Genomic DNA, 72,089 nt, shown 5'->3' with positions numbered 1-72,089 from the left:
TATTTTACTTCCTCCCTATTCATATTGACTTGATTATATTCACCCTATTCAGAACACTTTATTTCATTTTGTACAATTTTTTTTCCATCTTGCACAGGAAGTCCTTGTTCTCTTATGAGAGAATATAAAACAACTGTAGAGATGGTGTATTACCCTCAACTCAATCATGAAGATCAACCTGAATTTGTACACGCATAGCTGTGCATTAGGAAGCTCCTTCCAGAAAAGTAATAATGGGAAAACACTGAAGACTAGAACTGGAGATAGGTTGTGGAAATAGGGGGAAAAAAAAAAAAGATTAAAATGAGTCAAATTTCTAAGGTAGAAACATGAAGAATGAAATAACACTGGTAGATGGGAAGAAGGGAAAACAAAAAAGAGTTAAAAGTATTTTTGAATTTTAACCTTGAGTTAATAAAACAACTGGGGAAATCAGAAGAAGGAAATAATTTAGAAATAAATATGTGCATTCAGTTTTAGGTGTATGGATCCATACCGAGAGAGAAAGAGAATAATCACACTGACCTTTTAAAAGGTAATTTTCTTTAAGAGCATGTTTTTGCTCTCAAATGTCTCCTGGAACACATTGTCGCCATCAGATACTATTAGTGACTATCCTCAATAATTTGTTTATACTAAGGAAATAACTTCATTTTGCTGTAACTCCCCAAAACACAGACACCCTATAACATAGGGTGTTCGGTCTTCAGTGCAAGATTTCCACCGGCAACGCCAGGCTTATAAGAAGCCTAGCACATCATGACGGGACAGTCAACTGGGGCTGTAGACCCACCGACTCTACTGTCTACGCAACACTGGAAACACGCTCCCCAAAGTTTCTGGTCTTCTTCATCTTACTTACCAAAAAATGGAAGTAACAATGAATGTGAATATTTCTTTCATCTCTACAATCCTAAGAAATTGGCATTACCAGGTGACATACAAGTTAACCAGACAGCAACCCTGAAACAATTTTAGAAAAAGGTGTGGAGCACAGCAAGAAGGAGTAAGTCCCCACACCAACCCCCCAACCCCACCTCGTGCTCTCCAAGGTAAACTATGATAGACAAAATGGCATAAAAATTATATTCAATTGCTCACCCTTAGAAAGTGATATGAATGATATATTAACAATGCCAGAATCCTGAAACAGTTGAAAAGGATTCATTCTGGTGAAACTGCTTTGATTAGTGGTGCTGTTTATACTCTATGACCACAATGAATATTCGGGAAATATTATTTCAGCACATGGTTACTGTGGCCAGGACACCCTATATTGATCTGACAGTTATTATTATTGTAATTTTCCAAAGTGATAGTCATGCACCTCCGATGTACACAGAAAAATAAGATCCAAAGAAGAAGAAAGAAGAGAAAAAGAAAGGAAAGAAGTGATTTAAAAACCCAGCTATTTTTATCATTGTATTTTAAAACTTTTAGAAGAAAAAATTTCAGGGACACCTGGATGGCTCAGTTGGAGAAGCATCTGCCTTAGACTCAGGTCATGATCCCAGGGTCCTGGGATTAAGACCTGCATCAGGGTCCCTGCTCAGCAGAAAGTCCGCTTCTCCCTCTTCCTCTGCTCCCCCTCTGCTTGTGCACACACACTCTGTGTTAGATAAATAATAAAATCTAAAAAAAAAATTAATTTACTTATTTGACAGAGCACACAAGCAGATAGAATGGCAGGCAGAGGGAGAAGGAGAAGCAAGCTCCCCACTGAGCAGAGAGCCAGACGTGGGGCTCAATCCCAGGACCCTGGGATCATGACCTGAGCTGAAGGTAGATGCTTAACTAACTGAGCCCCCCAGGCATCCTAAGAAAAAAATGTTTAATAAAGGAAAGAGAGAGAGGAAAAGAAAATAAAGGAAAGAAAAGAGAATGAGAAAGTTGTTGCCAAATCCTGACACCCTCTGGTTGCCCTTCAGCACAGCATAAAAACACACAGATCAGAAGAAAGCTTCTTCGACATTTATCCTATCAACCAAACAGATGGTTTTCATGGACACGAGAGAAAAAGATGGAAACTGAGGGCTGCTTATTACTGTTTATTCCACCTCTTCTTACAGGGGGAAACATGCTTCCGAAAACCAGACACTAGATCTTCAACAATTAGCTTGTAATGAAATCCTGAATTTAATCCTGATTTACAACCACAAAATATAAATATAAAAACTCTTGTTTTGGAGGGGCTGCTTACACTATTAGAATTTCTCTGTGTAATGAACATCCACTAATAACGGGAATGCTCTTCTCATGATGACATAGTAGTGAAGGATTAAAAGAGCCATAAGACTAGATGGATCTCTGCTAGTATCAGTGTACTTGGTGTGTTTTTAACCTCTTGAAGAATTTCTTTTAAATCTCTGCTTTCTCCCATTGGCCAGGGCTAGAAAAGATCTCTTCCTCATCATTACTGCTCCAATGTATCCAACATCTGATCTCTAGGAAAGTCCTTTCTATTGCATACACCTGCTAACTTGGAGAGTTACCTGTGTAGGCTTGTTTGAGTCATGTTCACGTTAGCCCTGGTTGATCTTTTAAGAAAGAGAAAGATCCTAAAAGGATGGAGGTTGGTCTAGGGAGAGAGAGAGAGAAGGCTGAGGCCAACTTAGATGCAGAGTACCTCGAAGGACTGGGAAGGCCATGAAAGGAGGGGTTATGAAGGGATTAGGGTGAGATATTTATCAACATTTGATTCTTTATTAATGTTTTATTTACAGTGTGCTCATCCCACAGACTCTTTCCATAAACAGTAAGTGGTTCTTCATCTAGTCTATTCCCTTTAGTCTATGTCCTATCTCAGTAGTGTTGGCTTTTTACTTTATTCCCCTTCTAGAACTGGCATTTTGAGTATAGATATTTCATTAAGGTTTCTTCACAATATTGTGTCTGCTTAATGAAAAATAATGCTATTGACCCTTGGCCCTGTCAAGTGGGAGAGGACTGACCTAATTTTGATCTTACACTCTGTATTCATATTCCAGTTGGAGAAATGTTTAATATGGGTTTCAGCCCAAAATCTGATGTTCAGAGCCGGTCTGCCTTCCTGAGTGTCCTGTCCAGTTGTGGCGTTTCCAGCAATTCTCCAGTCTGTCACGGCTTAGCTAGGTCTTAGAAGGTTAAGGCACAGTGTGGGTTTCTTAAGGTTTCTATCTTGTATTGTTGATTCCTGAAACTGTTACCTGGACCCAGAAAGCTTATATTCTTATCTCAGGAGAAGCCAGTTCTACCCCACAGATGCATCTGTGCTTTAGAAGAAATCTATGAGACTCCCATTTTGGTGCCAGCCCATGAGTTTGCCCCTAGGGTGTATCCCAATACGTCAGTAAAAATTGATCTCAAGTAACACAAATATTTCTGATAAGTATCAATATTTTGAACTAAGGTCAATAGCAACTTCTAATGTACTTAACCTATGCAAGGGGTCAAATAGAGGTACTCACCCATGTGATGTTTAATTGTCATAAGCAAGAATATGTAGATCAAATATCATCTATAGAAGTATTAGTTGAACTTAAATGCTAAGAATTAGCATCCTTCTGTGAGGCACATCACTTCCTAAATAAACATTGTTCAAAAAAAAAAAAAAAAGCAACACAGCTATTTAAATGTATTTGGTATTTTTTTCTTATGCATTTCCAGAAGAAAAAAAGTATATTACTTTTTTTTTTTTTGGAACAATTTCATTCATGGAGTGTGTTTTAAGAAGTTCTCTCAGACACGTTATCAGACTCAGTTAAAAAAAAAAAAAAAAACAACTAGCACCAGGTGTTGTATCTAAGTGATGAATCACTAAATTCTACTCCTGAAACCAATATTACACTACAGGTTAACTAACTAGGGTTTAAATAAAAATTTGAAAAAAAATCTTTAAAAATTAAAAAAACCTGTAAGGATGCACCTGGAAAGAAACATGCACAGATTTCAGTACCGATTTCCCACAGATTTAACAGGACCAGAGAAATTATTCCAGTAAGAAGACACTCATTATTTCAATGGAGTCTTTTCCCTTTTCCATTCTGTCACTTAAGGACATGCCTGGTAGCATGGCCAATCCGTGTGGTCTAGCGAGTTGGTCTCCTTTACCTTTGCGTTTCCGCTTCACATAGTGACCAGCACCACTTTCAACTTCCGATTTCACAACGAACTTGCCACTGTTGTCTCTTCCTCCTGCACTCTTTTTTCATGCAGGTCCTCATTTCACGCAACCTGAAATCCAAAGCCAAGCGCCGCACATTCCGGGTCATTTTCCTTGTTAGCTTCTGCAGGAGACTGCCATCAGTCTGACTGTTAAAATACTATCAGCTCTTTTGTGGCATTAGCACTTACTTGTGTATCTGATTGACTTACTTCATTTCAAATTCCTTCTGTGTGAAAACCAGGTCTAACCCAGCCCATTACTTCCCGAACTGCTGAGAACTCAGCAGTTCAATCATAATACAAAAATACGCTGAATGAATGAAGAAAAAAATAACCTCTTGAAAAAAAAAAACACTATAATTTCTGTGCTGAATGACTAAAAGAAAGTGCAATGGATATAGGTAGACAGAGATCTAGAGTAAAAGAGATTGATTATACTGTCCTAGATGTAAGAAAGATGTGTGAATATACACCAGCAAATCAATTATAGATGGAACAATTCACAATCACTAGCTGCGGTGTGTTTAATTTTGGTTTAAGATATTTGCAGACATTCGACGACCTGAGCTCATTTAAACAGGCTGCAGTTCTGAAGTAGCATAATTCGGCAACAGTAAAATGAGCAATAGAGAAAACAGTGCGCTGTGATAACTGCATGATCTGGTGACATTTATTTATGCATCTCTCCTGGCTGGTGGCAGAATCTCGTTCTGAGTTTCCTAGCAACAGTAATGTGCACATGTGAATATGTCCATGCAAAGAGCAGATGCGATGAATAAAGCTTCCCTTCGCTCCCAAAGACGACAGCTTGAATTTCCAGACCTCATTGATACTAAACCAATATGTTCCAAAATTGCTTCAAAGGGACCTTGGTCCAGTGGACAACATCATATAAAATTTCACAAATCAGTCATTAAACTGCCCTGAGCTACTGTGACACGAGCACAGGTGTGGAAGCAGAAGTGTTACTGTGCTTTCTGGATTTAAGAGGCAGAATTCGCAAGACTTTAAGGAAGCAAACTATTTTTTCCCCAAATGTCTAAGGCAGGGAACATACAGACCAACAAATACAAAGTGTTTTTTTTTTTTTCTCTTCACTTTGAAATACATTACTGAAATTTTATCCTAAAATTATACTTTTCCCTTGGAAGTGTTCATAGTCTATCCTGCAACATTCGCTCTATATGAGTCATGCATCATTACGCCTCTGAAGACCCCCAGGTCATTTTATTGGCATTGGTTTGGCACTTGGGCTCAATAATGATTATTAACTAGTCCAACCAAGTATGATTTATACATGTGTGCCAATGAGGTATTGATTAGTATTTAATTATGCAAAAGCATCTACATCTTTATAGTAAAATATGCATCCACCTGAACACATTAGGATGAAAAGGGGGGAAAAAGGATAAAAAGGAGCAACGTAAAGTGATACCCCACTCCTTACCCAAAAAGTCATTTTGAATAATGAGTCCTACTATGACGCTGTTGTGAGAAATAATTTTCAGGATGTGGTCCTGTGAGGTGTCCAAACCACTGTGGCACTGATGAGACTTGGTACACAATCTAATAATTTAGGGACACACGGCAAGTTTTTAACCTTTTATGTGTGAAATGATTAAAGTAAATGATATAAAAGTGACATACCGATGTTAGATTACTGATTCTCATTCCCTCCTCTCACCCTTATTGAACGCTATGCAGTTATGCAAATTTCTACAAAACATACAGCTCTAATGGAGGAAGGGTTATCTTCACTGGTTAAACACCTGCTTTTTATTATAAGATAATACTATGTATATATATATGTATAATGTATATAATTATATATATGTAATATGTTAACCATCCATATGGTATCACTGATGTCACAAGAAACTGTTTCCAATATAAAGTGTGTGTATCTCTAAAATAGTCACAGAAAATGTGGCATGATCCTTGTATCTTAAGATTTGTTGGTGGGGGGAATCAGTAGTTAATACATTAGCACCTTTGTGTTTTCTTACAGATTTTGTTAAAACGTCCATTATGTCATCCAACAAACACTTGTTTGTGTGATTAATTTCAGTACTACTGGTGCAACCCGCTGCTCAGAAGCACGCACAGTGAAACATCTATGTAGGGTGGTGGTGGGCTCTGGGGTGACGCTGCCTGGTATACGGCTCCAATAGAGCTTCCTGTTAAGCAAGCAAGGTCCTCCTGGAGGCATTGGGCAAGCACCAAATGCTTCCCCAACTCTGCACCCAGGAAATGTCGAGTAGGGTGAGTTATCTTAAGGAAAATCTCAGCCTTGAAAGAAAAGCACAGAGTCTGGTGGGTAGGAGAGAAAAATAAGTAAATAAATAACTCTTAAATTTAGCACCGCATGAAAATTTCCTCAGGAGAAATCATGCTCTAGGATCATGAGGAGATTCACACATATAATGTATGCCCCTTAAGTTTTTTTCCTCAAGTTTTAGGGTTGGTTTTCTAAGAAGAGAATACAGAGATGAGAAAAAAGAGAGAGACAGAAATACTATACAAAACCCAGAGATTGCACAGAATACAAATAAATGAGGAAAACCAAACTACAGGACATGGTTGAATTTAAAAGTGAATTACACTTAATATAAGAAAAGTGAAGGTAATGTATCATGACTGCAGTTTTTGTGTATGAAATGAAAATAGTTGAGCACCACGGAGAAGTTACAGTTAAAATCGGCGGAGAATCATTTAATAAACACCTGGCTTGGAGTTTGAAACATGTTCTGGCAACATGCTTTCGAAGTTTCCTGTAAGAATTGAATCGCTCCCATTCAAAAGCAGATTCTGGGTCTTGGGGTTAAGTTACTAAATCAGATTTTTAAAGGGAGGGCTCTGGGAACTCGTATTTTTAACACATTTTTCTTCTATTTTCTAGAATGCTATTCTAACACAAAAGGAACTGCATCTTTCAGAATTATCTTGATTAATGATGAGGGGTAGGTTTAGGGAGGCAGAGAGAGAGACGTAGATTCTCACTCAGTACAGAACGCTGCTCCTTGTCTGGACGGCAGTCCCTCGTCTGAACATGCCCAAATCTGTTCCAGGAAACAGGGAAGAAAATTTCAATCATTTCAAATCATTTACTTCTCCGTTGAATTACAGCTGGGGCTCTCTCCTCCCCGGAAGCACCACGCAGTTCTCTGTACTCAGAACTAGGGTACCACAGTACTCGCCAAATCGCCCACTGCCAAACTCAGACAACAAACCTCTCGAGATGGTAATTTGCCATATTGTTTCTTCAAAAACGAATAAAACCCTTTCCAGAAACGAAAGAACTTTGCAAAATTGTGTTGAATCACTAGAGCAAATGGCTCTTTTCACAAGGAGAATTATGTTTCTTTGCTTTCGTTTTTCTCCTAGAATGAGGCATTTTTTTTCTGTCCCTACTAACATGAGGCTTACTCCCCAGAAGGGAGGCTGGTGGGGGGATGGGTGAAACAGATGATGGGGCATCACTTGCTGTGATGAGCACTGGGTGCTGTAGGGAAGTGCTGAATCATTTTGCACACCTGAAACTAATATTTCACTGTATATTAGCCAACTGGAATTTAAATAAAGATTTTTAGAAATATACAGTTAAGTTAGTTCTCCTCTGTTAGACATTGTGGTTTTCCTGTTTCTTTTTTTATAAATGGTTTGATTAATTTCCTTGAGTATATGAGTGTATGTGCATATGCACTTATACACACAAATGTGTCTGTGAATGAAATATATATGTGTATATACAATAAATAAAATTTTTCACCTTAAAAATAAAATTACTGGGTGAAGGGTTATGAATATTTATGGGCTGATATTAAATGGTCTCAAATTGTATTTTAGAAAGGTTGTACCAGTTTACTTTTCTAAGAGCAATATGCGAGAATGCACATTTGATCATAAGCTAGTCTACTGCAAATTTCCTACAAGGATGAGAACATCATGAAGATTCAGTCAAGTGCTTTGTATCAAGGAGTCTCGGTCAGAGACTCTTAACACCACAAAACCACAAGTGTTGTTTGCATGAACACTTCCACATGGGAAAAACATAAAATCCAAACTCACGTAGTCTGTAGACTTTTGTCCAGCTCCAAATTCTACTCTTTATCTCTGCCCCTGATCATCTTTGTTTGTTGTTGAAGGTCAAGCAATCAGCATGGACCACTTTTGACAGTAAGACCACTGGACCTCAGAAATACCCGTGACAAATATTTAAAGGTAACAAAACCCCCTGAATTAAGTCCCACATTGTTTTAGTGACTATGCTAATGTAAACTTCTTGAATAAAAATATTGCTTAACAAAATTAGTAATGTTGTCTTGTAATTTTTTTATAAAAATGGAAACAATCACTTTTAAAGATGCTATAGAATTTTCACTAGGAACAAATTCACATTAGTTTGCACCACGTATTTGCTAACATCATAAAAGCTTGTGCATAATTTATAAGAAACTAATTTAGTCTTGAACATAAATTTTCTGGTGGTGGGGTAAAGTTCTTTATTATGCATGTTTTATGGCTTCCCTTTTTCTCCTTGCCCTGATAAAGTGTAGGAGTGTTGCGCTGCTATACGTTAACTTCTGACTGTATGCATTACAGACCAGTAGGGACCCCTGTGAAAGTCTCGGGACACATGCTTGCTACAGTTGTGGATAAGAACATTTCATTTATAATCTAATGAAAAATTGGATTAATATTTTAGATTTTTCTCCTAGGCACCTCACTTTATGATCTAATAAAATTCCATTCACTCTGTAGATTACATTTTGGGGATTGAGCTTACAAGAAATGGTTTTGTCTTTTAGATTAAAAATATGTATTTCTAACAGCAAAACTAAATATTTGAGCCATATAAAATTTCGTCTTTCTGGTCTCACTGGGAGATACACTCTCAGTGCAGTTACTGATATCTTTGCATGCATTAGGTGGTAATGGCACTTAGCATGCCCCAATTTCTGGCACCCTAAATGCACTTTGATCAAGGTACCTAGTATATTCCAGGCATAACTGCATGGCATTGTAGAATAGATCTGACATGAAATAGAAATGTCTGTATCTCAGGGAACATTTTCCATTTACTACCCCTCTAAACTCACCCCCCTCATTTACCTAACCTTGATAGATCCATTATTCATAATTTAAATATACGTCTTAAAGCAATTCTCTTATGAAGAAGAAAACAAACTAATATAACTCAATGTTCTTGGTGATGAAACAGTGTGGCTCCTGAGTCCATAAAGCAAGGGTGGTTTGAGGGCCTGGGCTCTTCCTGGAAATGGAGAACACTGAGTGGATATGTAAAGAAAGCAAAAAGACATTCCAAGCTGAGGGAAGAGAGGCAAGCAAGTAGTTGTGGTGTTCTGGGTAGGTCTAGAGCATCTTGGCTGTAGCTCTTCCTAGTTGTTTCATCTTGGATGGGAACAATTGTTTCCACGATCCCATCTGGAAGGTTGAAAATACCTAACTTGGGAGTTTGTTGGTATCACTGTGTCAAACAATATAGGTGAAAATCTTTTTGTAAACTACAGGGCAAGATACATACATACATATATTGTTTTGTTTTGTTTTTTTAAAGATTTTATTTATTTATTTGACAGAGAGAAATCACAAGTAGGCAGAGAGGCAGGCAGAGAGAGAGGAGGAAGCAGGCTCCCTGCTGAGCAGAAAGCCCGATGTGGGGCTCGAACCCAGGACCTGGGATCATGACCTGAGCCGAAGGCAGCGGCTTAACCCACTGAGCCACCCAGGCGCCCCATACATACATATATTGTTTTGGTAGGTAGGGAGAAGGAAATGCATAATATAATCCAAAGAGAAAGCCTGGCACACTTTGTCTTTCTCACAATATTACCCGGTTTTATGTTTTAATTTCAGTTTTAGAAAATAATTGTATTTGAAGTATAGTTTTGGTCATCCTGGGCGCAATATATTTCAAGATTAAAGACTCCATACAAGTAGAAAGACAAACACAGGTTTCTGGCAAAAATTAAAGTTCTAACTTCTGTTATGCCCCATGATTTATTTTTCATCAAAGTCGACTAGATTCAATAATTGTTCAGCAAGACAAAAAGATCAATGCCTCACATTGTTTGAAATGCATTTTTTGGTATCTTTGTGGTGACTTAACAGAGAAGGGAGTGGAGGACACTGGAAATGATATAAGCCTTTTACTGTGAAGCAATGTCTGCACATAGTAGGTGCTTAATAAATACACGTGTGCTGTCTGATTTGTAATTCAAAGTACCCAGACACTAAAAGATAACTGTGTGCTTATTCTAAACAAATGTGTAATTCATAATCATGTACAATTTAAATTAATTTATCTTAATTTAAGTAGGGGGGCGCTGGACGGGACCACGTCCACTTTGCGGTGGTTCTGTTCACTGCTCCCCGCTGCTAACTGAACCTGCCGCTGCTTAGAACCGCACGAAGGCTGCGGCAGGTTTGGCCCCGGAGAGGCTGAGGTTACACCACTGCCGGTGTAACCGGTGTAATTTACACCCGTTTTTAGAAGCTTCTCCAAGCTGAGTTCTTTTCCGTGGCCTCTGGGCGTCGGAGGAGACGCACAGGTGCAGCGGGCCGTGCAGCGCCTGCACAGGAGTCTCAGATTCACGTTTTCGCCACCTGCCGCTGCGTCGCCCGACGACCGCTGGCGCCAGCACCTGTAAGGACCTGTCCGGTGGGGGGTGAGCACCTGACGAGTTCACTGAAATCAACCGGTGACACCTCGGACGAGAACGCGCCGGACACTAGCACTCTCTTACAGAACGCGGGACAAACGAGACAGAGCTTGCACCGGAGTTCCTCTCCTTCTTGACGCAGGATGTGGACTGCGCAAAAAAAGTTCGTTATAGCGAAAGCGGAAGGCTATCAAAGTTACCCCACAAAAGAGAGGGCGCTCCTTCTGCGAAGACGCTGTCCTACTTGGGGTAGAGCTGAACGGGCGCTTGGTTTTTACCCACCGGCTCCTTTCAGGGACATCTGGCAGGACAACCTTTTGACACCTATCACCTGTGTCTGCAGAGTCTGTCATTCCTTTGGCTCTGGCGGCTCCCTAAAATGTTCTCCATTTCTCACACATCTACTTTGTGATGAGAAGAGCCCTGTCATATTTCAAAATAGGATAGCTATTTTCACTTCATCCATTTGTTTTATTTTCCCTTTCTTGAAGGCTGATTTTAGAAGATGAATTTTGGTAAAAGACTCCAAGAACAGAAAGACCAGGAAGGTGTTATCCAAAAAACCCAGTGATATACCCTAGCACTCTATGCTAAGTTTGAGCGATTTTACCACTTTTTTTTTTCCAGCTTCACTGAAGAAAGAAATGTAATCGTACCATCTCCTAGTTCTCTTTGTGTGAGAAATTTATAAGTAATTATACTTTAAAATTGATGATCTTAACACTATTCTTTAAAATGCTCTTTCAAAAGTACATTCAAAACATTAGAACACTTATTTATTCCCTGTAGCTTCCTCTCCTTTCAAAAACCTCATCTCCTATAAAATAAAAATAGAATCAAACTTTAATTAAAGTGATGAAAAATGTATGATATATATGCATTAATGATGATTCATGGGGAAAAAGTAAAGAAGAATCGAGGATAAAGAAAAAAAATGAAAAAAGGGATTGATTTAAAAATTAATATTTCTGGAAACAAACTGCCAGCAAGATTTTACTTAGAAATCTCTTTTGACTGATAAAGAAGCACCTTTAATAAAATAATTTTATCTTCTTTTTTAGAGCTAGTGATCATACTTTGCATTGCTTTCCTATTGAAAATAGTGGTTTTATGTAGTCACAAGCAAATACATTAATGGTTTTGACTGAAATAAACCACCCAAATTACTCACTGTGCCAGTGACTTAAGTTTTCCATATAGTGGGTCTCTGTGCAAAATACAAACTTCTTAGTGAGTATTTAAAAATTCATCCTTCTTCCTACCCCCAACCCTTCTCCCCCACCCACACACACATAAATATAGAATCCTCAAAAAAATTCACCCTCAAGGATCAGACAGATCACATTGGTGGAGTCAGGATCTAACAAATTAACATGCTGGTAGTAGCTGCATATGTTGAATTTTAATGCCAAAAATATATATTTTCTATAAAATGGTTATCATGGAATATTTTCACGGCTTTTTGTAAGCATATGTGTTTGCATCTTAGAGTTAAACATTTAGAACATTTATATTTTGAAACGCAGCATGAAATCAAAATGAAATAAGTGGAGACTCCGCCTCAGTGTTGTTTTTCTGTGCTCCAGAGTATTCTACTATTATGACTTGGCTGTCTGGAGGGCCTCCTCCACCAGACAAGCACGTGGCTACTCCCTCTAACAGAAATGTTGTGCTCTCTGTCGGCGTACGGCGTCATTACAAAGATTATTTATGGTGTTTACATCCAGAAGTCACAACCTCTGAATCGAACGGGAAGGAAGCCAGAGGCCGGTTTGAAGGACAGAACTTCTACCCCACAAATCAGCGTGTAGGTGTGGCGGTCATCTCGGCTGGTGGTATGAATTGTGTCAATCCGTTGGACCAGTTTTCGGACCCCCATATGTACAGCGAGAATTTTATGAGTGAATGAACAGAGACAGAAAGCGAGAGGCCAGGCAAAGGCCTGTCTTCTTAATGAACAATACTTGTTACATAAGCCAGAGATAGAAAGCTCTTTTGAGACACAATTTTTTTTCTTTTCTCTAACATGCTGTTACTGTACTTATACTGTTTCAAGTTAGCAATTATTTTACAAGGAGTTGAAAAGGGAGGGGGGAGATGTCATTTAATACAATGCTTAACCTTCAGCAGATGAGGCAAGGTGAATACAATTTAAAAGTAAAAGCAGAGGGTTTTTGTTTTGTTTTTTGTTTTGTTTTGTTTTCCCCTTGGCTTAAAATCAACATAAGCATGAGAATGGAGCCCACTAATTATGCATGCTTTTTTTTTTTATAATGCACTAATCATTTCTATGCCTTTCTGTGCTGCAGTGTTTTAAGAGAAGATGGTGCTATGAGATGGGTAGAAGGGGAACTGATAAAAAGAGATATTAACTGTCAGAACCCTGGGTGAAAATCAGAAAAGGGCTTAATAGTATAATTTTTAAGAACAAAAATATTGAGCCAGGAGATTTAAGATAAATTTTGCCCAATAATGGTGAAAATAATTTCACAAAGGGACTTAATTATTAAAAATATAATATATAATATTCAAGTTAACAGTAATTCAAGGAAAAAAAGTGATCTAATTCCAAAATATGTTGGTAGAGATCAAATGCAGTGAAATACTAAAATAGTTGTATAGCTTTTTTTGTATCTGCTCTATGGGGGGAAAAGAAGAAAACAAGTGTCAAGAAAGGCCAACTTCCAGATGCAGATCACGTCTGGAAGTTGCGAAATGATGTGTCTGGAAGAGTCCACATCATTTGGATGTGTCTGGAGTCTTGGAAGCTTGACACACTAGCTTATGTTCTCCTACAAGTGGACCTCGAGAGCTCATCTGGAGGTTTTTACAGGGGAGTGAGCTACCTGCACACACTTGACAAAGAAATGTTCTGGATTCCCTGTTATTGCAGGTCATCTTCTTGGTCAGACCGTGCAGCTCAGGAAGGGATGCACATGGGACCTTGGGAGGAGGAGACTAACCAGCCAGATCAGTCAAATCAACTCTGGCAATCGGCGGGGAGACAGATGTCACCGTCAGATGGCCTCACATCCCCCAAGTAATCTTAATGTGTGCCTCTCTTCCTCGTTAACCTTGCTAATGATAGAGATCAAAAATAATTCACTGTTCTGACTTCACCCCTTACACTGATGAGGGGATATGTGAATCATCCTAAATGCCCAAAATTAGACCTCATTCCTAATGAATTATCTCTTTTAATCAGACTGAAATTCTGGGTGCTACATGCTATCACCTCTGTTTTGTAGATAAACTAAGTTCGATGGAAGAAGACAGCTTATCCAAGTCCCATACCTGGGAACAAGTTAGACCAATCTCATTCAGAAAATAGTGCTCTTTCTATCATAACTGACGTACGAAGTGCATAGCTCACTTCATTTTCCAATGAATGCTTATTCTATGGAATTTCCTTTAGATGTTAAAACTTGTTTTTATGAGACTTATTTTGCATTTTGTTTTATTTAATTTTATATATAACATTATGTTTTTGTCCATTGTCATTTATAAAATTACATATATAATAGTATACATTTATTTTATATGTGTACAATATTACAGATAATATATATTTACTTTATGTGTGTGTGTGTGTGTGTGTGTGTGTGCATATGTACACAAGATCAAATTTGGGGGAGGCCTGGAGTTAAACTGACCTATAGTAACTGGAATGATGTTTATTTTACAATTGTGACAGAGCTTCATAGATAATGATTATAATTCTTATTTTATTTTGTTTATTTTTCCTAAGATCCCAGATGCTTGGAGGTGAATACAAAACCTTTTCTCTCCCATTATTTGTTCTAAAGTTTTCCTTCTTCCTCTGCTAACTATGTTTTTTATTTTTATATTATTAGATTTTTATACACATGAATTATTATAACTTGAATCTGTTTTTTTTTTTTTTTAGAAAAGAATGAAATATGGTTATATTTTTCAAAGAGAAGCTCTAGGGTTCATTTGTTACATGATCTAGGTTTCTTTACCTCTCCTCCTCAAGTAATCATCTTTTTTTTTTTTTTAAGATTTTATTTATTTATTTGACAGAGAGAGATCACAAGTAGACGGAGAGGCAGGCAGAGAGAGAGAGAGAGGGAAGCAGGCTTCTTGCTGAGCAGAGAGCCCGATGTGGGACTCAATCCCAGGACCCTGAGATCATGACCTGAGCCGAAGGCAGCGGCTTAACCCACTGAGCCACCCAGGCGCCCAAGTAATCATCTTTTGATTGATGGCTATATTTAGTAGAAAAATAAATAAGCATGCAACAATTTTTAACCCCCTGGAATCTTCAGGCATATACTCCCCAGGAAGACTTTACTGTTGTGAACCACTCTCAGTGTGCAAAACTGAGAAGATGGTAAACTAGGGTGACTGGCTCTTTATAATGCAATTTTGGCTTGTCATAGTCTAGAAAATGCCCTAAAGAAATCCTGGGGAGACAGAAGACACTAGTATTTGGTGTTTGGGAGATGAATGCAAATAACAACCCAAGTGGTGGGGGGGCATCCCACTGAGAGAGATTGCATTGTTGATTTTGATTTGCACACTTCTTCTTCCTTGCCTTACCCTGGCAAGGCCACGGCCTGCACAGTCATGACTGCGGAGCAGAAGAAGGGCAGCATGAGTCAGGCTCAGAAGGACCAGACTGGGTTGCCATCCATACATGTGGAGCTGACACACCAGCCAGGCCAAAAGCAGTCTTGCTGGCGCATGCCCTCTGCACAGCTAGACCAGAGGCTCGTAGTCTGGCCCGAATCAACTTCAAGGGCTCCGCACTGGAAGAATCACCTGGTGGAGCCCCAGCACATTCCCTGCCCAGCTCAAAGGGTGGCACTGGCGGTCTCCCATTCTGGAAAACATTTCTCCATTACCTTCAACCGACCAGTCAGTACGCAAAGCAGGCATCGAACCCTGCTGGTACTAATTCATTCTCTCATCTCCCAACAAGGCACCAAGACCAACTACGGCATCAAATAACCTCAAGGAACCAAGTAGGTACCTAAGGAGTAACACTGGAAGAAAAAGAAAAAAAGAAAAAGAAAGAAAAGGAGGGAATGGAGTCCCGAACAGATGTAATACTCTAATACAAAACAAAAGGTGAATCTGATTTAATGGAACAGTAGAGTAAGAATTTAAAAGAATCATGATTATTATTTCCAAAGTGATAAAAGAGATATATTAGTTGTCAAAAAAGAATATTTATGGGGCGCCTGGGTGGCTCAGTGGGTTAAAGCCTCTGCCTTCGGCTCAGGTCATGATCCCAGGGTCCTGGGATCGAGCCCCATATCGGGCTCTCTGCTCAGCAGGGAGCCTGCTTCCTCCTCTCGCTCTCTCTGCCTGCCTCTCTGCCTGCTTGTGATATCTATCTATCAAATAAATAAATAAAATCTTCAAAAAAAAAAAGAATATTTATAATAAAATAATAAGACAGGGTATGAAAAATAAAGTATTTGATGAAAGTACATGAAAACAGAGAAGATTCTATTCTATTAAAAATCACCTAGTAATTGCATTTGTTATTTATTAAATTTTTATTTATTAAAATTTATTTAAATTATGTTAATCATATTTATATATTGTATAGACATTAATTTCCAGTAATGGAATCTTTCTATCTTAATAATCTTAAATAATACATTGCTATTATATATTACTTATATAAAAATACATTTATATATTATGTGAGATTTTTAATATGTATTATGTGCCATGTAAGGTAGTATATGATATTACATATGTATTCTTTTGGATGCATTTATGTATTTACATAATTCATTCGGTGAACTTACTCTACCTTTTAAATATTTATGTAAACAAACTCAAAATTATGTTCAGCAAACATTTCCTTTACTAATTTAATAGTCACAATCATATAGACTGAGGGTTCTGGATGGTATGTATTAGGCCTCTAAATATTGAAGTACTGTGCCTAACCTTGTGAGTACACCAAAAATAAAAACTCATTTTTCGGTCCCTCAGACTAAGAATAAATATACGCTTAACTTATATTTTATGGTATCTATTGCATAATGATGTACATTTTCAAACCAAGCATAAAAGCTAACCAAGGGTTTAACATTGTTAAAGGCACCTGCACTAGCAACTTTTCTCCGTCGTTTTGAAACCCATAGTTGACATACAATTTCATTAAGGTGAATTAAAGTATCTCAAGCTTATAATAATTTCATTTTATATTATAAATGGAGCCAGCAGTGCATGAAAAATATGTAATTCATCATGAACAAGTAGAATTTCTCAAAAGATTGAAAGAATAGTTCATCTAGAAGAATTTGTAAATGAAATGACCACATTAGCAAACTAAAGGAAAAAAAAGTTTATCAGAAGCTGAAAATGTTAAATTTATGTTGTGTATTTTTTATTAAAACTCAGAAAATTAGGAATAGGAGTACTTCCTAAAGTTGATAAACTTTTGTCATAATTTTTTTTTAAAGACTTTATTTATTTATTGGACAGAGAGAAAGAGGTCATAAGCAGGGCAAGTGGTGGGAGAAGAAGAAGCAAGCTTCCCGCTGTGCAGGGAGCCATGCTGGACTCGTTCCCAGCACTCTGGGATCACAACCCAAGCTGAAGGCAGATGCTTAACTGACTGAGGCTCCCAGGTGCCCCAAACCTTGTTATTTTTTTTTAACTTTATATATGTTCTCTTTATTTGAATATATAAATCAAAATACCAGTTTAAACACTGTAGTTTTTAACATAAACCTGGAGATCTTTTCTAACATGGTAAGGTTTGGGAAAAAAAAAAATACTCAAATAAAAGATTCAAGTAATCTCATTACTCATCTACATAAGAAAAAAAATCAAGAGAATCCCATGAAAATTCTGTAAGACTGTAAGAAATTTTAACAAATTGAACACAAGCAATGTCAAATTTTAAAACAAATGACATGTCTGTACTTCAGCATCCATCAACAGGAATAATGAAATCACTTAAAGGATATGCAATTTTATCAAGTCGATAATGTTATTAATTTTATTGCCAAATAATAAAAATAATAACACATGTTAGGGTAATATGGAAAATCACTACAAATCATGTGTTCTGAATATACAGTCCTTTGATATCTTTGTTCTTTTGTTGTTGTTACTTAAATGAACCCTTTATATATGGTGGAGGCTCTGTGGGTCTTCTAGTGGCCAACTTCACTGTGACTCCGGAGGGGTGGTGTAGGTAGGCTACTATTTTCATGCGGGAACCACAATGTCCAGATCTCCGCAGCTCATCTTGTCTGGGTTTCAGAAGGACCACATGTGCTTGGCATGCTTGCTTATTTCAATTTTCCTCACCTTTTCCCTGAGGGAGGGTCTATAACTGGTCTGGCATTTATGCAGATTCCAACCCTCGTGGTACGTTTAGCCAAGTCGCCTTGATGTCTTCATTCTTTATGTTACCTCTGGTGATAATCCCTGTATGCATTTACTTCCTCTTAAAAAAATTAGGAAATTTTAAACAATTTCTCTGTTCAAGTTACATGACTGGGCTGTTACCAAGTGCTGCTGTCACTTGCCTGCCTCTCCTTTTCTCCTTTAATGGTGAGCAGTGAACGGGCCCTCAGGAAGTGTATCCATTGTCGGGTCATATGGCATCGAGGAAAGGCAACTATTTCCCGACTTCCTCATTTAAGTCTTACTCCTACCTTGACATCTGTCAATGGTGGGGGGGGGGGCTGCAATGCTAATCTAACACCTATATTTCTGTTTTTCTATGCATGCAGAATACTGGAGTATAAGATCACAACATTTGGCTTAAGTGTAGAGGACATTTCAGTTCTCTGTGTGTGTGCAAGAGAGAGAGAACCAGAGAGTGGTGAGAAGGCAAGAAATGATGGTAGAATAAGGTACTGAGATGTGTCATATTAAGTGTTCCTTCTGCAAGCTCAGCTACTTGAATCTGGGAATTGTTTTAGGATATGAGCAAACTGGGTCTCTGTTCTCCAGAGTTAGAATTTTTCTTCCACTCAACCTTCATATAACTAAATTCACATATGATAAATATATAGATAATCTCTTATTACCTGTTGCCTGTCAAATTTAGTTTGGGGTCATCTTTTGTTTGTAATAGAAGCCACAATACCCAGAAGGAGAGCTCTTCTCATGATGATGGCAGGGGTGCCACAGGGCAAACAGAGGGGATGGGGGATGGAATTTAAACTGAAGGATGAGAATGAACCAGGAAGGGAAGACAGCATTGCTTACAAAACACATTCACATATTGCATGTGATTATTATGAAAGTCCTATGAAGTAAGGGCATGTATGATTAGTCTAACTTTACAAATGCAAAAAAAAAAAAAGATGTTCAGAAAGAATGAATGGCATTCAATATCACAACACAAACAATATCACAAAACAAAAGAGGAAAAAAAACCCAAAAACACTATACAAATACTGTTTAGTATTCCACTATGAAACAATTTGTTTTTCTTTAGGCTTTCTAAATGTTTCCAATAAAAAGACGATGTTCCACCTGGTATGACAGACAGAAAAGTGCATATAAATTTTAAAGTTCACAGAATACATGACAAAAAGTTCTGAATGCAATCCTGAACTCTGAGGGGTTACAGCTCAATGTCTACCACAGCCCACACCATGGTAGGCTGTGTATCGGAGGCAAAGAGCTCGTTACTTTAGTAAATACATTTGCTTGGAATTATCATCTCCTTCTACCATGAAACCCAAGTTGAATTTATTTCTGGAAAATAGATCCTGAGGTGATTCGTCCTGTTTCGGTTAGAGAAATAGATCAGAAGATTTTATTTCCTTCATCGAAGAGGAGCTGAATGTGGATGATGTAAGTGTTTGTTACAATATCAAGTACAGAGTAATGGCTCAAAGTCATCCAAAGAACTGATACTGTCTATCTAAAAATGTTAAGGATCTTATAGAACAAGAAAAATTAGGAAATCATCTTTTTTGTGAAACACTAGAAGTTCAAAAAACCATTTACTCCGTGCAACACTTAAAACACTTAAAATATTACCTTCAAGTGTAGGTTGTCACTTTTCATTGCTTTGCTATTAGTATTCCAATTTAAAGTAATTGTGCATGACTAAATCCTATTTCAATCAATTTTTGAAGCAAAGTTTTATAATTTGCTTTATTCTTACCCTATTCTACTTGAGTTTTGCTCTTCTCTACCTCAGCTTTGTGTCTTGGACAATCAATTAAGTACAAAAGAATGCTAAAACACCACAATTCCTTTCATCAACCTTTAAAAAAAATAGTCAGGTCTTTTAATTTTTCTTACTTTCAGTCTATCTTTTTTTAAAAGACTTTATTTATTTATTTGACAGAGAGAAACACAGCAAGAAAGGGAACACAAGCAGGGGAAGTGAGGGAGGGAGAAACAGGTTTCCTGCTGAGCAGGTAGCCTAATGCGGGGCTCTATCCTAGGTCCCTGGGATGATGACCTGAGCTGAAAGCAGACGCTTAACTGACTGAGCCCCCAAGCGCCCCTCAGTCTATCATCAATAACCTGATATTTAATGTTTTATGTGTTCCCCTCTTCTTTGTGCCAAAAAATAAAAGGGAGGTAAAAAAATAGAGAAGACTGTTTTTTACAGGTGATCTAAACTTTTCCTTATGTTTTATGTGGCTAGGTACATAAAATTTTATGTGTGCTATACTGGAAAAAAGACATAATTATAAATACTTTTTTATGAAAACTTACACGTTTTATGATTTTCAGGAATTCAATCGCTCTCCCTCAGTAATCAATGCATTTATTTCTAAAATGAGGGTAATAATCCTAAACACATCATCAAATGTTTGCACTTGAATATCTTGACATACACATCAAAACCCTTAGAATATAAAAATCCTCTATCTAGCTATCCATTAAAATAATCCCAGTATATATTATTTGCCTACAGCACAGTGTCTTATTTTCTTGTGTATTTTTGTGTATTTCTTGTGTATTTTTCCATCATTTTATATAGTGCCTAACACAGAGCAGAGCATGATAAATTTGAGAGAGAGACAGAGAGAGAGCATGAGCAGGGGAGAGAGGCAGAGGAGGAGGGAGAAGCAGGTTCTCTGCACTAAGCAGGGAGCCGGACGTGGGGCTCGATCCCAGGACCCTGTGATCATGACCTGAGCTGAAAGCAGATGCTTCACTGACTACGCCACCTCGGTGCCCCAACAACATCATCTTCGAATGGGTCTTCAAATTTGCCTGGGATGCTCCCTCTCTCCACCTGCTCACTTGGCTACACTCTTACTCATCTCAGGACTCAGCTTGAACATCAGTCATCTGGGCCTCCTCCCTGGATTCACAGACCAGATTAGGGCTCACTGATATGCAGCATCTAATACTCTGTAATCGTCCTCATAATATTTAATAGAGCTAGAATCAACAAACTGCTTGTGTAATCATATATTAACACCTTCTTGCAGGGCACCTGGATGGCTCAGTCAGTTAAGCATAACTCTTGGTTTCTGCTCAGGTTGTGATCTCATGGGTTGTGAGATCGAGCCCTCCATTGGGCTCCACACTCAGCAGTAGGTCTGCTTGAAGATTCTCTCCCTGCCCCTACCCTGCACACACACACTCTCTCTCAATTGCTGTTTCTCAAATAAATAAATCTATAAAAAAAAACAAAAACAAACAAACAAACAAAAAAACAAAAAAAAAAACACCGTCTTGGACTACACCTGTACAACCCATAAAGGGCTCTGTAAGTGCTGTCTCTAGCTTCTAACCATAAAAGTGTTCAATAGAGATTTAGCTTGTTGAATGAGTAAATGAACAAATAAGTAAAGGTCATTCAGCAAAACTAGTAAGCAAGCTGCTGGATCTAATATTTTCATGCTATACTGGTTGCAGACAACTTAATCCACTCTAGTTAATTTAAGAACAGAGGGATTTTATTAAGGGATATCAAATAGCTGACCAAAGCAGTGCGCTCAATTGAGAATGGGGCCAGAACTAAATTTTGAGGAAGAGCCTAGAACTCTAAATATGTAGAACCAGCTGGAACTGTTAAACTGGCTTCATCGGATATCTGTCACCGTGTCTCACGGGAGAACCACCATGTCTCCATCATACCCACTTCAGCCTTGTGGATGATGGTTCCCTTGTGCGGTATTCTTCAAGACTCTAATCAAAGCAGCATGTATTCTCCACCGGGAAGAGCTCTGTTCATACCTAATGCCTCATGTAACACTTCTGTCTTACAGCTGATGGTTGCTGAACCCATCAGACTTTAGCATATTGTGGATTTGATAAATCCATGACGAGAGGCTCTGATCACATGACCCGTAGTCAGTTGCTCATTTCTTCTTTTTTTTTTCCTTTTTTTAAAAGACTTTATTTATTTATTTGACAGATAGAGATCACAAGTAGGCAGAGAAGCAGGCAGACAGAGGAGGAAGCAGGCTCCCCGCTGAGCAGAGAGCCCGATGCGGGGGCTCGATCCCAGGACCCTGGGATCATGACCTGAGCCGAAGGCAGAGGCTTTAACCCACCGAGCCACCCAGGCGCCCCTCAGTTGCTCATTTCTAATGGGCCTGAGTAGCATGTGAGATGGTATCGCCTTGCTTTAGAATCCAAAGGTTCTAGATTATGGTTGTCCTTTGAGGGAATTACCCAAACTTCTCACAGCTGTTTTTTCCACCACAGATACCTCTGAAGCCCTGCAGTCTAATCCCAGAAGCTAGATTATGCGGTATAGCAGCAGACCATGTAACCACGTCTTAGAACTACAGCAGAGACCTTTCTTGCTCTGAGACTCCTTTGTCTCCCCATTAAATGGGTTGCTGCAGAAGTCTGGAATATGATTCTCTTCATTCCTAAAGGCCCTGCATTCCTTCTTAGTGGTGGCAGGTGTAAGACCTAATAATTCATCTTTACTTCCAAGGAGATGTTCCACCATAGGCCAGACCAATGGACTTCACTAAGGTGGAAGACCCCTGAATCTTCCCTGGGTTAATCTTCCACCACTGGATTGCATGTTTCTAACCAAAACCACCAATTTACTTGCCACTTCATGTTCGTCTGGTCCCCGAAACATGATACCATCCATACAGTGAGCATTGTGATATTTTCTGAGTATACTCAGGTGATCCACGTCTCTTTGGACTAGCTTATGACCAGGCAGAAGAGTTAATAGCCTTGGAGTCTGACCATAAATATAGTATACTACTGTCCATGTTAATCTCATGTGAAAGAGAATTGTTTCTTTTCCTCCTTCCTAATAAAGATGGGAAAAATAGAAATATTTCCCAGATGAATTATCTAATACTGTGTACTTGTGGCTGTGCTGATTACCTCTAGAAAAGATACATCTGGAAGCACAGCCAAAACTGGGGTAAATTTGCATTAGTTCATTGTCAACTTAAAGGATCTGTTTATTATTTTGCTTTGTTTTGCAAGGCAAGACTGTATTTTCACAGGAAGCGGTGGATCAGTCCCTGCATTTTAAGTGTGGCACTAGCCTTGGCCATTCACTCCAGGATATGAAACTGCTTTTGACTGATTCTTGATTATAAGTTGGGGCAAGGAGGTTGAGACTTCCACAGACTTTTCCCACTATAATAACTATAAATCCAACTCCCTGGTATGCCTATTCCAAATAGATACTCAAGCACTTGGAAATTACCACTGTGATTTGGACCCCGACTAGGACTCCATTAATTTTCTACCACCAATATGCCCAACTTTAACAACACGGCCTCAATAAATTTTTGGGTCCCCAAGTATCAACATGAACCCTATAACAGAGAGCTCCTGATATTCCCTTTTTCCAGTGTACTGTCATCTAAGTAAACAGTATAGAATCATTTGTGGAAGGACTGGGGAATTTGTTACTAAAGTGTTGCTGAGTTACCACTCCTAGGAACTCAGTTTTCCCTTCAGTTAGTAGATTCCAGGTCTCAGTCGTTAGATCTTTCATAATAAACAACGGATATATTTAGAGTTGGTGAGTCTATTGTAAAAAGAAAAAAAAAAAAGATCACTTTCCTACAGAGTTGTAACATTTAAATTGGAACAATGGAGTGAAATATATTCTACCTCGAGAATGACTTCCAAAATGTGAAAATACAAATTTTCAAAATTTTAACGTATGAGCATTGCAGCATTATTTCATGCCGCAAAAAGGTAAGTAGTTTTAGAAAAGAAAGAGAAAGGGGGAAAAAAAAAAAGAACGAACGGAAACAATGCAAATAAGTATGCATAGGTGGGCGGCTATGTAACTAACCATACACGTGAATATGGTGTGGCCAATCAAAAGAATTTTGGATCTATATGTACTGGACATTGAAATATCTGAAATATATTGTTAAATGTGAAAATTCACTTCTTTTTTATTAGAAGCATAATTTACATATATGAAAATGGACAGATTTTAGATATACTGTTTGATTTGTTTTTACAAAGGCAACAACCCACGCAAACCCTTATCAAGAAATAAGAAAGGATTGTTGGGCCCCTTCCCAGTCAATCCTCCCATCCCAGAAGCAGCCAATGACTTTTAAGGCAATAGATTGGTCATGCTTCTTCCAGAACGTCATTGAACAGAATCACGTGGGATGCAATATCTCATGTCTGGCTATTTTGCTCAGTATATTCTTTTGAGTTTCATCCATGTCAATGCATGTACTAGCAGGACACATCTTTTTTATTTCTAAATACTAGGATATTCATTTTCTTATCTATTTTTGTAATGTAGCTTTAATGCAGACTTGCTCAATGAGACTTCCGCATTATAATTGCTTATGTCTAGCTTCTTTCATATTGTCCAAATTATAATTTTAGGCATTAACTTATTCATAATACATTTTTCATGAGGTGTCCCTTCAATATCTACCAAACTTCAGTAAGTCCGTATTGAGTTCAGTCTGCTGAGCTGCCCTGAAGTCCACAGGGCCCTCAGCTTTGACTTCGTACTTGACTCACATTTTCCATTCCGATCAACAGTTGACAAATATGTTCTGTACTGTTTGATTTTGAATTCTGAATTCTGTTTGGATAATAACAGGAAGTAAAACAAACACATTCTTCCTTCAAAAGGCTAATAAGGATCACAACTGAACACGGTAATGTCCCGATATCTCCATCTGAGGATGCAGCTTGTGAAAACAGTCAACACACAATCACTCTACGAAGCATGCGCAGGCGATTCAGAAGGAAGTGGAAATAAACCGTCCTGGCAGGGAGCACCTCTGTTGGATCTGCATACATCGTATTCATGGAGGTGCGAAACATCCCTTTTCTGCTCTTTCTAAATCAATCATCTTTCAAAATAAATGACTGGAGACCTCTCTGAAACATTATCCGCCTTCTGTGGTGGATTTGTAGCAAACAAGAATAGCAATGGCAAACGACAGATTTAAAACAAAAACTAAAATTGCTCATATTAGACAACTTGTAAGTGAATCCTTACAAAGTGACTTTAGAGACAAAGTACAGATTCAGATCTTAAATGCCTAGCAGATTTCTACTACCAAAACCAAAAACAAGCATGGTGACAAAACTCTCAATATTCTAAGACAAAATCACTAATTTCTCATAGGTCTTTTATTTTTAAAGGATCAAATTGTCTGAATGGATCTGAATTTGAGAGTGAGTGAAAAACACCAAATGTTATCATGGAAGAAAAAAAAAACTAAGAAATATCACATTTTGCTAAGAAAACTATTTTAAATTTCTAAACTGTGTATTATTGATAGTTACATTTTAATAAACCCGTAAAATATAATATCAAAACTAAAAAGGGAAAAAGTACAAAAACTGAAGTAATATTCAAAATAATGCAATATCTAAAAGTAAAAAATGGAATAGCGATCTTTAAACTAAACTGCTTGCAGAGTTTAGACAACACTGTGTGGGATTCTGAAAACATCAGACAACAATCTTAATTTTAAGCTTTTCTATATCTTTAAAATAGTGTATATGCACTTTCCTTAGGGAAATAGAGAGTCCTTAACTTCTGTAACTTCTTAGTTAGGGACTCTCTAACGAACTGTGTTAGTTAGGATTATGTCAGGAAAACAGAAGCCATTATGGATATTCCTGTTAAAAAGGACTTTCATACAGGAATTGGAGCCTTTTAAAACCACTGAAGGCTCAGAAGAAAATGTCAGGTTGGGGTCTCATGACTGTGTTGGCTGCCTAAAGCAAGAGAGATCCTGCTACCCTAAATCATGCCTTCAGCTTCTACTTCTCTGGAATGTTGTGCAAATGGATCTTATTGGCAGAATCTAATCTAAACCATGTAGGAAAAGGATTTGGGGGTGTGTGCAAAAAATGCAGGATGAAGTAGCATCAATTTTAGATCGGTAAGAAACATTATATAAAATAGTATTTGGCTATACTGTCATACATATATTAACAGAATAATATTAATGTGCAATAGGAGGTATATAGTTTTCATTTATTTAGCATCTGCCACATGTCAGTTCTGGGCTTGATGCTGGGACTCTGTACTAAAAATATACAAAGTCATTGCAATGACAGTTTCCAGTTCAAGAGGAATCTGGTATTATTCCACAGTCACACAAGTAAATGCAAACTCCTGGTTGTGACCAATGGTACCAACCTACCCTAAGAACATAAGAAATGGGGGCCAAACTGCCTACGGTGTCAGGAGAGACACATTATTCAACTGTGAAGATCAGCAGTCCGCCAGTAATGTCACGGCACTGAAAGAACTTTAAAGAATAAAAATGTAAATCCAGAAGCAAAAATAGAGGAGATAAAGCCATTGCTAAAAATATCACAAAATGATTTGATGAATAAAGAACATTCATAAGGAAACATACACTATAATAAGCAAAGTGGTAGAACTAGTAAAAATGTAGAACTCTACATCTCAACACCTTCCCATCCTTCTGACTGTAAAGACTGTTACAGAATCTTATCTACAGATTTATCAGGTCTCAGTTCTGTACAGCTATGTCCTTGAGGTGTCTACTTCATGTGTGCAAAGGCCTTTGACTTGACATTTTAAGTTTTCTCAACAGGATCACTTTGAAGGTTCTTTGGCTTCTCTCTTTCTTTCTAATGGCTAATATTTACTGACTACTAGCAATGTGTCAGGCCATCTGAATGCATCAATTCACAAAATCTTTGCAACCATCTTTTGAGGTATGAATGAAGAGGAGGGAGGATCTGCAAACAGGCAGCTTGCCTCTGGAGTCCAGATAGAGCCCCCATTCAATCCCTAAAGCCTCGCTAGGAGAGAGAGCTATGAGGACAGTTATTTTATGCATCAGAAAACTGAGGGTCAATGATGTTAAGTCAGTGATCTAAGATCAATGGCAGATATGGAATTTAAAATCATGAATATTTGATTCAACACATGTCTTAAGGGTCAAGAGGAAAGAAAGGTGTTTATACAGAAACGGCCACCAAAAACATTGGTGAAATAATCTCAAGATACATAATCCTATATAAAGGAATATAAAATTTGCTATGAAACATTCAAGTAGGACCTTTTCCACAGGGAACCTCCGTGGCACAGGTGAAAGTCAAGAGATCATGGACCACCCATCGTGTCCAGTTGATAATAAGAGATAAGCTTGGTGGGAGGTAGGAAGATTTGGTCTCCAGAGGGTTGGCTATGCTGGTTGTGGGAGCCCCAACTGTGGGTTTGTAATACCTTCCTATCGCTGCTGCAATAAAATATCATAGGTTTATTATCTTAAAACAATTCAAATTATTATTATTATTATTTTTCAGATACAGAGCTTAGAAGTCCAAAATCAGTCTCACTGGGTTGAAGTAAAGGTATGGGCAGGGCTGTTCCCTCTGGAGGTTCTAGGGGATGATTCCTTTCCTTGCCTTTTCTACCTTCTACAGATGCACCTGCATTCCTGGGCTCATGGCCCCTTTCCCACATCACCCCAACACCTTTGTTCCTTCATAATATCTCTCAACAATGACTCTGATCTCCTGCTTCCTCTTTGTAAAGGCTCTTGTGATTGCCTCAGTCCTGCTGGGACAATCTGTGATGATCTCCCCACCTCAAGATCCTCGACGTTATCACGTCTGCAGAGCCCCTTCCACCACCTACGGTATTCGCTCACAGGTTGTAGGAGTAGAATGTGGGAATCTTCAGGGGGGCTCTTCTTCAGCCGACCACCAGTAGGTAAGCCTTCTCAATCCCCAGCCTTGTCAATTAAACCACGTCCCGATGTGACATCTTACTAGGCCTCAAGGGCCACGTTCTGCTGGGGTTTCGAAATGTCACATATTCGTGTAGCACTGCAGCTGCTTAACAATGATCATTTGAGAGCTTGTGATAATGGCTATTTATAAGACCTGGCCAGAATACATCAAGGATTGCTCGAAGTCTTTTTTGAATCTTCTTCATCATAAACTCCAAAGAATCTCTTTCTATTCACCGATTCAGTTTCCACAAGCTCTCAGTTCCCTGAGTCCTAAGATATGGGATTTCTCTCAAGAACCTGTCAGTTGTATCTGTCCAGGCCCATTGTTTTTAAGTGAAGTATTCATTCATACAAAGAATAAATGCATACACAGATGGATAGTTAGTTAAGAGATAGGCCTAAAGATAATAACTAATTTTACCAGTATTGTTTGAACTTGCTGTGTCCCTCTCCTGAGTTATCAGACCATTTAAGTCCTAAAAATGTATCAGCTGACTTCCCAAGGCCTTTGAAGTCTCCCTCATAAAGCTCCCTCATAAGTCAGGATTACCCAGAGAAACAGAACCCGCAGGATATAAAGGGAAATACGTTATGAAAAATTGGCTCATGTGATTATGGAGGCTGAGAAGTCCCACAGTCTAACGATTGCAAACCAGAGACCCAGGAGAGTCGGTATGATTCAGTCAGTCTGAAGGCCTGAGAATCATGGAAGCAACAAGGTAAATCCCAGTTTGAGGACAGGAGGCAGTGAGAAGGGATGAGATGAGATGTTGCAGTTCATGCGCCGGGCTGAGAGAAAAAGACTTCACCCATTTTCTACCTTTTTGTTCTATTCAGATCCTCAACAGACTGGGTGATGCCCCTCCCATTGGGAAGGAACAATCCCTGAATCCACCAACTGCGATGCTAATCTCATGAGGAAACATCCTCACAGACACAGCCAGAAATGTCTGACCAGATATCTGGGCCCCCCCTCACTCAGTTTGGTTGACACCTAAAATTAACCACCACACTCACTTCTTACTCTGGTAAGCCCTGCCCTGTTTTTGCCAATTTACAGTCAGGTAAAAATGTATTTATGTTGTTGTAATTTTTTTTTTTCATTTTTATTTATTCTGTGGATTAAAGATGTATTGGGGTCTTGACTAGGTTAGAATAAGACTGGATCAAGTTTGTTATGATGCATTGTAAGACAGAGAACCTGAAGGAATATTCCGCCTCCGCTTAGGCACCTTCTGTGGGGTGGGAACAATGGACCTTTCCCACACTTAGATTTAAACATACATGGAAGAGTGTCTAGGACAGCAGGGTGGAACCACAGTCGGCCAGTTCTCGCAGGGCACGATGCAGAGCCCCTGACACAGAATTCACCCAAGAGAAAGAAGTTGCCAGGACAACCAGACTCAGCAACAGAAGCTAAGAGTTGGAGTAGAGTGGTGGTTTGGTGCTTCCTAGCCCCTAGGTGTTGATCCAGCCCTCAGAATCCTCTGGTGACACCCATTTTCCCTGGGGGGATGGGGAGGGCTGGGAATGTCTGTGTGACATAAACAGGCACTTCTCTTTACTTGGAATGTTAAGAGGGAAGACAACCCCATCCTAAGGAACCTCCAAGCAACTATCCTGAGGCGAGAACTGCGGTGACTCCCCCTTTGCAAGAAATAATCCCAACAACACAAAGATTGAAAGTGTCCTTGGGGAAACCAGCAAGAACCCCCCCACACCCTCTGAGCAGAGGCAGGGATGTGCGGGGCAATTAGGCTTCTGTTGTGCTGCCCTTCACCAGCGGGAGGGACCTGACAAGCAGTGTGGCCACAGGGCAAGCTGCCTGTGAACTCAGGTACCACATACAATGGGGGTTTCCAGAGGGTTTGGAGTCCAGGGGGTAAATCACAGACAGCCACTGCCTGAGTGAAAAGGTAAGGGTTTTCATCCATCACAATGCAGATTAAAATGAATGTGACCTAAATCTTACCTCCAATTTATCTGCCACCCAGACATTAGGGATACATAATGATTTGCAAAGCCATAAATGGAGGATTATCTTCATTTCTGTCTATTTCGTCAAGAGTGAAGCAGGAGAGGGGTGTTTTTTGGTTTTGTTTGGTTTGGTTTTTTTACAGAGTGTATTTGCTCATAAGCACAGAGAAACAAAGTAAATAATTAGAAAGTACATTGGGGAGAAATCATTGCTACCACAATGTTTAAAAACCTCTGTAAAGTGACATATACTATATCATGCATTTATTAACACAGAAAATAAAGTTCTTGGCGTGGATCTTATGTATTCTTTCAGGTTCCAACAATCCATCAATTACCAGACCCTGGAATTATTCCTCTGAGGCCATGGTTTCTCAACAGCTGCACTACTGACATTTTGCACCAGATAATTCTTGGTTGTGGGATGTGTCTTGTGTATATGCTAATTATGTCAGCAGCACCCCTGTTCTTGACCCCACAGACGCCTGTAGCACGCCTTGTGGTGACAATTGAGAATGACCCTGGACTTTGATTTAATACTAATTGCCAAATGTCCCTGGGGGGAAAATAAGTAGCCCTACCTCCTCCCTGAGAACCACCACTTTCAGGCAATCAGCACTGAGCTCAAATTCAGCCTCGTGGATTGACCTCAGAATTGTGTAATATAAGTAATGCATGTAAAGACCTTCTTAAGTTTTTCAATGTTATATAACTACATAAAGTATCTTATTTACCTCCAGAGATAAACCCAGATTAATACCTAAATGTTAAAATCAACACTGATTGAATTAAATTGTTTTAAGATGAATGTTACAAATGACATTTAGAAAATTTTATTCAGAGCAGAGGGATCATTAAAGCCTTCTTATGAGCCAAACATAAAAAAATGTGGGCTTTTATTCTATGCAATGTATTTTATTTTTTTACTCCTAGAAAAGGAGCAAATGAATTTGACAGGAAAATCACATTCAGTGTCTTTTTCTTAATCTTGTGTATTGTGGTAATAAACAGTTTCCTTATCATTTGTGGTTCTTTGTTCCACATGATGTAGATGATGTGGAAAAGCAATCTGATTAAAATTAAAAGAAGAATCTTTTTATTTTAAATGACATCTTTCGAAAAGAAAAGCAGTTTTTTCTACTTACAGACTATGTACTTCAAATTACCCACAGTGAATTATACATAGAAACATTTCAAAACAGATGAAACTACAAAAATTGAGACATTATAAATGATAAACTGGTAAATCTTTCTCTGTTGAATTATGAAAGAAACTTACCAGAGAACAGTACAAAAATTTAATGTAGAGACACATGATTTTATTTCTTCTGCAGAAAAAGAAGGCACAAAAGTGAACTAATCTCTACAGCCATAAAGATGAATTTAAAACCAATAAAACCCATGGGTACAATCTTCACAACTGAAGGGAAACATGCCTAGTGCGGTTTCATTCAACATTTACCAATATATCTATATATTAGTTGTTTTTTTTTTTTTTTCATTTATTCACACAAGACATTTCTCTATAACAGTAAACCTTAGAGAATAATCCATGAAAACACTGCCTGGAAGAAACACACATTAAAAGTTTAAAGCAGTGATTTCGTACCATTGCTCAGATTAAATTTTTTATCTCCAGTATTACTGCATGATAAAGAAAATCAAATAAATTTCACTCATGAGGCTTTTCCCCAGAGCTCCTGATTGACAGTGAAAATGTCAAGAAAAGATAAGTGCACATATCCTGCCGTTGCTTTGAGTCTCATAACCAAGCATTCAGCTCCTACAGCAATGAAAGGGAAGGTAGCACAAGCTTGGGTAAGAACACAAGGCAACACCCCAGAAATACAAGGTCCTCTGCTGGTCATCCACACAGTACCCACTGCAGAGCTGATGACAGTGTCATGGAGTTCAGCTAAGCTAGTGATCACGAAGTGGCAATAAATAAAGTATGTTTTAATGAATGCAGATACAAAATTTAAAATGGATATTTTGATCCACACAAGATGATCTACACACACTTTTTCCCTTTCCTCCCACCAGGTACACCTAAAAATCCCGGACCTAACATCAAAAATTCAGAAAGGTAGAAAGAAGAAAGACTGGCAGGGATGTCCAGATCTAGGGAACAATATGACTGAGTTGCCAGGTTTTCTTTTAGCCCCTTGTATATCCTGGGCAGGGTGCTGGAGAAGCTGGTACCTGATGAAACAGCAGCCCAAGAAAAGACCACTTTCCCTAGCCAAAGGGTTAGGAAGGGACAGTCTAGGGAAAGAACTTGTTTAGCAATAACTTTTCTACTCAAGTCAGACACAGTGGTGGACAAATAGAGCCTCTCACACCATCATCACCAAAGGGTGGGAAACTGAACGTCCACTCTGGCTTGGCCTTAAGGAGGTTGTCAATTCCAGGCCTAGTGACTGCCTTCCTAGCCATTAGAAGGGACTTTCTGCATTGTTAAATAAGTAAATAAGATGCAATCCCATTTCATAAATGTTTACCTCTTTGTCACTTCAGAGTTTAAGTGTTGTAAATCTTATAACTACCTATGGGGTAGGCAAAGTGAGATTATGACTACCTATGGGGTAGGCAAAGTGAGATTAATGTATCCATTTCACACTTTTTTCACCTGACTCTACAAACCACGACATTAAATGTGTCTACTGCTCTTTCCTTAATCTACCTCAAAAACAACAACTCATCTTTCAAATCTCAAATAAAGATGCCATTTCCAAAAAGCCACGTTCCCGAAGCCCATAGTTGCTTCTGGACTTCTGTGGACTCCAGAACATGTTGAAGATTTTTACTTCTATTAATGTAATGTGGAAACGACCCCATGCTTTGTCACTTGACAGGAGCAGGTTCAATAGTGAAAGTAACGAAAACGTAACTTTCTCCTTTGCATTCTTGGGTGTAGGGCTTCACACTACACAAAATCCACAGATCTCTCCATGTGTTTCGGGAACCTCCCTAAAGACAATCCACACTGCAGCCTTCGTTGGCAGTGGGTGGGCTTGGGGTGGAACTGATGGTCCATACTGAGGGATCCAATGGAGTCATCCCAGCAGGAAGAAAAAATCAGCACCACTGGACTTTGGGGTTGAAAGATGGGTAAGAAGATAATGGGAGGAAGGGACGCACGAACAGGAACCCCACTTCCGTGCAGAACCCAATGGCTAAGCAGGGCCTCCTGCCAGAGCCTTAGCAGCAGAAGAGGGACTGGTCAACAGAGGACCGTCTCCTCTGTATCACTGCTACCAGATGAAGATGATAGACCAGTTCTCAGCCTCTCTAACAGAGGGAGGGATGAGAGCCACCACAGTATAAGGACCAGAAATTCCTTATATTCAAACTGCAATGAATGGCCTCAGAGTTCTTGTATAATCTAATGAAAGAGAGATGAGAGGGAGGGGAGAAAAAGAAATCTCTCTTTTCAGTCCCAACTAATTGGGACTCATTTTTTAAAATTTTAAAATAAGGAAAAGGGTATATCCCACTCCTCTTGGATCACAAACCAATGTATGCTTAATATATCTATTTATTCCTTTATATATGTCACTAGATTCAAAGCTCTGTATGTGCAGGGGCATGTCTGTTTGGTTTACAGATTTATTCTGAATGCCTGGCTCTGACTCCCCTTTCTCACATCTAGGTTAAGATGACATTAGAAATAACACTACAAAAACAAAATAAAATAGGAAGGAAATTATGATTTTAGCCCTTACATCACCTATGACAAATTGGCCACATATAAAAAAAAAAAAAAGACATTTTATAAATCAAAAAGTTTTAATTTGGTCAAATAAACTGGTTTTTGTTGTTCGTTTGTTTTAAGTAGGCTCTATGCCCAATGTGGGGTTTGAACTCAGGACCTGCGATTAAGAATTCCATGCTCTACCAACTGAGCCAGCCAGGTACCCCTCAAGTAAATTGTTTTAAGTCACATCAGAAAATAAACCAATGTGATTAAGATACTTTCCTTTCAACTTTGGTTTTCTTGCAGATTGAAATTATGTATTTTTAATACATGGAAAGAGTGGAAATCTGGTTCTGTGTTATTCACAGAATCTACTAATTCATTTCGTAAATTATATATGCAAATATACATACAAATATATGTTTGTCCCCCTGTACCAACAACTTCTAGCTAAATTTTAAATCAAGAAAAGTGTAAAACATTCATCAAATGACATCTGACTCTAACTTCATTTTATTTAGGAAAAATCAGATAGCAATTCCAGCCTCTCAAAAGAGTTCTTCTGACCATAATTATAAGCATTGTTCTAGATCAAGCACAGTGTACCAGAATAGAAGAGACCAGCCAAGCAGGACTACACAGGACACGGAGAATGCTAAGGTAGTCTGCCCTAAGTGATGGGGATAGAATACGTTGCTTAGGGCAGCCAAGGCAGAGGTGAGTTTCAGCCCCTCTTGGTCCATTTTGTAGGACCTCATGTTCTATGCCTTTTAGGCAATATTAATTTTTATAAAAAGTAAAGTTGATAAAAACAAAAGACAAATTATGTAGACCCCCAAGAAGAGATAATGTCTAACTCAAGTTCTGAGAAGTGCCACATGAAGAGGGATTTAATATGCATCCCAAAGGAGCCCACGTTTATGAAACTGTTAGTAGAAAAGGCGTTTTTAAGATATTCAGACGCCAGCAAGTATTTTCTTCTAGAATCTCTCTGTAGAGAAAGGCCACAGACCTGTGCAATTCTTCACACTCCTAAGTGCTGTTCATGAGCTTTCTGCTCCATCCTGAGATACACCCAAGGTCCATTAGTGGTCCCTGGCCTCAGAATGAAATTCCACGCCTCTCAGGAGGGCCTGTCCACATTTCTGTTTTATGGAGAATGGCTTCTTCTTTATAAAGCCTACTCCATGGATCCTACGGGACTTGGCAATAGCCCAAATTCTGCTACATTTCATGTCCAGATAGTATGGGATGTATATGCAAATCATGCCCAGGAACAATCCTGATATGTATATACTCTCTGGGGTGTATAAATTCTGCTGTGTTTGATAAAGCTTTAGACAAAATCCTTAATTGATTTTCATGAGGCAAAGTAATGATCTATTCTTTGCAGGCATGCTCACTCTTTTAGAAAACAAACACAGTTCTTGATAGGCAATGGTTAGATGGGGAAAAACCCATCACAAAGAGCCTTGCATTTTCAAGATAAAAATATAGCAGCTTTAGTATCATTTGAGAGTTTGTAGATACTTTAGAGGTTATTACTAACTCTCTACATCTCAACAGGGAATAATGTTTCTGCACTTCTCTGACAGAATATACACAGCCTTCAGGAATATTTTATCCAGAAAACATTCTATTTTGAAACTGCTTTTGTCCTTTTTTTTCAAACCATTCATCTCAGTAAAGTATATTATATTTATTCACACATTGTATACATTTATTTTAAGAAGTAAATGAAGAAGTCTTAATTTTCTTCTGCATTTCAAAGCAACCATATAGTTTATATAGGTTAAATAAAATATACTCTTTTTAGAAATTATTCCCATGGTAGAAAAGAGAATGATGTCAAGCTGTCTGCCCCTCACTAAAGCAAAATAATAGAAGGGAGAGGGTTATTACTGTACATCTAAGACCTCACCACATAAGTTTTGCCTTTTCCCCCTCATTATCTCTGTACTGCTGGACAAAGGATAAGGTGTAACAACTAGAGACCCAACAGTCTGCTGCCCTTCTAGCACCTTAGCCTAAAACCAAGGGCAAAGGCTTAAACACTAACTGGAAAGTAATTACTACCTGTGAGTACCACTCTTCTACCACAGGAAAAATGGCTTATTTTTTTTCTCTCCTGTTCGCACAAGCATATACCTCTTTTCAATAAAGCTAAAAAAATGGCATTAAAGAAAGGAGCAAAAAGCAGATCAATAGACATAAATATCAAATTTACAGTAACTGTAAGTATTTCATTATGACCCACTATCTCTTATGAAAGGTTTTAGGGAACAAAATCAATACACTTCTATATTATTTTCTTGTTTTAGTGTGTCAAGATCCTAGGAAATAAGAGGGCATGTTTGGGGGGTAAACAGAAGACATGCAATTTCATATTTGCTTAAATAAATTTTGCTACATATTAACATTCTTGAAAAATGGTGTAATTTAAATAATAAGTTGTGCACCCAATGAGGAAATAGAAATAAAATGTGTTTTTCTTAAATTATACATGCGAATATATGTAACATACCCAAATATGTATTTTCACCTGCGGACCGATCACCCTTAATTTCTAATTGCCTCCAGAGGAGATTCCTACTTTACCTGCTTCTAGTGGGGCAGCAGTATTTTTAACAGAGTAGATGTAGTAAGAAAAGGAAAAGGAGTAAGAGGATAAGTACCAGAGGAATAATAACAGTACTACAAGTAGTAGTCATCGTCATAGTAGTAACAGTATAGAAACTCTTCATTATCTGAGTATAAAACATCCAAAAAATTGTGTTAGTGGATTTTTGGATAGCAGGAGCCTATACCCCATTACTTTCAGTGCAAAAAATAATAACACATTCCAAGCTTACCTTAAATCTCAATAAAAATTTTCCATTATCATCAAAAACATTTAAACTCTTATATAATATTCCACCATTTTTTTGCAAACTATAAATCATTAAAAATATCAGTTACTCGGTTATTTAACAATTAAAAAATATTAGTGAGTATATTTGCTTGCAGTAATTAAAATATATATATAAGAACGATGACAAAATGCACTGTCTTCTACATTGCAACAAACATATACTATATGGTAAATAAGAAAGTGGTTAAGTTAAAATTATGTTTAAAAATACACATAAAACTTAATAAAGTGTTAACAGAAATTAAAAAGATGTAATGATTCAACAAAAGACAGGCTGCTTTGTTAAATACTTATGGACTGGTTGTCTTAAAAAAATAGTTATTTCTCACAGTTTTGGAGGCTGTAAGTTCAAGGTCAAAGTGCTGGCCGATCTGGTGTCTGGTGACAGCCCTTTTCCTGGCTTACAGATGGGCATCTTCTTGTTTTATCCTCCAAGGCAGAGAACCAAGAAAGAGATAGAACAAACTCTCTCGTATAGTTTCTTACAAGTGCAGGACCCCACCATCATGATCTAATTACCTCCCAAAGATCCCATCTCCAAACACTATCATGTTGGAGACAGAATCCAACATGTGAATTTGAGAGATATGACCATTCAGTCCATAGCAGTGGCCTGAGTGTTCTGATGGGGAGAAAAAGAAAATGAATCAGTAGCCATTTCACTGGTGATTTTGAATTATGTGGACTTGCATGGGATTTCAATCTCATGGACCCCACCAATCCTGAACATAATTTATTCAGTTTTGTACAACATAGAGTTGATATGGAGCTTAATTCCATTACAGATCTCCCAACTCTCTCAATTCTTTCAGAGCTTTGAAAATATCCAGTACCTTGTGCCATTCCAGTGTGATGTCTGACACCATTTCAAACCGATGGTGTCTCTCCAACCCTGTACAAGGAACTTGGATATGATACTATGTTAAGTAACACAGTGGAGCTTCCCCAAACTACACTTCACAGTTTCCCTCATTTTTATAAACATAAAAATAGTTTTGGGATGACAGCTTGGGTACCCATGAAGATGAAACTGATAACTAATGTTGAATTTACCTCTTTAAATATTTCACCATTTTTAACTTTTCCTGAGTATATGGGCTTCTCTAGGGCTTCTTACCCCCATCCCTTATTTTCTTCACCTCTACTTTCTTTGAAGATACTGAACCTAATAATACGGAGGAGATGATGGCAATGCAAATACCATTTCATAGTGTAGCCTGGAAGATTTTTAGTGCAGAAAAAATAATGAAAAATCAAATGTTTTATTTAAAAATAAGAAAATAAACAGAGGAACTCAGAAAAAGATACGTTCATGTTTAGGGTTAGATGGATAGATAGATTATGGCATTAAATGTCATGTATAATGATAGAGATTATGCATAATAATAAACACTAATTCTATAATATATATCATATCATATATATGATATATATATCATATATATCATTTATTATATATGATAGTTAATGTATCATATATAATAAAGGTACATGACTCCAACCACTAGAAAAGAGGTTAACTTTTCAATAAAATTATAGGCAAATTTGACTAATACAAATAGGTATCACATTGGGCCTTGTATCACAATCCAGTAGGACTGAGATGGACTAAGAATTAAATGGAAAAAAATAAAACCAAAGGAATAAACACTATATGCAAAAACAGTGACTATTTTCTGACGTAGGGCACTGAAAGGCTCCTGAACTTCCTAATTCTTAAAATATCACAATCATTCTCTGTGTAAGGTAAGCTCAAAAAATTCAAAGTCATCTTTGATCATTTTGTCTCTCTTGTTACCATGTTCATCGTATTATCTCTATTTCTATAGCTGCACATTCCATAAATGGCTGAGATTATTCTTTTTGAAGCAGAGCTCTGGTTACATCAGGATACAGTTTTTTTAAAAATGAATTTTTTTCAGTTTCCACTGAGCTTTACTTTAGTGCGGTCTCCATTCCAGCATTAAAAGGCATCCTTAATATGCTTTCAAATGTCTTTCCAATTTTATGTTATACCAAAGATAATGCCCCTATCCCTTCTATTCTGTGTCTTTCAGCAATTTCATCACCTGAAATGTTACATCCTTCTTCACCTCTACCACTTAGAATCATATCCATGTCTAAGAGGCTAATCTCAATGCCATCTTGCCATGCTAGTTCCTCCTACTCACTGCCTAAGTGGAGGTTATCTTTTTTCTTTTAACCTCCTGTGATGTTGGAGAACACAGGTGTGCTCACCTGAGGCCATGCTGTGAAGAGTGAATACTCCTTTGTTTGCAGTGTTGCTGCACGAGCCAGGCATTAAGTATTCAAATATTAGCACCTGGAAAGAGAGAGGAGCATAACACTGAGCAAAACAGAAAGACAGATAAAACAAATAAAAACAAAAATAAAATGCAGAGAAACAGAGAGATAATTATTTAAATAGGCCAATGAGTGAGCACTGATCCAATTAGTGTATGAGAGGGACAGCAAGTATCTGCTTTTCAGAATACTTTTTTTTTTTAATGTTTATCATAGCAGAAGCTCATAACTCTGAGCATGATTCAAAAAGAGAGATAGCCCTTTATTACAATGCCGGAGCATTGCTTTGAGTTTAGGTTTACACAATTTTGATACCTTTCTTTGGGATTTTCAGGGGTCATTGTGCTTACATGTTGTTTTAGACTTGTACACTGAGTCTACAACTTAACCTGTTTGTCAGATGCTACAGTACTGTAATTTTCAAACACTCCTGTAATGGTTGCAAATTCCTTGACAAGAATCATTCATCCCTACTGTTCTTAACACACACTTTGTATTAAATGACCTGAACTATGGAAGTGTTTAACTGACACCTCAGATTAATTGTTTTCACTCAAGTTCCATCTGCACTCCTGAGAACCAATGATCTGACAGGCAAGTTCACAAAAATAAATGGGAGAAAAAAATCTTAATTTATATTTTAGCAGCTGAGGCACAGTCATATGGAAAACACAGCAATGAGTATGGAACCCTGAAAATATTCACACAAGATTTTGAAAATTATTTCTTTCTGGTCAAAAAAACCTAATGATATTTATTACTTAGAAGACCTACATTACAATCAAAACTATGTCACATCTTTGAAAATAAGATTCATATAACTTCTTCCCTGGCATTTGTCAATACAGGCAGAATTAAGAGCACATATTTTCATTTCAGATAAAGAACAAAATATTTAATAAAGATAAGTTTTCTTAGGAATACTCATTTTATGGTAACAGATTAATGAAAATATTTTACAGAGGTGTTGCCCATATTCCTAGACAACAAGAGACTACAGAGCCTATGTTCCTGAATCAACATAAATTAAAAAATTCAAATGCATGCATACACACTCACACCAATGCCTACTGCCCCAAGCCTGATTTTGTGAAATAACCTCTAATTGCAGTTTTTAAAAATTGGTACCTCACTGGAGAGTCCTTTCAAATTTAGAACTCAGTTTTTAACCTTCTTTTCACACATGTATCCTCAGTTATCATCAGTAATTGATTGTTTTTTAAAAGATCAGTGTTATGAAGCAGACATCTTCTTGTTCGCAAATGCTTCCTACACCGGAGTCCACCTTACTAGTAAACTTCCTGATACGAGAGGTAATAAATCTTCTTCTTGTCTAAGCAAGTGTGATTCTCTTATCTTTTACATGTAACTAAAAACATCCTGTTACAGCACATAGAACAGATTCCTGTATTCAGAGTACAACAGTTTCTGGATGGCCTCCATGTGGTAAGATGACATGAAATAATATAAAATAAATGTTTTATAAAGCCAATGTTGTTTCTAGTACTTATCCCTTGAATCTGTTTGTTGGTGCTCTAAGTAAATGTGTGTTTCGAAAAAGAACAGTCTCGAAAACTTAGAGAGCCCCAATGAGGTTATTTATTTAATGCCATAGAATAAATGCACATCTGTCACTAAAAAAGAGGTTCTAGGTCTGGAAATTGTTTAGGTCTGAGATTAAGTGCATGCAACAGAATACAAATCCATGTAATACGGATAATTTCCTTACGTTTCTGGCTCTGTCTTCTAAGGCAACTAAGAAAGTTTCAGAAAGAATCAACTCACAAAGTTCCAGGTAACTTCATATAATCTTTTATTTTATTTTATTTTATTTTTTTATACATACTTGTGTTTTTGTGTGACTTGAGACGATAGAAGCTCTTCAATGAACAATTAAGAGAAACAACTTGCACCTTGAATATAAAAGGCTCTTTGGAACTGCACTTTTGAAATTGCTACTGTCTCCTTGATCCCAGAATAGTTTGACAGTCACTTTCATGGTCTTTATTAAGTGAACCTTAGCAGTTTTTACTTCCCTTTCATAATGTTAAAAATGTCTGCTAAGTAGATATTTTTTATGCCTTTTTTCCCCACAGAACATAAAAATAACTTAAAAAGCAAAACATTAAAAATATATGCATTGAGAAATCAAGCATATAATTTATTATAAACAAAAGTATATATAATGAACTTCACTTTCCATACTGAACTATAAATGCAAAATTATCTGCATTATATTCAAATAAAAATGTGATTGCTGATTTTTTCCTTTAATAACTACAATAAAAATTTGAGGAATTATCAAATATAAATTAACAGAATTTCATGGTCAATTATTTTTTTCATTTATCCACACATTTTCCTTAAGTTCTTACAGGATGAATCCGATGAACCATTGCATCTTCTTTAGAGTAAAAAGCTCTAAAAGTACATTTTTATTTACAGTTTCATAAGCACATGTCTACAGGCAAGTTTTACACGTTAGGTCTTTTTCTATCCATTTCGGAAGTTGAAATTTTGCACATAAAACTGCCAAAATATGGTTTTCTGCATTGACCAAATCTGGAAAATCAGGCTGAAGAACTGTTCTAGCCAACAGTGAAGACTACTATTCACATACCTTGCACCAAATATGACACTGAATCAACATAATTGTAAACATTCCAGTTATCATTTTAATACAAACTTGGAAATCATAGGACCTTGCCAAGAGCAAAGTAAATCAATGAAATGTTATAGTAGATGATTTTTATCTACAATGCACAGCTGTGCAAGACTCAGTGGGATTTCAAAGAACATTCTGGTCTGATTATTAAGTTACTTGAATTCTAAATTGAAACTTTATGATTTGTTTTCTTTTTAATTGGGGTGGGGTTCCACCTGAAATCGAATGTTCATCCAATGCATACAAATGTTACATGCATGAAGGCATAGACAGCTGTACAGCCCCCAAAATCGATAATTAAATCTCTCCTTGATTGCTTCAACTAGAATTCTAATCTGCCTCTGGTGAACTATAGCATTATTTGGAATACCTTTATAATACTTCTACCCCAATATTGTGTATACTTTTCTTACTGCCTCACATATATAGGAAATTCATTGAAGATAGAAAGCACATCTCATCTATCTTTGAATTCTAGACAGTACTCAGAAAATGTCTGAGCAAAGGCATGACTCTGAGTACAATTGTCCCACAGATGAACACACTCCAATTGCTGATATGAAAAATATAAAAATGAGGCGGCTTTATCTTTGTTTTAGCATGGATAGAAAGTATAGAGGGAAAAGGACAGATACGAACATTTTTAGTGTTCTAGTGACTAGCACTATAAAATTTGGAATTTAAAAAACAATTTGGGAATTCAAAACTAAAAACCAAGATCAAAAGTGTAAAGGTTTGCTTACTTATCCTTAGAGGAGAACTATGCTGTGTTAGTACTGAAAAAAAAAAAAAATACCTGTAGAACGTTATAATTCCAACCAAGAGTCTTTTTGTTTCACTTCCAAAACTGTCTAGCTTCTTAGAAAATAACAGGGCTTGACAGTTTCAGGGGTAAGAATATTATCTTGTTGTCACATGTCCCCAAAGACACCTGCTGAGAAATTTATCACAGTTCAAAGAGCATGGATATACCATCTCATATTAAATGTGAGACTCTTATCTAAAGTGTGGTCCCCTGTGTGTTTACTGAATTTGGCTTGAAAAACCACATATTTATTTAGATCTTTGTTCTAGTGTTAATCCCTCGTCTGACAGCATCTCACATCTCTTGGTTAAACATTCCTCCACAAATGCCACCTCATACTAATTAAAGTGAAATATTTCAGCTACTGTTTATTTATTAATTCAACCAAGACTTCCTGTAAATAAAAAAGGATCCAAGAGGGAAAAAGCATATATTTGACTTGCAAATTACATCTGTAGAGTGTCAACTTTGTCCATGAAAATTAATGGTTTGTAACTCAGCTAGTTATTTCCTCTGAGTTTGTGTCGTGTATCATGGCCCAATTATAAACAAATAGTAACTTCAGTGTAATTACAAATATAATTCAGATAAAATAGAAAATTCCATTTGGATTAAAGAAAAACTTTTCATTCAGATTGAGGACATTAAATGTAGCCAATCTGTAAGGAAGTGATTGCTTCCATTTGGGTGTGATATAAAGTCATCTCTATGAGAAAAGTAGAAATAAAAGGCTCTCCACATGATACCCCACATGATGTCACTAACAGTTCTCGGGCTCTTTTATTCAAATGAAGGGCAATGATTTGGGGGGTCTTGACTCCATTCCTACTCCCCACTGTAAGGATCTATTTTGGACTAATCTATTACATTTACACATATAAGTAGTGGATATCTATTCCTTTTTATAAAATCATAATCTTATTGTTCTTTTCTACTATGCTCTATTATAAAAAAAAATAAATTGTAGTCATGTTACATCACAGGGACAGGGATACAGAATACTGATAAAAAGAGTAACAGAGAAAGCCAGAAGGCTTATTTAATACATTCTCTGTATCTTGTCCAGGAATTTTTAAAGGATCTCACTTGGCTCCACTGTGCTGAGGTTGCCAGTTAATATTTCTTCATCAGCACCTTTTCTCTGACTATTAAAGTGAGAATTTTTCTGTAACTGCCACTATCCCCAAAGTGTGGCTGATTAGAAAGTTCATTTTTCTAACCTATTTTGATAGGATAATTGTGAAATTTTAATGAAGATATGTTGCTAAGACAAAACAAAGGTGTCAATTTTTTTTTTTTTTTTCCCACCATTTGCTATTACTTCAATCTATAGAGACTAAAACCTTCAGTTCTATGTATGGAGTCAGAGAGGTGAGGTTCTCTTGCTTCCCTTCTTATGCACACATGGTAAGAATGTATCTTCAGGGAAAAGGCCCAGGGGCTTCCTAGACTGGGCTTACCGCCTGCTCCATCACATGAATCCAGATAGCCTGCAGAGAGGCCAGAACAGATGGAGATTGTGCATGTCTCTTCCCTCCTGCCCTACTACCATATTTGCGGATGTGATGTCTCCCTACTACATTCTAAGTCACGGGTTAGGATGTTCTGAGCTTTCAAATGAGAAACTTTGACAAACCTTGCTGTGGTGATCGTAATTAATAATACCCCATGATTTGGAAGACAGTGGAGGTAAAAGTCAAATCCTTGATGAGGCACATGGGGGAAATCAGGTGACAGGTGCTGCAGATGGACTGGCAACCCACCAAACTGACCTTCCATGTTAGATGCGCGTAACATGAGAGTGCAGTTGGGTTGCATTAGGGAAGACGTAAATATTGTTTAATCTTTCTGTGTCTTTTCTGCTATCATCTTCTGTAAGGCCTGATGGCTCTTTGGTTTCTATGAAAAGTTTCTGTTTCAAAGTTTCTCTCATAAAAATGAACTCTTTGCCATGCTGCATTTCCTCTCTCTAGCATCTCCCCTCCACAGACATTATCTAGAAGGGGACTCGTTTCTCCTACTTGACTAGTAATACTTAGACTTACTAAAATGTTCAAGATGTGAGCTACATGCCAAGCACTGGTTAAGAGTTCTATAAATGTCATTTAATCTCCATAACACCTTATGAAGTCCACCATTTTCTACACGAGGGAGATGCAGCTCAGGGACTTTTTGTAATTATCAAGCCTTGTACATCTAGTAGATGATAAAGTTGGGATTTGAAGGGAGGCATCAGAGTATACTATTTCCCCCTAGTTTAGGGAAAGAGCAACCATTAAAGAAAAGTGTCATGTACTAATGCAAAATGATATATGAAGAATCGTAGTGGTGGTTTATATTTTACCATTATTAATAAAAGGTAATACAAATGGGTACAAATCTAAATTGGATAGCAATTTCTTACTCTCTTGGCTTCTTTTAAAAAACTAATTTGCAAAGTAGCTACAAACAAAACCTAAAGTCAGTAACATTCCAATTAACAGCATTATTTGAGAGAGGGCGTGAGCCAGAGGCGCAGAGGCTGAGGGGGAGCAGATTCCCTGCTGAGTGTGGAGCCCAACATGGGGCTTGATCGCACAACCCTGAGTGAGATCATGACCTGAAGGGAAATCAAGAGTTGGATGCTTAACCCACTAAGCCAGCTGGGAACCCCAGCAGCATTAATTTCATGTGAGACACTGAATGGGTTTTACAGAAAAATATATAGTAGGGCAAGACTTGCACCACATTTAATATTGTATAAATTTTGAAATCAGTAACATAAATATAGAGACTTTTGGTACCAGAATGAAATTATTAACATCAAAGTTCAGTTTCAAATTAACATATAATTCAGAATAATTGGGACTTCATATTTAAGCGGAATAATTCTAAATGAGCAATTCTCAAATTCAATTGTAATTGGCTATCACATAACTCTGTATAGTGTCTTATTCACTTGAACTTTAGTATTATTTCTTTATTATCAACCCCTAGGATTGTAAATAACTAGGATTCAGAGCTAGAACTTAATGTTTGAATTTAATTTTAATTATTGCAGAATTGGGGACAGATACTTAGACACAGAAGTTACTTGGTTAAAGAAAATCAGAAAATCCTGCTATAACTATTCCAAACCATTTTGGAAGTCACTTGAATGTAAATTAAGTTTTCATTTCTGTTTTATCTTCAAATTTCAATATTTAACCTAATGAAAAATTCTCATTTATACAGCACGCTATGAAAATGTTTCCCCTTCATTTGGTAGAAACTTGTGATTTACATTTTAAGCTCATGTCTGCATTTTCTCATTATCCTGTGACAATTAAAATTGCAAATCACTCTGTCCAATATTGTTACTTTCATGGTGTCAGCTCAAAATTCTAATTTACTTAAAAAACCAAAGTCATATTTTATCAAACATGCACAATTACCAAATAAAATTTTTATCTTAAGGTAAAATATTTTAACATATTTACAAAGGTAAATATCAAACAATTGTTGAAAATTTTTGACACTAGGAAATAACAATATAATGGAAGGTATGCACAAATAGCAACACATTTAAAAATTAAAAGGTGTCCAAACACTTTTTGTAGGGCTAAGTTCCTATCAGAATTATGATCACACAGATCCAATTTATTGACCCTCGGTAAAATAAATAAAACAACTGAAGAATGAACAAAGGCAGACAAATTCTATAAGAGAGTGAATAATTGGAAGAAATAGAGGGCATGGAGTGAGCTTACCATTTTCTCAGCTTTTAGCCTGAAGACGGGCTGAGGTGATGCTGCAAAAGGTGGCCAAAACTATAGGGGAACTTGCAGACTCTGGCCTGAAGAAAAGAGAGAAAATGTTTGGAGTAATTGCAGCCATTAAAATGGAATGGGGAGGGGCGCCTGGGTGGCTCAGTGGGTTAAGCTGCTGCCTTCGGCTCAGGTCATGATCTCAGGGTCCTGGGATCGAGCCCCGCATCGGGCTCTCTGCTCAGCGGGGAGCCTGCTTCCTCTCTCTCTGCCTGCCTCTCTGCCTGCTTGTGATCTCTCTCTCTCTCTGTCAAATAAATAAATAAAATCTTAAAAAAAAAAAAAATGGAATGGGGTTACTTTCAGAAAAGAGAAAGATGCTGACAGTTTTCTACAGATCTGTGTATAAATTCTGCCCAAATCTTTCACCAACTCTTCAAACATGAAAACAAAGGACAGATGAAAAGAAGCACAACTAAAGATTAATATAGTTGAAGTGAAATTTGAGTTGTTACTGATAAAACAGAGTTTGAAGGTTAAATCTAACCAAGTTAACTGCCACCTAAAATAAAACAAGACAACAATCTTTGAAGGAACATAACAGAATATAGAGTTGCTATAACATAATTTCAATGTCCAGGAAAATTTCCGAATTACTCAACACTTACAAAAAATGCTGGCCATAATTAATAGGAGTGTTTCCCCTAATTTTATGTAAAATGAAACAACACAGTTATCTACAAGTGGAAGAAAAAGAAATAAATTTTGTTTTAATCTTATAGAGGAATTCATACACACATTAGTACAGCTACACATTTTATAATGAATGTCACAAAAACAACATATAATAAAATAAGATACAGAAGAATGAATGTATTATCCTGTCAATCATATAAGTCTTTAAATATTCAAAATAATACTATGTATATTGTTTTGGAGGAATATATAAGCTGTAGTAAAAATATAACATAGATAGCAATTATTACAATAAATTCAGTATTAAAGAAACCAAATTTAGATTCAGTGAAAAGCACATATCTTAATTATATGTCAATGAATTTTGAGAAATAAACACATTCATGAACTGCCACCCTAATCAAATATAAAACATTTCTACCATGACACAATGCCTCTTATGGCCACTACCCAGCCAATCCTCACCTCTTTTTCCATTTCCATGAATATTAATTATTCTTTTCCTTTTCTTGAGCCTCATATAAACAGGATCTTAAGGTATTTGCATACTGAGATTGACTTTTTGCTCAACATGTTATTTTTGAATATTGAAGATGCTGTCTTTATCAGTCACTCATTATTTTTGCATTGCTGTATAGAAATTATTATATAAGTATTGTCCATTTGAAAAAGTTATTCACTTGTTTATAAACTATTGGTTAACTCAAGATTTGGATATTATGAGTAAAAATCCTATGTATATTCTTGCATAAGTTGTTTTGAGTATTTTTTTTTTAATTATTTTTGGTAAAGACTTAGAAGAGATTGTATCATAGATAGTAGTATGTTTTACTTTTATTAAAAAGTACTAGTTTTTCAAAGTGGTTATTTCATTGTGATTTTTCTCATTTGTCCATTTTATATTTTTAAAACATTTTTTTGACCACGAGAAAAGAAAGAAGGCTCTAATTACCAAAGACAGGGGTGAAAAAGTACTATTGCTTCTGACAGACATCACAGGGGGAAAAATTATTACAAAAGAAAACTATGAACCATTTTATGTCAAAAAATTAGATAATCTAGACAAAATGAACTCTTCCAAACAAACCCTGCTAAAAAAAAAAATAAGAGATTAGGGAATGTTCTTCAAATCATACTATGGGGTCAGTATTATCCTGATACCAAAATTAAACAAAGAGATCACAAGGAACGAAACCTAGAGACCAGCATTCCTAAAGAATACTGATGCAAAAATTCTCAATACTAGGAAACTGAATCCAGCAACATATATAAAGGATTATACACCATGACAAGTGTAAGTTATCCCAGAAACGGAAGGTTGATTCCATATATGAAAATCAATCAGTATCAACACAATGTTAATAAAAGGAGAAACAAAGCCCACATGATTATCTCAATGAAAACTGAAAAAGCATTTGACAGAATTCAGTATCTTTAATGATCTAAACCTTCAAACCTTCCTATCAAAGTAGGATAGGAAAGGGATTTGAATCTAGCTTCCCCCAAAATACTTTGATGGCAGTTTCTATGACTCAATGTTCTCATTTTTTTTAAGTAGTATATACCATACATTGCTAAGATTTTCCCATTCTCCGACCTCCTTTCCCTCTTCCTCCTTTTGTTTTTTAACAGCTAGGATCTCCAAAGCCATCATCTTCTTCTGCCTTTATTCCTAAGGAATTCATCTAGTCCCAGTATTTCAATCTGCACTGACGTTAAATGAGTTGCAAACTTGTATTTATACACGTGTCCTTTCGCTTAGGTAGCATTCCTCACTCTCTAGCTGTTTATTGGAAATTATCAAACCGTCTCAAAATAAATAATCCATAATAAAATTCTACTCTGAAAGCCCCCTCTCCCTTTTCATATAACCAACAAATTTTTGTTTAGAAATTAGCAATATCTCGGGACGCCTGGGTGGCTCAGTTGGTTAAACGGCTGCCTTCGGCTCAGGTCATGATCCCAGCGTCTTGGGATCCAGTCCCGCATTGGGCTCCTTGCTCCGCGGGGAGCCTGCTTCTCCCTCTGACACTCTGTCTGCCTGTGCTCTCTCTCTCTCTCTCTCTGACAAATAAATAAATAAAATCTTAAAAAAAAAAAGAAATTAGCAATATCTTTCTTTTGTTTCTGCATTAATTTCAAAGCTCAAATAGCAGCCAATTCCTCTTAAGCTTTAATTAAAACATACAAGAACTTTGTTACATGAATAGACTTTAAGAACTATCAAGAGCCTTAGTTATATCTGGTAATGGTCCCACACTGTGAAGGAGGTAAAACCTTAGAAACAGATGGAGGGGATAAGATCATCCTTTTGATAATTATTTCAGTACATCTATTTATCTTAAGTCTTCCTCGAATATTGTTTAGAAATGTTTGCTTGCAAACAAAATATCCACCCAAGTTTCTAGACATTAATCCAATTATAAAATTGTTCCTTTCCATATTTTACTAACCTGAAGGCTAGAATAGATTGGCATAATGATTCTAACGTTATTATGGTAGCTGCATTAGTTAGAATGTATGCCTAGCAAATGAGATGTGTCTTTGTTGCTTTATGAGTCCTAAATAGTAAAGGGCATGTTCTGTTTTAATTTGACTTCAAGATGTATTTTTAACTTATCTGATAATTGAGAGAATTGCTTGGGAAACTGAAGACACTTTTTCTTTCTATGTACATATTTATAAAGAATAGGGGTGGCCTGCTATGTTTGTTTATTCAATTTTACACTCTTGCAATTCAGGGAACAAAGGTATATTCATAAATCAGTAAATTCTGGGAAATGAAAAATAAATGAGTCCAAGTTTGACCTCATAAATGACATGTGTGAACTGTGTTCAACAGCTTCATTCTTCTGTGTATGTTTTACATTTGAAAAGATATAACACTAAAAAAGGCAAAATATGGTTTTGAAAATATTTTGGTTTATACAAACCATATTAAGGTTTTCCTTAATTTCTAAAATATTGGTTGCATGGCTCACTTCCAATTGTTTGAATATGAATCCATTTTAGGGAAAGTAAACAGCAATATACCCATGGTGAATTTGTTTGATGCTACTTAACATTGCCATTTCTTCTAATTGAGCCAACATCTGCTCTTCTGAAGATCCAGGTGTGTAGTAACTCATTTGGTATCTACTTCTTCTGTTACTATAGCAGCACTTTTTAATGGGGTCAACAAATCCAAATGTCAAATTCTAGATGAAATTGCAAAATGTAACACTACCTCGCAATAGTTGCATTTTTGTTCTGTAAGAGAAGTAGAGGGAAATTTATAATTCTTTATGGGAAACCCAAAACACAGCCCAATTATGGAAGCTATATATTTGTTAAATAATTAATAGCATAAGAGTTTTAAAATTCTATCAGGATAAGCAAGTTTCCTTGTTAAACTAATTAATTAGAGTTGCACCTAGAACAATACATTTTGTAGAAAAAAGAAAAAAAGACAAGTGAGAGAATGCACATGATAGTTATGTCATTAGAAATGATCCACATTGATTAAGCTACATATATGTAATTCCATATGTAAATTTATTACATATATATAATGCAATAATTATTGATATGCTTATTCTTATCCACACACCCACCATGATTACCTACTGACTATGTTCTGGCCTCAACTTGAACCTTCTCCTGCCCTCCCCACCTTCCAGCCAAGCTGCCTCATTCTGGGATCCAAACACACTAGGCTTTGTTGGCCTTACACCTTACCTGGGTATTTGCCTTTGTATGATCGACCTCTTCTTCCATTCAAATTTCACTTTCAGGGGCACCTGGGTGGCTCAGTGAGTTAAGCCTCTGCCTTCAGCTCAGGTCACGATCTCAGGGTCCTGGGATCGAGTCCCGCATCGCGCTCTCTGCTCTGCAGGGAGCCTACTTCCCCCACGCCCCCCGCCTGCCCTCTGCCTACTTGTGATCTGTCTGTCAAATAAATAAATAAAATCTTTTAAAAAAAAATTTAAAATCTCACTTTTAAATGTCATCTCTGAAGGCCTCCCTTGACCTTCCAGGGATTCCACTGAGTCTTTCACTGTCTGGTATTCTTCTCGATTTTTTATTCTTAGTTTATTTCTAACTCCCCAATAGAACATAAGTACTGCAATGACTCAACTTCTCTGTCTCATTTGCAGCTATATCACTATATTTTACATACTATCTGACACATTTACATTGTATACGCTTGGCAGATGCTGATTCTTGCAGGAACCCAAGGGTCATTGTAAGGAAACTAAAGTTTACGATAAGAAGACAATGTAGCTTACAGTACAAATGTGAGACATGCCCTTTCTCAGGACGTTTTTTTATGGCTAATTTGGTCTCATCATTCAGCTCTCAGTTCAAAAGAGTCCTTTCTTAACCATCATATTCAAAAAGATTAACTCTTATGCTTGATCATGGCACACAATTTATTTCCTACATGACAACATATTTTGAAACTATTGTATTAGCTGACTTACTTCAGCATTTTCTTCTTTTTCCTACATAATAGTACAGAGTCCATGAAAACAAGGATGCTGACTGTTTTGTTCACAGTTTTATACTTTGATGTGTGATCCAGTGCCTGGTACATCATGCCAAAAATAATGGCTGAATGAGTGAATAATGGATTTAAGATATATTTTACCGACTATATATACAGGTTACATTCAATAGGTTTGGTGACAAGTCCAACAGATGTGAAGGAAAAAGAGATAAAAGGTGATTTTTGTCTTCTGCCTTGGGCGGTTGGGGGTAACTGGTTGAAGGAAGGCACTACTGGTTGAAGCAAGGTACCAAGAAAAATGGATGGTGGTGGGTAGATAGTTAGACAGAGGCAGAAGATGTATGTGAAGGGAATAGACACTTACGGCTTATACTTTAAAGTTCATAAGGCACCCTTATAGATTACCCAAGTAGGTTGTTGGATATATAAGGTAGTAGTTCAGTAAAAAGGTCTAAACTAAGATTTTGTGCATTATAAACTTATAGTGGATGATTAAAGCCTTGAGACTGTATGAACCCACCTAAAGAAATACGGGAAATGTTTAGAAAGGAGAAAATAGTTCCAGGATTTGCTTTACAGTTTTCAAAAATAAAGGGGTTTCAGCAAAAACTGTGAACTGACTGTCATAAGAAAAATGACTGGTGAAGTAGAAAAAATGCAGAAGAAGTGATAAGAGGAGAGCATTTCTAGAAGGAGCAATTGGTCAGCACTTCTTATGAAAATGCAATTTTAAGAGGATCAATAAAACTATAAATCTGATACATATAAGAATAATATTCAATCATAATTAAATATGGTTTAGAACTACAATTCTAGCCTTTGCATCGGTTATAGACAATAAAAAATATTCTAAAATCAATCACTAACTAGTTAATAATATGACCTTAAGAAATTCCTCTGGCCAGGCCAGCAGGAGACACACACACAGTAGGAATTCTGTTTTATATGATTAGCCATCAGTGATTGTCCACCGAAATGAGTTCTCCAGATGATCACTAAGACTCCTTCACGTCTTCTACTATATACTCTAAAGGGAAAACAGCATCCTCTTATGCAACCAAAGGACATTTCTAGTTACATTTTCTTCTTCAGTGTCTCCTAACATCATCACCAACATTTGACTTCTGTCTTTCCTACTTGCTTTTATGGAGAAGTCTAACAGATACATAAGTAAGAAAATAGTAGCCAGTTATAATAGCGTATTTCATAGGATCATTTACCCAAAGCCTAGAAAGATGCTTAAATTTAGAAGAGCCAAAGCAATCATGGGGCTGTTTTACAGTCTTTATAAATATTTGAAAGGGCATCTGGATGCACGGTTACAATCAACTGTTATAAATTTTCCTTTCCCTGGGCAGTCAGCGGGGTCTCCATGAAAGATAACATTATTTCCAAGATTCACTAAAATAATACAAGACTTCTATCCAAGCAGATCTTGGGAATCACTAAAAAGATAAATAACTAGAGTTGAATGGAGAATTAAGTTTCAGATTCTCTAATTACTCCAATTATGACTACATCGCTCAGCTCCACTAACTCTTAGATACACAACAGGCCTCCCTCAAGTTTTCTAAGCATATAAAATTCAGAAACCATTATATGTACACCAGAGAAGCAGAGATCAATGAATAATTAAAACATTCATTTTCATGTAAAAAAAGCATTCACTTAGTAATCAGGGAAAAATTTTTAAGGACAAATTAGAAAATAGAATCAAGTTTTCTTATATCACAGATGTCATTTTTTTCAAAGTATCTTCCACATATGTTCCATGTTTTTAAATACTGCTCACTTTTAAAACTTAGATGTGCAAAATCTGTTGTCTTCACTTTCACTTTTATAAACTACTTGTATATTAATGTATGTTATATATTAAATTGATGAAGAGACACTGTGATTTACATAATGCTCAGAAACAGAGTCACTTTAGTGAGATTTATACAGATAATTTTTCAGTAGATTTATTGGGGAAAACACTCGTAAGCCAAGGAAAGAAAAAAAATGCTGAATTACATTTTCTTAAAATTTCACCAAAATAAAATTAAAGTTTATATTAAGATAATTTATAAAACAGGTCAAACAAAATAGACGCTAAGCAAGAATTATCTGAGACCAGTCACCTACATTGGTTCTTGCAATGATGGCATGGCTTGGGTAGGTCATTTAATTTACTAAAACTTAGCTTCCTTGTCTCTTTAAAACAGTAGAAATATCTGTCCTGACCAGATGAGAGTTTATTATGATCTGATGAAGTAGCGGTTTAGACTGATAAAATGCTCTTTTAACTCAAGTTAGCAAAATATTCAGTGGCTGAAATCATGGTCTTTGCAGTTACGGGAACTGTGTATAGTTCTGACCTCAAACATATGTTCTCTTGAGAGAACAGTTCCTCAGACTCTCTAAATCTCGTTTTTTAAATGTGTAAAACATTGACATACTATCTAACAGGAGATGATCATGATTATTGAATAAGAGCTGCAGTTATCATCATTTCTGATTCAACACATGGAAGGTGTTAGAAAGATACAATTTATCTGCTTTTATGTCTGTGAATTCTGTGTCCCAGAGAAAATTTCTGAATATAGCTCATGCACGCACAAGCGCACACACACACACACACACACACAGAAAGCAAAAGGGGGGTTTTAGAAGTGTGATTGGCATAAGAAAAAAAAATTAATTACAAACATTTTTTGTTTGATTTTTTGTTTGATTATTTACCCAAATCCTGGGCAACACAACTAAAAGGAAAATTGTATTGAAAACTAATTATAAAGGTTTATTTTGATCAGCCTCAACAGAGCGAGGTATGGAGTGGTTTTTGGTTTTTGTTTTTGTTTTTTTGTTTTTTTTTTTCTAGTGACCGACGGCAAATCTTATAAGACTCCATTGCCTGAATTTTAGTGGAGAGGGGAGGGGATTCAGATGGTGCAAAGATATCCATTAATATACTTAATGTCTCAGTGGCTTTTAGAGTTCAAAGCCCATCTCTCTGATCCTTCTAGCCGACCTCTCTGCACCACTGCCAATGGCTGCCAGCAGGAGGAACAATGGAAGCATTCTGAACCCTCCCTCTCTCCTTCCCCCAACCTCCCTCCAAGCCCTGTGCTGCACATGCCAACAATGCCAGCAGGGGGGCTATGGAGAACTGTGTGCTTACTGACGGACACGCCCAGTTCACATGAGCTAGGAAAGTACGCCAAACAGGGGAAAGGCCAAAGACACAGTCTTAGGACATTTCCCAAATTTGTCCATTAAGCTTAATACAACTGTACCACACTGATCTTAAGAAGACTCTGTTATGGATTGAGTTGTGTTCCCCAAAGTCATATGTTGAAGTCCCCAAACCTTAGAATGTGACTTTATTTGGAGCTAGGTCTTCCCGTGATCAAGTTAAAATGGGTCATGAAGGTGGGTACTAACTAATATGACTCATATCCTTCTAAAAAATGGAAATTTGGGTGCAGATACAGATACACACATCCAAGGAAAACAATGTAAAGAGACACAGGGTGAAGATGGTCATTTACAAACCAAGAGAGACCTGGGAGCTGACCCTTCACCCACAGCCTCAGAAGGAACCACCCCGATGACACCTTGATTTTGAACTTCTGGACTCTAGAACTGGGAGAAATTAAACTTCTCTGTCATTTAGTCATCTAGTCTATGGCACTATATGGCATAGCTCCAGCAGACCAACAGCATCCCAGATCAGCTAACATGGATTTTCAATGCAGATACCCAGAAGTTTTCTGTTAAAAAATTGTCAGATAATTTTGATATGATCCAGGTATTAAAAAATACTGCCCAAAACTTTAGTATCTAAAGGGGAGAGACAGGAAAATTGTGCTAAAAGAAGCTTCTAGAGAGGTAAAATAGAACTGAGCTGCTAACAGTCAAGGAAAACAAGAGAAAATACAGTCTGAAGAAGAAGGTAGGGGTCAAGAATAGAAAATCAATTTCTTTCAAGGAAGACAAAAGCAGAAAAGGTGAATTGCCTTTGACCTCATTAGGACACAGCAGCATCTTCAAGTTGCTAAGTGTCCACAAGATTGCTGGTAGTAATATATCTCTTTTCACCTTCTCTCTTTTGTGATTTTCTACTGAAACCCAGTAGTGTTGAATACATTTGGCTAACAAAGAACACCAATGCATTTATGATACATTGATTTATCGGCAATCATATATTTATGATGCTTAATTGCAAGTCTCATGTAGGGAAAAAAAAAAGAAAAAAGAAGCTAATTTTGAAAGGATTTAAATTTAGAAAACTCCAGAAACTGTTGAGAAACCTTTTTCAAAGTTACATTTTTAATCTGATTTTATTAAAAGATCATTAAAGTAAGCGAACTTCATTTGTGGCATCCTTTTTATACCATTACTAGAGATTTATTTATTTAGATATTTCATATTGATTAGGTAGTTCAGACACTGCATTGTGGGTGCAAAATATACGTAAAATTATAAATGCACACATATATATATATATATGCATTTTAAAGTATATTCATGCCCAGGACACAGAACTAATTACAGAATAGTTTGTTCTTGTGGATATTAGATTATACATTTAATATGGCCTCGTAAGCATATTAGGTCTTTAGGTCAGAAGAGTGTGAGACAGTACAGAAATCAAAGTTTCAGAGTAAAAAGTTAAAATGAGGAGTAGACCCGGCAGATTGTGAAAGCATTCAGAGAAATAAAACAATACAGAATTGTAATGCTGAAGGAAGATATGGCTGAATGTTGTAACAAAAGCTGAGCATGTATACATTTTAGAAAGAGAAGGAGGGGAGAAAGGAAAGACGGGTGAAAAGAGGAAGGACAGATACAAAAGCAGGTAGGTTTCTGTTCATGACTCTCTTTACAGTGGTTTTCGATTTCATTTTGTCATTTTTCTTTTTCATTTTCATAGGTTCACATCTCTTCCCATGAGGATGCTGCATTGAACACACTGGTGGTCCCTAAGTCCAGAGCTGGCCAAAATGAACAAGATCATGATGAGGAAGGGGGAGGAGAGCTTGTTCTCCCCTAAATCATTCATTTCCCTGTGTTCACAAGCCAACTAAAGATGCTGAGGGATCCACTGATTAAAATGAAACCGTCATCAACTGAAGAGAGAACTGTGTGGAAAAATCTCAGCAAGAGGGAATAAAGAGAGAAATCTCAGGAGGACGGAGGGCTACTGCGGGGCTTACAGAAAAGACAACACTGAATTCGGGACTTTCAAATCTTCTGGTGAAGTCATCTGCAAGTGCTGATGTGGGAACGGTTTTATTGATGAAGCGCTCATGAAACGCTTTCTCCCTAAGCTGATTTGTATATTGCACATTTGTTTCAGACACTTTACTATATGAGGATACATTTGGAAGGAGATTAACTTAAGTTTCCACAAAGCATTGGAAGCAAGTTAAATAAATTTAAGTAATGATAATGTTTATATCCCACTTTCAAGCATAAAAAGAGGCAAGCATCATATTTTTTCCAGACTTTCCCTTTTCTTTCAATTTATATTTTTAAGCTTTGCTATTGACTATTTTTACATAATTTAAAGAGAGTGCCTCTTGAAATCCAATTCAATAATTATACTATTACAATATTCTGAAACTTAAAAAAAAAAAATTACACTCCAAAACATAAAATATATGGGTTAGGAGAAAATAAGTAAGGAAAAATAAAATCACTTTTTGGGGGGTAAGTTGTCTTTTCTGGATAATTAGTAACCAATTGTAAGAGTCCATCGAGAAGAAACAACCACTTCTTAAAGTTGCTTGAATATCTAGCATAAAATCATGCCCTCTGGTAGCAAACAGTTGTATTTAAAAATCACATCTATCTGAGTCTTGTACCTTTTTTTAAAATTTAATTTTATTTTTCAGTGTTCCATAATTCATTGTTTATCCACCACACCCAGTGCTCCATACAATACGGGTCCTCCTTAATACCCACCACCAGGCTCACTCATTGCCCTATCCCCCTCCCTTCCAAAACCCTCAGTTTCTTTCTCAGAATCCACAGTCTCTCATGGTTCTCTCCCCCTCCAATTTCCCCCAGTTCACTTTTCCTTTCCTTCTCCTAAGGTCCTCCGTGTTATTTCTTATGCTCCACAAGTAAGGAAAACCATATGATAATTGATTTTCTCTGCTTGACTTATTTCACTCAGCATAATCTCCTCCAGTCCCATCCATGTTGCTACAAAAGTTGGGTATTCATCCTTTCTGATGGAGGCATAATACTCCATTGTATATATGGACCATATCTTCTTTATCTATTCATCTGTTGAAGGGCATCTTGGCTCTTTCCACAGTTTGGCAACTGTGGCCATTGCTGCTATGAACACTGGGGTACAGATGACCCTTCTTTTCACTGCATCTGTATTTTTGGGGTAAATACCCAGTAGTGCAATGGCAGGGTCATAGGTTAGCTCTATTTTTAATTTCTTAAGGAAACTCCACACTGTTTTCCAAAGTGGTTGCGAGTCATGTACCTTAATAACAGGTTCATAATGCAGTTTGGATGGCTCTTATACAGACTCCTCTTTCGTAGTGACTTACATGAGGCTACTTCTGTGCCTGTGAAACTGGAGAGCTACAGACTTCTCCTTGATGTTGACGTTGGAATGTCCACCCTAGTCACTCAGTTGCAATGTTTTCCTGTCAGGATGACATTCAGCTATGTGTCTGAGCACCGCAAAGCAAGAGCAAACTAAAGCAAAACAACAAAACAAAACCCGCATAATCCTGTTGCTTCCTTTATTACCGTTCCCCAACTTCATGAAGACACCAATATGTACTTATAATATCTCGCTTAAGAAGGGGTGAAGGATGAAATATGGGACTCATCTTTGTGAATTACTAGAAACAGGAAAATGAAGGATGAAAATCAATGAAGCCCTTAGACTCATATGGTACACGTATTATAAATCTTTTGTAAGGTATTTTGCTGTAAAGAGCATGTTGATATAAGCAATCTGTTTGCCAAGCTGTTCACCTAGAGAATGATAGTTTCAGGAACAGAAAGGTGGAGAAATGCTTTTTTCTCAACCACTGCAACTGAGAAACTAAGAATGCATACATATAGTATCTTTTCCTAATTATCATATATTTTTGTTAAAACAAACAATTTTTATGAGGGTTTATCTTTTTTATACTATATACTTTACATACTAATTGCAGAAGCCAAAAATTGTGTAATCTTTATAATAATTCACATAAAATTTAAGAGATACAATGTATTTTCAAGTACATTAGCAATACTCTTCATTCAGAAAGTAACCTGTTCTGCCTACAGAAATACTCTTCTAAAATTTCAATTTGTTTAAGTTTCAAAAATGTAGGTTCTATACCATTATGTTATCTATTTTAGCTGTGTGAAATAGAGGGCATATTGGCTAAGAATAAAATTTTTAGTCAAATGTATAGGACACATAATGTGCCTGAGTTATATGTGCTTTGTATTCTAAAAATGCCCTATGCAAATTTTTATCAATATAGGATAATAAACAAAACTAACAGGTACCCACTTCTGATAATTTATGTAAATTGCATTTGTGCATTTATGTATCTTCTTCACCATCTTCATGAAAAATGATAAAACAGAATGGCTTAAAATGAATAAAATACATCTTAAGTCAATTCAAAATGACTTTTTGGTCCTTGGTAAAAGTTGTAACGTAACCCTAAGGAGGAAAAGGACTCATTGAACATCTTTTATCAATAAACATTTTTAAAAGGTCCTAAATCCAGTGTGCATTCATTAAAGCTTTAAATTATAAACATTTAGGAAAATTGATGAACTGGAAAAAAAATTCAGATGAAGGAAGGTAATCTAAGAGGCTAGTTTGTTAAATCACACTTTCTAATTCACAGCAATACCTGACCACCCTCATCTCCTTTTTAAAACTTCACTCCAACTAACATATTACTATGTTATCTGTAGTGAAAAAAATGTCTGTAATGACTGAATCAAATTAATGATATTAGAGGGTACCTGGGTGGCTCAGTGGGTTAAAGCCTCTGCCTTCAGCTCAGGTCATGATCTCAGGGTTCTGGGATCGAGTCCCGCATCGGGCTCTCTGCTCAGCAGGGAGCCTGCTTCTTCCTCTCTCTCTCTCTCTGCCTGTCTCTCTGCCTACTTGTGATCACTGTCTGTCAAATAAATAAATAAAATCTTTCAAAAAAAATTAATGATGTTAGAGAAATAATCTTGAATCATGTATTTACTTCAAGGGTGTATCAGGTAAATAAACATTCGTTTATTCTGTCCCCTTTGAGTTTTATGAAAGTGAACACATTTACATATATTTGCACAACAGATGTTTATTAATTTCTCAACTTCCCTTGTGCATTAGCAGTATTAAGATGCTCAAAAAAAACTTTGACTCCTATTCTTTGGACCCAATTATCATTTTTTGTTCCTTTAATGAGGTCATACTCTGAGGTCTCAATTTGAGAAGGGAAAATGGGGTTTTGTGTATGTTTTGGTGAAGTGAGTAACACACTGAAGTAAAAGTGTGACAGGGCAGTGGATACATATTTTTCATTCTGAAGGTTGTTCAGTTGTTAGTGCCATAATTGTCTGAATCTATGATTATAATTAAATGTGGTAGAGTGTAATGGTTAAGAGTTCAGATGGGACTGAATTCAAAATGTTTCAGTACTCTTGCCTTTAAACATGAATCACCCTCAGAGAATGGAAAAAATAGGATCTTCCTTGAAGGTGTTTGTGAGCGGGTGCCTGGGTGGCTCAGCTGGTTGAGCAGCTGACTCCTGATTTTGGCTGAGGTCATGGTCTCAGGGTCCTGGGATGGAGCCCTGCACGGAGCCAGAGTGCACTTGAGATTCTCTCTCTTCTTCTGCCCCTCTCCACCTCTTTCTCTCTCAAATAATAAATAGGTAAACCTTAAAAAAAAAAAAAAAGATGTTTGTGAGGATTGATACTTTGTGTAAGTGCTTAGCATATTGCCTAACACAGCTAGCGTTTTGAAAGACTTGTCAACTGCATTATTTTAATCTTTCACTTCAGATTTTTAAAGGAATATAGGTCTATGGGAGAATCAACACCAAAAAAATTTCCTTTCATAGCACAGAAATACTGTGTTTTTTAGTTTCTGAAAAAATCTATTTTTGCTATCGTTTTTAGGTTTCAAAGTCTTAAGAAGCCAGATCAATATCAAGCTCAACAGATAAAACAAATTACAAAATGATGATACTCTAAGTGCAATGACCAAAGGTTTCAGAATGTAGTTTTTCCTATAGGCACAATATGTGACTTGTTTTTGTTCCACACAATAGCAGTTTTCATTAATGTGAAAATACACAACAATAAAACTCATGGTTACCTCAAGCTCTTTCTGGCATTTTGATTTAGCTCACTGAATCAATTTTCCACAGAAGCTCAGCAACCATATTATTCTTCAATGTCATATCCTTCAATTCTAAAATAATTCTCAGTATCAAAATAATTAAAATAATTCATTATTGCTGACAAGGAGAAATATTTTACAATTTTGGTTCTTAGTACAAAATTTCTTCATTTTTTTGGTAAACATATGTAGCCTCAAGTCCAGATAAAGTGGTTTTCATTTTAACAAAAGGCAAAAAAATCCATTGAATACATTATAGTTAAGAGGACTATTTAAAGCAGAAAAACAACTGATTAAAGAATGCAATCTTGGGATGTCTGGGTGGCCCAGCTGGTTAAGCATCTGTCTTCAGCTCAGGTCATGATCTCATGGTCCTGGAATCGAATCCCTCATCCAGCTCCGTGCTCAGTGGAGAGTCTGCTTCTCCCTCTGCCTCTTCCTCCCCCTGCTTCTCTCTCTCTCTCTCTCTCTCTCTCTCTGATAAATAAATCTTAAAGAATACAATCTTATTTTTAAATTGAGAGAGAAGGGAAGAAAATCAGACTGCCTTAAAATTTTCCAAACTATAAGCTTCAAGTCACTAGTGAAGGTTGAAATAAATTTAGTGGATCTCAACTAGAATATTTTTCACAAATTAAAGTAAAACCAAGTGAAATAAAATAAAATGGAAAATATTAGGGAACATCACAATACTGTTTCATGAGACCTTTGTCTCAGGTGTGTATGTGTGTACTGGATCATCAGGGAAAATATATTTATTGTGTAATATCAAGAATCTGAAAAAAAATACTCTATTTAGCAGTTGAAAATCCTTTTCTACAGAGGGTAACAGAAAAATAAAAACTTGGATGTTGGGAACGAGTACTCTATTAATGTCAAATTATGCTCTCATTTCTCAAAATAAGCTTTTGAGACTTATTTGAGGCACTGAATTTTCACTTTAGTTTCAATCGTAAAATAGAGCATGGAACAGATTTTTCTTCCTCATTTTAAAGTTTACTTTTTGAAGAAAACAAGACAACTTTAAAATAGTCTTACAGACTATCATTAGAAAATCCAGTCATTCAATGATTTTAATAATGTGTCTGACTTGACCATCAAAGAATAGTGATTATTAAGATAATCAAAATCAAACGTTTTCAAAGCTTCTGTGTATAGAAAGGGCTTAAGTTACAAATCACCTTCACACATTTAATGGAAATCAAGGTAGGGAAGTCAAATCATAAAATGAAAGTAAATTGGTAAACACCAGGTGAATCCCAGCACATGGAAAGCAAACAGTTTCTGGGAATAAATTAGAAAAATTTCAAAGTGAAAAATGTTTGCTTCCTTTCACAGATAATGTGTATGTATATTTAGTTATAAAAGAATGCAACAGAAAAATATTATTATTAATAACATTCAATGCAACATAAAAATATTATGAATAATATAACATAAAAATATTTCTTGAATCTGAAATCTCTTTGATTCTTTCTAAATTTTTAATATTTGGGCAACACAGAAAACTTCACCCACCCAACATAACCTTTTCTACTTTGTTTGTGACTTTGATGACAGTTAGAATACTACCACGCAGCCAAACCGACCCCTGATTACCAATTCCAGCCTACGGCCCCTTAGGAAGTTTTCACTTACTTTCTTTCACTACTGCCTAGAATACCTTCCCAACATCTCTGTCAACATTTCCCTTATTCCTTAAGGTGTAATATAAATGAATCATTTTTTGTTTTCTCCCAGAGATCTTTATTTTTCTTTCCATAAGAATTGTGCAATGTACTTACATTTCTCTCCCAATAACAGCTTATCAGTTCCTTGAGGGCAATTTCACCGTAATCACCTTTACCTGAGGTAATACCTTGAACATAGTTGATAGTCTGTGTGTGTGTGTGTGTGTGTGTGTGTGTGTGTGTGTGTGTGTGTGTAGATGAATGAACTGATGGGTGAATGGGGAAATAGGTGAATGAATGAATAAATAATAGATTCAGATCTATGGCAATGCTTTTAGAATAGGCTACTACTGTGTTTACCATCAATGCCTTCATTTAAACAAGTAATTTGAGCCACCTTGACATCTGATACCCCCTTGAATGATAAATCCCTGCAAGGTGTCTGTCAATTCTTCATTAGTAAGTAATACCAGCACACTGACCAGTGGGGTGCTGGTGTCAATGGATTCCATGTGGTTTACTTATGATACCGACTTTATCTTGACACAGCAACATACATTTCACATTCTGGTGCTTTTCTGCAATAGTCTAAGCATTGACATGAATAAGTCAGAGAGACTTCTGACATTCAATTCAGAAATTACCTTAAAAACAGATGTCGAGGGGTGCCTGGGTGGCTCAGTGGGTTAAAGCCTCTGCCTTCGGCTTGGGTCATGATCCCAGGGTCCTGGGATCGAGCCCCGCATCGGGCTCTCTGCTCAGCGGGGAGCCTGCTTCCTCCTCTCTCTCTGCCTGCCTCTCTGCCTCCTTGTGATTTCTGTCTATCAAATAAATAAATAAATCTTAAAAAAAAAAAAAAAGATGTCGAATTTTGTCATAGAAACTAAATGATGGTGCAAAAGTCACTGTATCAAAATAAAGAACAGAAATGCCTGATATGTTCTCATTCATTTCTAGGAAACTGGTTTATAATTGAATCCTTTAGGCTGCTTAAGTGTAACTGTTCACTAAAAAAGGATTCAAATAACATTTTAATTATATTGAAAAGTTTCTGGAATATTGGTTTTCCAGCTTTATCTCCATATACATCTTTCATATGCCCCATATTCTAACAACAGATTAGACAGAGTTTATATATTTGATGACTTTATGGTGAAATATTGTCTTTCATTCTTAATTACTTAGCATCCTTATATTCATTTTTCAAAAATTGGTAATAATTTTACAATTTCTCCACATATTTTGGACAATTCTTCCTGGTCAAATTAATTGGCCCCCATCTATATATTCTTAGCAATAAATTTTAAAATAACATAATAAAATACATTTTAGTTCTGGAAAATTAGTTATTCCTAATTTGCCCTGTATGTATAGTGTCAGTACATACAGTTCTATGTAATTTTCTCCTCTATAGGGAGAAAAAAGAGCAGTTTCATTACTTTCATGAATTAAACTACAAGTTAAAATAGAAGTAAGAAAAATCACTTTACCAAAAAAACAAAAAACAAAACAACCTTTTACAAAGTCAGAATACAGAGAAAAGATTATTATAGCCTAGAGTATAAATAGTTGGGCTTATCTGATAAATCAGCATTACTATAATTTGAAGTAGAAAAGAACTTTGAATGGGGTAGGGATTTTTTAAATTAAGTCTTTTAGTTATTCTTGAAAGAATAGAAAATGAAAGGTTATATCTCTTTTCACATTAACTTAGAGTGAGATTTTATCAGATCTTTAAGCTAAGCAGAATCAAATCTGTTCATTAATTTCCTGGGAACTGACCAGAAAAAAAAAAAAAAAAAAAAAAAGGTTGTCTGTGTAGGTGGCAATGCAAGTGATAGCAGATACTTTTTTTTTTTTTGCTGAGTCAGTTTTTACGTTTTAGTGAAGAGTTCTGATATGACTGTCTCTAAACGGAAACTATATATTGACTTAAGAACAGCATATTCCTATGTTACCTTTCTGAAGTGGCTTAATAGAATGCTAATTAATTTAGCTAAATTTCCCCAGCATATTAAATTGACATTGTTGGTTGAAACTTAGTGTTTCTGAAATCTTGCAGAACAAGCACTATTTAAATAAAGTTTTGTTTTGTTTTTTTTTTTAAAGCAAAAAGACTCATGTACACAGGAGACTTTTATTAATTATCGCAGGAAAATTGGCATGTAAAGCTTTCCTAAATATGAAATTAAAACTGCATCTAGAAGGTCAGAGTAATAGTGAAAAAGCTTGCTTTCCATTATATCTTATTAAAAAATATATAATGGTGACAGAGTAAGTGCTATGTGTTTATACATGCAAAGCCAAAAGGAAACTTTTCATTTCAGCCTTCTGCGCACGGGTTGGGGTCTTGTGACTGGGAATAAGCCAATGCCTTGTAGACCAAAGGCATGGAAGCCAGAGACCCAATCCATAAAGTATTCCTGTGAAATGACAGCCCTCTCGTTCCCTGCCACAGCAAACCTGGAAGCATATGCTTCAAGAGATCAAACTACAAGAGGTACAGGGGGGTCCTGGTCCCATCAGACTGAATCTTGAAGTACATGTTTATTGTGTTAAACGATTGAGATTTAAAAATATATTTGTTACCAAGCCAGAGTCTAGCCAATCTTAACTGATACAGTGTTTATTTTTTATTGTTCTCAAAAGTTAGGTTAAGTTAGGGACTGCATGCTAATTATTAGAATGAAAGAGTAAAAATAAGTTCTTAGGGGTCAGTCTCAAATTTCTAGTAAAATGATATAAGCATAATTCATAATTCTCCACTTCATGTTTTGGCATCATTTTTGCAAACGTTTTTGGGAAAACTTTATTTTCAGAAGGACTCCCACTTCAAACTTCAAGGATCCAATGTTTCCTTTAATATGTTTATCTGAGTTGTATTAGCTTGTAGAATTATGTCCTTTTTGCTTTTGGTGGAACTCTGTCGATCTTGCAATACCACAGACATTGCTTGTGATGCAAACAGTTTTCCACCATGACCTCTCTTGATTTCACGATTTGCTTCTCAAGTGCTCTTTCTTTTCACCGTAACTTCGCTTCACCAACAAAGTGAACTGGATTTAGAAAACACCTCATGACAGCAAGAGATATAAATACTTGATGTGATAGTATTCTTCTCTGGCAGATGGGGGAGGGGAGTACGAAGGAGACTGGGAAACATTTTATAACTGTATTATTCATTAGTAAATATCTTCTTAACATGAGTGTTTCTTCCCTAAACAATCTCATAAATTTTGGAACCCAAATATTAAGAAAATAATGGAAGTGTGTACCTATATTTTACAGTAATTTCAATAACATTTTAAAATTCCTCAAAAATGGGTTTAAGGTCTTAAAAATAATTTCGTGTGTCTTCGAACTGCACAAAATATCATGGACTAGTGTCTCCCTGTTCCTCTGCACTAAGCCCAACTATACCCCCAGAAACCAAAGAACTTGAAGGGTGGGAAAAAGAAGGCACATGGGTTGGGGATCCCAGGACTAGTGGAACAACACAATGACAGGGTGTCTTACAACCCACTCCTCCATCCACCCCCTCCCAGCCCTCACAACCCTTTCCTCCATCAACCCCTTCCCAGCCCTTACAACCGTCTCCTCTATCCACCCCCTTCTTAAAAAACTGGTCAAGTGATCCACAGGAATACGAGAAAAGAAAAAATAGAAAAAGAAGAATGAGAAGCAAAGAAAACAAATAGAAAACAAATAATTGGGCAGATTTCAGACTGAACATATCAATAATGACAACACCTAGTGAAATCCATGAGCTATAAAATAAGAACTTGGTGACATGATGATAACTTCAACTTTCATTGCACAGAATAAACTCACTGATCCGCATATATACGTGGCACGCATGGACTCACTTCTACTGATAAATTTGAAGCTAAAAATTGTAGTCTAACAATTTCAAGGGATAGTCATTAAAGTGTTTGATACTCTAATCTTAGTAACTTAATGTGAGAAGAGCTGGTTAACTTTCCAAATTTGTCTCAGTTCCTCCTGAGCTGACCTCTTCATTGAGATAATTTGTTCCTTGTTAAGATTTTCAAAAGGAATTTCTGTGAGAATCTTAATAAAGTGACAAGTGTTGAACTGAAGAGGATATTCAATATGACCTTTCTTTTTGTAGAAAAGAAGAAAATCGTAATATACAACCAGGGAATAAATACAAATAAAATAAAGCAAGGCAATTAAAAGTTAGTAGCAATATCAAACTTTTGTATTCACATTTTTTAAGTTACCAATCAAAATGCGTATGGGTAGTATAATAACAAATTACTTAAAAAATCCTTGTTAGTATTCAAGAATCATAAAAGTAGAAAAGAAGAGAACATCTTCAACTTTTGAGGAAAGAAATGTTTTCCTTCTTTAAAATCGTGATTATCTTCTCAAACTCATCCCACCCATTTTAATTTTTATCTTGGTGAAAGGCAGAATTCAACCACAAAAGCCAGAAATCCGAGTCATGCGAGCAACCTCTCTGTCTTTCATTTCCCTCATCTCCTCTATTATTAATTCCTCCGTTTTACCTCATACACACTTTTATACAGTACGCTTCCTTTTGAGCTCCATAAACACTACAGCATACCCCCACACCTGGACCTCTGATCACTAATGGATTATCTTGTGGTTGGTGCTGTTATATTTAACTCATTATTCTCCCTACATCTAGACTGGTTCTAAATCCAATCACACCAATCTCTCCCCTAAAATATTTTAATTTTAGAGTTTTTTTTTTCTTTTTTTTTCTGGTCAAGCCCAACTGTATTTGTTCTCTGTACAATACTTCATCACGGCATGGCTCTTGCCCACATCTACAGATCTCTTGCTAAGTTACTCTATCCCCTTCCAGATGTTACTTCCACAAAGAATAATTTATACCTCCCTAAAGGTACTTATATCTTTACATCTCTGTGTTTTCACACCTAGGAATCCTACTTCATGGAATGCTCTTACCTGTACTGTTCATCTGAATAATTATTATAGTTCCCTTAAATACTTCTTGAACATCATCGATTCTTGAGAAATGTTTCTTAACTCTCTTAATCAACCTCTTTTCTCTGCATTCCTGAGTGGCTTTGTCTTGGGAGTCCCTCCTGTCTCCATACAGTGCTTGTCTCTACTCATCGTATCGATCATTCACAGTGCTAAGGATCAGTCTTGGCAGTTTTGAAGTAAATAGTAACTAGAGCAATATTTATCGATCAAGTTCTCTGAGGCAGATAAGTACTAAGTAGTTTGTAAGTACTATGCCATCTAATCTTTACAGTAACCTTATGAAATACATAATAAATAACTGATTTACCCTCAAGAAAATATCACCAGGTAGGTATTATTATCTGTATCATATAAGGGAGAAAGCTGAAAATTAGGGAGACCAGAATTCAAACCCAGGTTTATCTAAATCCAGACAACAAATTCTTAAGCAGTGCCAGTAATGAAGTATCTTCTGACAGGAATGTTTTCTCTTTTATTAGACCTTCTATATTAAAAACATATATTTACATGTATTCACATATACATAGTACCCCTTTTGATAACTACTATTTCACACGTTTAATAATTAATAAATGTTTATTGGCCACTACTATAGTGTGTACCAGTGGCCCATTCGTAGCTTGTCTACTCTTGTTCCTCTGGGCCCTATTCCCTAACAGCCTTGCCTACAATGAGAAAAATCAGAAATAAGAAAATACATCCTACTCTAAGATGTTCACCGATAAGGCTTTGACAGAGACTTAAAACCCTGCAAAAGTATTTGACATTAGGTAGAGATCCTGGAAACAAAAAATTTAATATCCTAAATTATAACCCTCTAATCATGGAAAATTGGGGGTCAAAGGGACATGTGGAGCTGGAGAAGAACCTATTTTTCTTTACATCTCACATTAGCAGCAAGTTCATCAGTACTCTGTGTACACTCACATAAAACTATACAAGATGTTATAATTTATCTTAAAGCTCCCAAATTCTAGTGAATAAAATTAAACAAAATCGGACCCATTCTGCTGTCATTTTTGACTTTTTGGAAAATTTTCCTCCAAATTGCAGGTCATAATCCATCACATTGCAATCTAAAGTTAGTTGATTTTCTACAAAAAGAAATGGGGACTAGAATTCTCTGTATAACAGTTTCTCATACTTGAAAGTACTGATGAGTCCCATCTAAGCTTTCCTCCTCCATCATAACTAATCATAGTCCTGTAGCTCTTATAGATAAGCAATTTATTCAACTATTCAGTTCAGCCTGGACTTAAATCAGGTGGAATGGCACTGAATTTAAAACAGAGTTTTTACCTATTTGTTTTAAATTGGTAATTTTCATTCATGACTGTGCAGGGGAGATGGCTCAGAAACACTGACTTAGAATCCATCTAATTTTTAATCTGTTTATAAATTTTGGCAGGTGAAACAGACAGGGAAAATGTGACCATGAACTTAAAGAAAAACTACCTGTTCCTATGCAAATGTAGTTATTTATGAGTTTCATTAAATAGTATAAAATAGTAATTTTATTTTTTATTATTTTATTTCATGTTTTTTATTTTATAGAGTTAGAAAAGGTTTATAGGATAATTTAATTCGGTCCCTCATTTTACAGATACAGAAACAATCCCAGAAAGTTTAAATTCAAACTCACAACCAAGATATAGGGAAAAAACATAATTAGATCCCAGATGTTCTGCTTCTGCAACCAGTATGCTTTCAAGTCATGCCACTAAGAGAATGTAAAGTAACTGAAAGTATAAAATAGTAATGTTATTAACTAATATTTGTGGAACATAGAAACATTAGAACTTTTTCTCAAATCACTTTGAGAGATGTGCTATAGGAGCTAAGCTATCTCCCTTATTAGAAGGGTTTTTAATTGTTCCATTGTTATTCATGAAGACTAAATGCACACCTGTAAGTTAATAATTCAATTGATTAGGTCTGATCTGATCGTTAGATGATTAATATCCTCATGTATCATATTTAGAATTGTTTGCATATGTGACTGAGAACTGAACTTAGATCAAAAGTTATAATCAATTTACCTTTGACTATGACTCTAATTTATTACACAGTGAAATTTCATGGGATCACAATGAAATGGGCAAAAATGATCCCTAGTATAGACATGTATTCAGAGTCGCAATGCTTGCTTGCAGCAGCAGGAATCTGCATTCCACTGGCCTCAACTGGCAAGCCTTAGATGGACACCATTTTTTTGAGAGGCAGGTACTTCGAAAGATGTTCCCGGACGCATCGACACATCTGGCTGGATCCAGCCTTCACTGATGAATTTTATACTGACCTGTTTTTTTTTTGTTTATTTGTTTTTGTTTTATTTATTTATTTATTTATTTATTTATTTATTTATTATTTTCAGCATAACAGTATTCCTTGTTTTTACACCACATCCAGTGCTCCATGCAATCCGTGCCCTCTCTAATACCCACCACCTGGTTCCCCCAACCTCCCACCCCCTGCCACTTCAAACCCCTCAGATTGTTTTTCAGAGTCCATAGTCTCTCATGGTTCACCTCCCCTTCCAATTTCCCCCAACTCCCTTTTCCTCTCTAACTCCCCTTGTCCTCCATGCTATTTGTTATGCTCCACAAATAAGTGACACCATATGATAATTGACTCTCTCTGCTTGACTTATTTCACTCAGCATAATCTCTTCCAGTCCCATGCATGTTGCTACAAAAGTTGGGTATTCATCCTTTCTGATGGAGGCATAATACTCCATAGTGTATATGGACCACATCTTCCTTATCCATTCATCCGTTGAAGGGCATCTTGGTTCTTTCCACAGTTTGGCGACTGTGGCCATTGCTGCTATAAACATTGGGGTACAGATGGCCCTTCTTTTCACTACATCTGTATCTTTGGGGCAAATACCCAGTAGTGCCATTGCAGGGTCACAGGGAAGCTCTATTTTTAATTTCTTAAGGAATCTCCACACTGTTCTCCAAAGTGGCTGCACCAACTTGCATTCCCACCAACAGTGGAAGAGGGTTCCCCTTTCTCCACATCCCCTCCAACACATGTTGTTTCCTGTCTTGCTAATTTTGGCCATTCTAACTGGTGTAAGGTGATATCTCAATGTGGTTTTAATTTGAATCTCCCTGATGAACATTTTTTCATGTGTCTGATAGCCATTTGTATGTCTTCATTGGAGAAGTGTCTGTTCATATCTTCTGCCCATTTTTTGATATGATTATCTGTTTTGTGTGTGTTGAGTTTGAGGAGTGCTTTATAGATCCTGGATATCAACCTTTTGTCTGTACTGTCATTTGCAAATATCTTCTCCCATCCCGTGGGTTGCCTCTTTGTTTTCTTGACTGTTTCCTTTGCTGTGCAGAAGCTTTTGATTTTGATGAAGTCCCAAAAGTTTATTTTTGCTTTTGTTTCCTTTGCCTTTGGGGACATATCTTGAAAGAAGTTGCTGTGGCTGATATTGAAGAGATTACTGCCTATGTTCTCCTCTAGGATTCTGATGGATTCCTGTCTCATGTGGAGGTCTTTTATCCTTTTTGAGTTTATCTTTGTGTATGGTGTAAGAGAATGGTTGAGTTTCATTCTTCTACATATAGCTGTCCAGTTTTCCCAGCACCATTTATTGAAGAGACTGTCTTTTTTCCACTGTATATTTTTTCCTGTTTTGTTGAAGATTATTTGACCGTAGAGTTGAGGGTCGATATCTGGGCTCTCTACTCTGTTCCACTGGTCTATGTGTCTGTTTTTATGCCAGTACCATGCTGTCCTGGTGATCACAGCTGTGTAGTAAAGCTTGAAATCAGGTAACGTGATGCCCCCAGTTTTATTTTTGTTTTTCAACATTTCCTTAGCAATTCAGGGTCTCTTCTGGTTCCATACAAATTTCTGGATTATTTGCTCCAGCTCTTTGAAAAATACTGGTGGAATTTTGATCGGAGTGGCATTAAAAGTATAGATTGCTCTAGGCAGTATAGACATTTTAACAATGTTTATTCTTCCGATCCAAGAGCATGGAACGGTTCAGAATTGTATATCTATCGCCAGTAAGGAGAACATCACCAATAATTGTCACTGAAGATACTACAACACTGGTGGGAACATAAATGTCTTGGTTCTGCTCAGAAGTTTTTCTGTTTTGTGCATTATATGCTCAAGCCTTCTTGACTTTCCACAGTTTTGATTCTGAAACTGGTTCCTCTGTCTTCTTCCCACTGCTAAAATACTTGCTGCTAGGTGACACAAAGAGGGGAATTTTTATAAAAGAGGACTTTTGATTAATTTAAGGCTAAGCTGGAAGGAAAAAATGAATGCTTTGTTCTCTAATAAGGTACACTTTCTCCTTCTTTCAAAGGCTTTTAATCCTTCTTTTGTAGGAGTGACACAATGTGTAGTGAAACAATTCATGGTTGGGTGTTGGATGAATCTGAAAGTAAAGCCATGCCACTGTTTACTACTAACAGTAGTAGTTAGTGTGTGTTAGTAGCACTACTAACACACTAACAGTGTGGCTTTGCTCAAAGTGAGGCTACACCAGGTTTCACCGTTCTCATCTCTAACATACAGACAATGATTGTTACACGCCATTATATTTTGTGTTGCTAAACAAGTCAAAGATGCTGCCAGTTAAAATATGCCTTAATGTTTTATCATTCAGAATAATTTTATGTTTATTGGACTAGTTTTTTAGACCTTATTAGATGTAAACTTTTATCACATTTGACTGTTAGGCATGAATAAAGTGGAAATTTAAGATAGATGCATTGGTCAAAGTATCTGTGAAACTTGTGGCATCTGGCTTTTCCTAATCCCTTTTTGATTGAAAATTCATGCACATGTGTTTTC

This window comes from Lutra lutra, chromosome 12, assembly GCF_902655055.1.
Source record: "Lutra lutra chromosome 12, mLutLut1.2, whole genome shotgun sequence".
NCBI classification, from domain to species: Eukaryota; Metazoa; Chordata; class Mammalia; order Carnivora; family Mustelidae; genus Lutra; species Lutra lutra.
The sequence above is the reverse complement of the archived record's forward strand: the minus strand, read 5'-3'. Positions refer to the sequence as shown.